This window comes from Oryza sativa, chromosome 9 (genome assembly GCF_034140825.1).
Source record: "Oryza sativa Japonica Group chromosome 9, ASM3414082v1".
NCBI lineage: Eukaryota > Viridiplantae > Streptophyta > Magnoliopsida > Poales > Poaceae > Oryza > Oryza sativa.
Window position 1 is genome coordinate 11,319,283 of NC_089043.1, and position 70,988 is coordinate 11,390,270.

General features: G+C 43.3%; 5 protein-coding genes across 5 annotated transcripts; 2 read left to right on the forward strand and 3 right to left on the reverse strand.

Moving 5' to 3' along the window:
• Positions 1-2,621: 2,621 nt before the first annotated feature.
• On the forward strand, positions 2,622-6,200 carry LOC4346641 (peptidyl-prolyl cis-trans isomerase FKBP43). The gene is made up of 10 exons (XM_015755324.3): positions 2,622-2,762; positions 2,848-2,921; positions 3,328-3,563; positions 3,660-3,841; positions 4,435-4,735; positions 4,835-5,033; positions 5,276-5,360; positions 5,437-5,478; positions 5,559-5,607; positions 5,755-6,200. The coding sequence occupies exons 1-10, from the start codon at positions 2,750-2,752 to the stop codon at positions 5,846-5,848; spliced, it is 1,275 nt and encodes a 424-aa protein (XP_015610810.1). The 5' UTR covers positions 2,622-2,749; the 3' UTR covers positions 5,849-6,200.
• A 548-nt stretch (positions 6,201-6,748) lies between these two features.
• LOC4346642 (bifunctional aspartokinase/homoserine dehydrogenase 2, chloroplastic) lies at positions 6,749-21,121 on the reverse strand. The gene is made up of 19 exons (XM_015756816.3): positions 21,009-21,121; positions 20,007-20,072; positions 19,548-19,609; positions 18,558-18,935; positions 18,078-18,166; positions 16,957-17,260; positions 16,733-16,785; positions 16,236-16,441; positions 15,832-15,919; positions 15,645-15,758; positions 15,159-15,257; positions 14,887-15,081; positions 14,478-14,560; positions 13,709-13,934; positions 13,193-13,338; positions 12,894-13,029; positions 7,684-7,767; positions 7,513-7,605; positions 6,749-7,282 (listed from the first exon to the last, which is right to left on the reverse strand). The coding sequence occupies exons 1-19, from the start codon at positions 21,086-21,088 to the stop codon at positions 7,037-7,039; spliced, it is 2,748 nt and encodes a 915-aa protein (XP_015612302.1). The 5' UTR covers positions 21,089-21,121; the 3' UTR covers positions 6,749-7,036.
• A 4,176-nt stretch (positions 21,122-25,297) lies between these two features.
• On the reverse strand, positions 25,298-28,102 carry LOC107278803 (probable serine/threonine-protein kinase PIX13). The gene is made up of 3 exons (XM_066303942.1): positions 27,800-28,102; positions 25,561-25,615; positions 25,298-25,359 (listed from the first exon to the last, which is right to left on the reverse strand). The coding sequence occupies exons 1-3, from the start codon at positions 28,100-28,102 to the stop codon at positions 25,298-25,300; spliced, it is 420 nt and encodes a 139-aa protein (XP_066160039.1).
• Positions 28,103-30,154: 2,052 nt separating this feature from the next.
• LOC4346643 (putative ubiquitin-conjugating enzyme E2 38) lies at positions 30,155-32,679 on the reverse strand. The gene is made up of 7 exons (XM_066304357.1): positions 32,546-32,679; positions 32,304-32,399; positions 31,462-31,600; positions 31,145-31,375; positions 31,006-31,069; positions 30,575-30,714; positions 30,155-30,472 (listed from the first exon to the last, which is right to left on the reverse strand). Exons 1-7 carry the CDS (start codon positions 32,572-32,574, stop codon positions 30,155-30,157), a joined length of 1,017 nt encoding a protein of 338 aa, XP_066160454.1. The 5' UTR covers positions 32,575-32,679.
• A 24,375-nt stretch (positions 32,680-57,054) lies between these two features.
• On the forward strand, positions 57,055-66,079 carry LOC112936389 (ankyrin repeat-containing protein At5g02620). Its single transcript, XM_026020238.2, has 3 exons — positions 57,055-57,820; positions 64,512-65,068; positions 65,372-66,079. Exons 1-3 carry the CDS (start codon positions 57,055-57,057, stop codon positions 66,077-66,079), a joined length of 2,031 nt encoding a protein of 676 aa, XP_025876023.2.
• The last annotated feature ends 4,909 nt before the right edge of the window (positions 66,080-70,988 follow it).

Genomic DNA, 70,988 nt, shown 5'->3' on the forward strand with positions numbered 1-70,988 from the left:
CACCTGCGCCGGCTTCCGCCGCCCTCCTCCACAACCTCTGCGCCACCACTGCCCTTTCCCCTCCCCCCCTTCGGCCAGATCTAGGAGGGAGGCGAGCCGCCGCCATCACCGCCTCCATCCTCGACACTGGCGCCGCCCTCCCCCCTCCCCCCTCGGCTAGATCTGGGAGGGAGGGGAACCGCCACCCCCTCCACTCTCCACACCGGCTGCCATCCGCCGCCGCCGTCCTCCCCCCTCCCCCCTCCCCCTCCGACCAGATCTGGGAGGGAGGGGAGCCGCCGCTGCCACCTCCTCCACTCTCCGCGCCGCCGCCGCCGTCACCACCCTCCGGTAGCCGCGCCAGGAGAGGAGGGGAGGGAGAGATGAGGCACCAGAGGGGAGAGAGAGATGAGGGGAGAGGGGAGGGAGCCTTAGGTGTGAAAGTGAATGACTTAGCCATTTTGGTGGATAGATGCCGCTTTTAATGTGTTTGACCTTTTTTGCAAGTGGGCCTTTTAAGATATCTCCTGTGAAAATATATTTACGCAGGCGGACCACTTAAGACTTCCGCTTGCAAAAATACCTCTATTTTTGCAGGTGGATCTCTTAAGTGGTCCGATCTCGCCTCATGTTGTCATTTTTGCAGGAGGCGATAAGGCCATTTAGCTCCAAAAGGCCTACAGCTTGGAAAAAAAATGCCATCGTCTGAAAAAATAATTTTTCTAGTAGTGAATTCTTCTAAGGCAGTATTAGATTTATACTAACCAAGTTAGAAATCTTTATAATTTAAAACAGAGTGTAGGTCTTCAAAATAAATTGCTAAAAATTGATATGACTATGAGTAGATCGCAAAGAGCATAGAAATTGCTTAGATTTATTACTGCGAGAAACAGATACTCCCTCCATCCCACAATATAATGGATTTTCAATTTTCAATTTTTGCTTGCAATGTTTGACCACTCGTCTTATTCAAATTTTTTTTACAAATATAAAAAACGAAAAGTTATGCTTAAATTACTGTAGATAATAAAGTAAGTCACAAATAAAATAATTAAAATTTTCAAAATTTTTTGAATAAGACGAGTGGTCAAACGTTACAAGTAAAAACTCAAAATCCCTTATATTATGGGACGGAGGGAGTAGTAGTCTTCTCGAAAGTGGAAAGGTTTATGACAGACACAACAAGGTGAATGATTGGCAATAGTCTTACATGTAGTGTTATTGGAAATTAAGCTCTTGCAAGTGGCTTCTGTAAATTTTCTATCTGTTGTCTGATCCATATATCAGATGCAGTTGACTTGATTTATCGCGCACTTTCATTCAAACCAGCTCACCAGTTTGATTTAGAATTTAGGATATTTGTCACCATCACATGTATTTAACTAGGGAGATTTACGGCAAATGATGCCACAATTTCTTCGCAAAACTATTGACTGCACAGATATACAAACACACCTCCTTAACACATGCTAAAAAAACAGAAACTAGCTAGTGGTAACATTGAAATTCTTATGGAATAGACTATTGTAGAGGAAGTTTGAGGAAAATAAACATAAGGTCTTACCTCATGTTTTCTTTTTCACATGTCTCGAATTACTACGTTTTCATGTTTGACTATCAGGCCCTCTTTGTTTAGGCTTAGGTTTATTGGATTAGACTTTTAAGTCAGCTTATTGACTTATATGATTTATAAGCCGGTGGATTTAGTGTCCTAAATTTAATGGTGGAGTCATGCATCTACCTCACATAAGCCAAAAAAGCTTCTCCAACTTAGCTTTTGGCTTAATAGTGTTAGAGTGGCTTATGGCTTCAAAAAAGCTAAACGAAAAAACTACTTGTTTGTTTAGGCTTAGACTTTTCGGTTTATAAGTTGGCTTATAAGCCTAAACAAAGAGGGCCTCAAACAACAGTTGTGAAGCTTTCCTGTGTTTTCAAAACCATTAGAAATCCAGTGAACATGATATTCTATTCTTACGTTCTTTCTTTTATTGTGTTTTGACAATTCTACATTTCAAATGGCCCTTAATAGTTTGAGATAGGAATAAGTCTATTTTACCTCCCCCAACTCTTGCTGCTAATTGAATCACATCCCTCAACCGCGAAACCGGGTATAAAGACTCCCCCATCTGTAAAAACCGATGCAAATCGTCTCCTTCGACGGTTTGGGAGATGGTTTCATCTGATGTGGCAATTTTGACCTCGGTGGAGAAGAGAATGAAAAGGGGGCTGACAGGTGGACCCCACCATTTTTTATTTTTATCATTTTCACTTACATGTGGGACCCACTTTTATTTTTAACTCCTTCAATGACTAGGCTACCACGTCAACACATTTAGACCAAGTCAACCTGCCATGTCAGTAAAAACCGCTTCTAAAACCAGTGGAGTCAAGTTGAACAGGTTTTTGAAGTTGGGGGAGATGTTATACTCAGTTTTATAGTTGAGGGATGTAATTCAATCAAGCGCAAGAGATGAGGGAGGATAAATAGACTTATTCCTTTGAGATAACATGGAAACACAACAAAATACAAAGCCCAGCCCACGAAGTGAAGTAGGAAGTCGAAAGGTCGGCCCAGTAAGAGCCCACGAAAGCAAAAGGCAGACCTACCCCTATTTCAAGCCTGCTCCTCCTCCGGCCAACCCGCTGCCGCCGCGACACCACCACCCGCCGCCGCCGCCTGCGGAGGGAGCGAGCGAGCCACCGCCGTCGACGGCCGCAGCGTCCGTTGCCCTCCGCGTCCGCTCGCCTTCCCTTCCCTTCCGAATCGCCGATGGCGTTCTGGGGTAAGCCTCCCCCGGATTCTTGCCTCCTAATGCTCGTCGTCGTTGTCGGCGTTCTTCCTAATAGCGCGTGGGTTTGTCTGTGCAGGTGTGGAGGTGAAGGCTGGGAAGCCCTACACCCACCGCCACGATCCCTCACATGGCCGCCTCCGCATTTGCCAGGTTCGTCGGGGCCTTCTCTTCTTCGTATGATCGCTGTAATGGTTCTTGAATGCTTCTGGAATGGTTCTTGAAATCAATATTCGTGAGATATAATGTTTGTCATAATTAATTTCTGTTTTAAGGGTTTTAGTATGAGCCAGTAAATCTGTATTAATGAAAACTTGAACTTCCAAATGCCATTGGAGCAATTACTTGGAATCTTGGATACTGAAGAAGTACAATACTTGATGTATTGACAGCCCTATTAGTGGCTCATTTTTCATTGCTCATTTGATTATCTGTATAGCTGTTGTTGCTCTAACTGATTATAGTTATTGAACTGGTTGAATGTTTGACTCGAGGCATCATAACCTTTTTTTTACATCTGTTTAGGAATATGCCACATTAATCCTTGTATGTTTTTCAGGCTACACTTGGAAGTTGCGATTCGGCTACCAGGACGATAGTACAATGTAATGTTGGTAGCAAGACGCCCATCATACTCTGTAGTCTGAATCCTAAATTGGCTGAGATGTGCCATCTAGAGGTTGAGTTGGAGGAGGACGATGAGGTTGTGTTTTCAGTACTTGGTCAGAGCTCCATTCATCTCTCAGGATATTACATTCGTTCAAGCGGCAGATCTAATGCAGGAGATGACGAATCGTATCCTTGTTGATACTTGATAGCCTCATCTCATTCTTTCACCTTTTTTTTCTTTGTCACGTTTCAAACTTAGTGTTCATTCTTAACATTGGTTAGAGAATCTTATGGGGAGGATGTTGGAGAGTCTGATACTGATCAGGAGTTTAACGCGAGTGACGACAGCTATGAATCTGACTTTATTGATGATGGTGATGTTGAAGTATCTGAGGATAAGTCCAGATCTGACTCTGTTGATGATGGTGATGCATGCTCCACCCCTGATCATCACAAAAAAAAGGGTATGTGATTGATTTGTGTGAAGCTGAATTCCTCAGCATATTATCACGTATTGATACCTGCTTTAGCATTCTTTCAACATTAGAGCTAGGAAATTTCTGATTAAACATAACAGTGTTCATGAAATCGCGCACTTATCTTTTTCATAGTATCTTTTTAGTTAAAAAGCTAAGAATAAAAATGACTTGGCTTATGAGTAAATTATCTTGCTATTGTATTTTGTCTCTCAAGAGAAGAATTGGGACTGCATTTCTTTTAGGCCCATAGAGATGCTGTACCTTTTCTCAAGGTTTAGCATGGCAACATGTTTTAATATTTTCATCTTCTCTGATCCTGCATGGCTATAATCTAGGAACACTAAGTGAACGTGTTTTTTCTCCTCTTTTTTTTTGTAAAGTTAAAACGATAGCATGCCTTTGCCATCCTACCTAGGTTATTGCTGTCCTTTTTGTTTCTATTTTTGTTTTATGCTTATGTTCCTTGTAATTTGTATTCACCTACATCTATTGTTTACTGGCAATATGTCTAGTCTACAGATTACGCTGATAATGATGTCCCACTAAATTTTGCTGAATTTCTATTTTGATGCCAACAGATAAAGTTCAAAAGAGGCGTCGCTTGAAGAAGAAACACCCAGCTGATAGCAGTGATGATAACAATGATGATTCTTCCCACAGGCCTGTTGTCAGGTGTAAGGCTTATTCAATGTTTGATAGTTGCAGTGAAGATGAAGATAACATGTCTGTTCCTGTTTCTTTGGCTAAGAAAGAAAACACTAAAGATGTTGACGAAACAAAATACCCAAATAGTGAGTTAAATGATGACACCACGAAAAAGAGTAATGGTGCCAAGAAAAGAAAAGGTGATGCCATCAGTCAGGATCATGCACCTTTGATGTAAGTGTTGAGTCTAATGTTGCTCCATGTGTAGTTCAATCCTCTTATATGTTTCTGTTGTGGTTCCTGATACATAATTTCTTACAATGTCGTGAGCAGGGATCTAACAAATGCAGATGAACCATTGGTTTCAAAAGAAGGCAGAACAAAAAAGAAATCGAAGAAAAAGGGAGGAAAACAGTTAGAGGTAGGAGATGGAAAACATTCCAACAAGATAAGAACATTAGAAGATGGATTGATAGTAGAAGATCTGTCAACAGGAAACCTAGATGCAGAAATGGCTTCTAATGGCAGCAAGGTAACCCCTGAGTTTCATCCCTGAACTGCATTTGATATTTTTGTATCTGTAGATTTTGCATCTATGCACCTGGCAATGTTCCCTTTCCTTATGATCATCTTGCAATCAGTACTCAGAATTACTGATAGTATTCATGGCAGTCTTTTGATTATACATGCTCTGCAGTCAGTGCATTAAGATTTCATGTACCAAGTTGTTTGTCCAAAAGATAAGGTGTAAGCAGCTCAGGTTTACTTGTGCAGGTTTCTATCAAATATGTTGGCACACTACAGGATGGGAAGATTGTTGAGTCTAATGTTGGTGAAAAGCCCTACAAATTCAAGCTTGGTAAATCACATTCACTTCTGCATTATTTTGAATTCTTAATATTGATACTAACAAATGTGTACCATCCTAACTCAAGGTGCTGGGAAAGTAATTCGAGGATGGGATGTCGGTATTTGTGGTAATAATTGTGGCGCTATTTATGTTTCATTATCAATTTGGAGTATCTTTTATAATTAATTAGTATGATATTGACTGTAGGCATGCGTGTTGGGGACAAAAGAAAGCTCACCGTCCCACCAGCTATGTGGTATGAATCGAATTGTTCGGTTTGCGGCTTTCAGTTCTATGTGCAAAATGTTATATGAAAGTTCTGTTTACACGTCTGTTTGCCATAATGTGTAAGGATCACCACTTATTTATTTTTTGACTGAATGGATCACCATTTATTCTGCAGTTATGGCAGTAAAGCAATAGGAGAAGTACCCAAAAATTCATCAATCATCTACGAAATCGAGTTAGTGAAGGTCAGATCCAAAAGCACATCATGAGCTTCTGCATGCTCATGTCCTATGCCGAAGGCTGCGACACGGGCTCATGCATCTCTATGTAGCTACATGCCATGCTGGAATTTTGTTTCTCCCAGGTGATGGCATGCCCTGTCTTCTGCTTTTGTTCTAGAAGGAATTATTTTGTACTACCCTACAGATTGTAATCTGTGGTCAGACTACAACTCCAGCTGTCATCTGAGATCGCCTTCAGCAGAAGATTTTGTTTGACTAGGCGATGAAACATTTTGTACGACTAAGTCCTTCAGTCTCTACAGATCTGGGGACTTCTATGACACTTTGCTAGCTGCATATGATCTTTGAAATGATCAGGTTTAATATTCTAGCGTGGTAATTTGTCGAAAAAATATAGTATGCTAAATTTTCTTAGTTTGTGTTTAATTTTCTGTTCATTCTGATGATGAATCATACAGCGAATCACATACGTAAATTTGTTTGACACGACCACTTGAGCTGTTTCTCAAGACTCTGTTTAGGGTCTGTAGACTGACTGGTTTGGTTTCGGGAAATGCTCCGATTCTGTTGTTCTCATTAGGGTTTTGCCAATTCTAGTTATCGTATATGGTCAATCTTTATTCGTCAAACGGTATAACAGAGTAAACAGGTTGTCACCTTGGGGTCTTTATATCAAATGGCGAGTTTCTCTAACATTGACAAGCCGAAAATGTGCACCAAGTTCTTGCTTATCATAGCTATTTTGCAACATTTTTCTTGAATCTTGTTTCACGAGAACCTACATTGAGGCAGGCGTTGTCGCAAGGAAATGATGATATGCAACTGCATTTTATTCCCATGCTTTTGCTCCCTTCCCATGTTTCTTAATGAATTAATGAAATGATGATATGCAACTCTCCTAGCTAGTGTTCAAGAAAATAAAAAGTCTCAGCAAAAAGAAATTTAAGCCATTATTATTAGATCACTCCAAATCACCAATACAATGTGGCAGTTCGATAGCAAGCGGCTCTGGATTGTGTGGCAAAAACAACACCTGATCCAAGGACCATCTAGCACCTCTAAGACCTTATTTCCTCGCACTTATTCAGAAACAACATACATACTGCATACTACCAGTCCCATATATGATGTAATAACCAGTCGGGCACAATCAATACGCCTCATCTTCCTCCAGACAATTTTTGTCGAGGAAGGCAGGACGCTCAAGGTTAAAGCCTAGGAGGGTGCTCCCAGGTAGGACGCCAGCCGCAGGATGTCGCAGAAGACGCCACCGGCGGTGACCTCCGCGCCGGCGCCGGGGCCTCGCACGATCAGCGGCTGCTCCTTGTACCTCGACGTGGTGAAGGCGATGATGTTGTCGGAGCCGGACAGCTGCGCGAAGGGGTGGTCTCTCTTGTACCTCTGCAGCTCTACCCGGCCCTTCCTGTTCGCCACGTCCACCACGCCCACATACCGCAGCACCTTCAGCAGGGCAAAACAGTATCACTGATTTGAATCACCTCTACTGAAAAAAATTATCCCTTTTTTTATTGTATATGGAGATTTGTGAGCTTATAATGGAATGGAGTATGCGGAATTATGCTAGATATGATGCCACGGTTTTTGTGGTATTTGAAAAATCACTGGTTTTAGTAACATGCCGATGCACTACAGTGATAATGGTAAATCAAGGAAGTGAAGTGTCTACTCACTTCTCCTGCAGCTTCAGCTTCATCGCGTTGCCTGTCCCAGTCCTGATCAAAGGACGGTAGCTTCTGCATGAATTCATCTGCTGACGAACATGACTGCGCAACGAAACAAGTTAGGAAGCACAACAAACTGTATAATATGATTTCGGATGCCAAAAAGAAAAATAACTATACCCTCAGTGCCTCTGGCACAAGGCTCTTTACGGGAATATCGGAAAGCTCGAGCCTCAGACCAGACTCCCTTGCAAGGATAATAACCTGCTCCAAACAAAAATGACCAGCTAATGCAAATGATGAAGGAAAAGAGAAAGGAAAAATGGTAAAATGGTATTCAGATTTATATGTCATCTTGATGATACCAAGCTGTTAGTTTATCAAAATCATCAAAAGAATATAAACATTTATCTGCTACCTGAAAAGTTTGTGATCGTTTGGAAGAAGTGAAGACAAAAATTATGCTCAAGAAGAAATGCAAAGCCCAAGCTTGGGTGAGATCACAACGCTAACTAAAGGCTAATACGTCTTTACATGCATGAGGAAAAATATATAGCTTACAAGGAAGACTACCAAAGAATAGAACCGACCTTTGAGAAAGGCTCAAAGGGCACATCCTTTACCCTCAACATAAATGCTACTCTAGGTATTCAAGTTAATTAATAGGGAAGAGTTAGTCCAAATCAAAATAAAGTATACTCCCGCCGTTCCTTTTTATTTACCATTCAAGGCATCAACACATTATCTAATACACAAGTTTTATTATTCCTTTTTTCTAAAATATATTCAGAAGAGCTAGTAAAGTATAATTATGTAGTACATGAAAGGTTTTTCATGAAAATTGACAAATTTTTGGATGCTATTTTCACATATCAAATATTAATATTTCAGTAACATTTTAATGAGTTAATATTTCGATGCATGCATGCTAAAATGATATCTATTTGAGAACAGAGTATCATAGTTGCCCATATATTTCTTAAGTTATTTTTGTTCGAACAATATATTTATCAAGTAGTACAGATGTTGCAAAAAAGTTTTGCTGATACTGATTGGTCCTGGTATAGTGTCCAATACTAAATAATAGCTATTATTTTTTTAATTTTGAGAGTCTTTTTTTCAAGTATGATGGAATAAGCCTTGTGGTCTTTGGTCCTTGTGGTCCTTCTCTTACTTTTAGGTTGTTTTTCCCCTTTTAGGACAGCACCCTTTCAGTTTTGCTTTTAGCATCTTTTGGTTTTGCTTTTAGCATCTCTAGGACAGCATCTAGCATCTCCTTTATGCTTTATTCAGTTTGGATGCTCTCTAGGACAGCATCGCGTTCAAATTTTAGACTAGTGTGGGCAGCAATTAGCTTGCAGCCATCCAGCCAGCTATGGCTATATATATGTATCCGACCTCCCCACGGGATGGTATGGCTTTTGAGTTTGTGAATGAAGAAAACCAGAAAATTGCCCCATCTTGAGTGCCATCCTCTTTTCAATGAGAGTAACCATTGAAATTCTAACATCTGGTATCAGAGCCACACTTTCCTGTAGGCTAAACATCTCTTGTTCCACCCCTTCCCAAGCTCGGTTGAGCTCTCAGCCGGCAGCAGCAGCAGCACCAGCTGCTCCTCCTTCCCCTTTCCCTTACCCCTTTCCACACAGTAGCCCCCCGGAGGCGCACCATGTCCGACGTTCGGTCGCCTCGAGCACTCGGCGTCAGCAGGACACCGAGCTCGCCGCAGCAGAAGAGCGCAGGCGAGCAACGGCTCAGACTGCTGCAGCAGCAGCGAGGGCGGCCAGACTGGCGGCAGCGAAGTTGGCAGCAGCCAGGGCGGAGGCGGAGGCAGAGGCAGCGGAAGATGCGGCATGTGCAGCGGAGGTAGATGTTGAGACCTTGCGCAGCAGCATCAACGGCTCCATCGCCGGCGACATCACTGCCGACAGGGAGCTTGAGGAGCTGGCAAGAGGAAGGGCACGGGAGCGAGCAGAGCGGTGGGCAGCAGCCCACCTCCACGGTGGCGGCGGCGGCCCAAGGGACCGCGCGCCCGCCGATGGGAACCCAGACGGGCGTGGGCGTGCCGGCGGCAGCCCGGAGCCCACGCGCGGCCCTCGCAGGCAGCGCGGCTCTCCTTCCCCTGACCGGCGCCATGGTCACCACGGCGTCCAGACGGTGGTCAGGGACTTTGGTCCCGGCGGTGGGTGGCCTACCCTCACCAAAACCAACTACATCGAGTGGGCCGCGGTGATGAGGGTGAGGCTCCAGGTGCAGCACATGTGGGAGGCAGTCCGGTACGGCGACGTCGACTACGACGAGGATCGGCGGGCACTGGATGCCCTCATCGCTGCAGTCCCGCCCGAGATGCAGTTCTCGCTTTCCCAGAAGCGGACTGCCAAGGAGGCCTAGGACGCCATCGCTGCGGCACGCATCGGCAGCGACCGCGCCCGCAAGTCCACACTGCAGGCACTCCGCAAGGAGTGGGAACCTGGCCTTCAAGCCAGGTGAGGATGTTGATGACTTTGCTCTCCGTCTCAACACTCTCTTGCAGAAAATGGTGCAGTACGGCGACGACACCTACGACGAGGAGAGAGCTGTCGAGAAGCTCTTCCGCTGCGTCCCAGAGAAGTACAGGCAGATCGCTCACTCGATCGAGTCTCTGCTGGACCTCTCCACGATGTCGATCGAGGAGGCGTTAGGTCGCCTCAAGGTCGTCGATGGTGATGAGCCATAGCCTCTCTCGGGGCCCATCACCATTGGCGGGAAGCTCCATCTCACTCGGGAGCAGTGGGAGGCCTCTCAGGGTGACGGGAGGAAGGGGGAGTCATCTTCCCCGACAGACGGCCGTAAGCAGCGCAAGGCGCGGGGAGGTGTCCAGCTACGATGGGCGCGAAGACGTGCCGAGGGTGGCGCCCGCAGAGGCGCCCAGGGCGGCGCCACCGGCAACCACAAGCCGGCACGAGACGACGCCTGCCGCAACTGTGGCAAGCTTGGCCATTGGGCCAAAGACTGTCGACAGCCACGACGCGGCCAGGCCCACATCGCACGGGTGGAGGAAGAGCCGGCTCTGCTCCTGGCTCATGCAAGCATCGAGCTACCTCCAGCGGCACCGGCCGCAGCGGCTTTTCTCCACCTTGATGAGCCGAAGGTACTCGTCTCCCTCTGCAACGGCTCCAGCAACGACGAGCTCTTCGCCGACACCATCCCAGCCGGTGACCCCACATGCTCCAGCACCAGCAGCCACTCCTCCGAGCACGTCTACTCCGACGCCAGCTCGTGTTGAGCGCAGCCCGGTGGAGTTCGCTACTCCGCTCTCCCACGACGGGGAGCGCATCGACGCGTACCACGACGGCGAGCAGCTACGGTACCGTACGATGGAGGATCTTCTCGGCGACCAACCGATGCCGGGACTGGTGCCTCGCGACCTGGAGGCGCAGTTGCACCTTGCGTGCGACGACGGTGAGCCTCGGTCTTTCGCAGAGGCCGAGAAACACGCGGCATGGCGTGCCGCGATGCAGTCGGAGATGGACGCGGTTCAGGAGAACCGCACCTAGGAGCTTGCTGACCTCCCTCGTGGTCACCGCGCGATCACCCTTAAGTGGGTATTCAAGCTAAAGAGGGATGAAGCCGGAGCCATCGTCAAGCACAAGGCTCGCTTGGTGGCACGCGGTTTCGTGCAGCAGGAGGGGATCGACTACGACGATGCCTTCGCTCCCGTGGCACGGATGGAGTCCGTGCGACTCCTTCTTGCGTTGGCTGCTCAGGAAGGCTGGGGCGTCCATCACATGGACGTCAAGTCGGCGTTTCTGAACGGCGACTTGAAGGAGGTCTACGTGCACCAGCCGCCGGGATTTGTGATCCCCGGCAAGGAGGGCAAGGTGCTACGCCTGCACAAGGCCCTCTATGGCTTGCGGCAGGCACCGAGGGTGTGGAATGCCAAGTTGGATTCCACGCTCAAGGGGATGGGCTTCGAGCAAAGCCCGCACGAGGCGGCCATCTACCGGCGGGGCAATGGAGGAAATGCCTTGCTGGTGGGTGTCTACGACGACGACTTGGTGATCACCAGCACCAAGGATGCGGAGGTCGCGGCGTTCAAGGAGGAGATGAAGGCCACCTTCCAGATGAGTGATCTGGGGCCTCTCTCCTTCTACCTGGGGATCGAGGTGCACCAGGACGACTCCGGGATGACGCTTCGACAGACCGCCTACGCCAAGTGCGTCGTTGAGCTGGCTGGGCTCACCAATTGCAACCCAGCTCTCACTCCGATGGAGGAGAGACTGAAGCTGAGCCGCGACAGCACGGCGGAGGAGGTGGATGCTACACAGTACCGGCGTCTTGTGGGGAGCCTTCGCTACCTCACCCACACACGGCCGGACTTGGCCTTCTCCGTCGGCTACGTCAGTCGGTTCATGCAGCGACCGACGACGGAACACCAGCAGGCTGTGAAGAGGATCATCCGCTACGTTGCGGGGACTCTCGACCACGGTCTCTACTACCCGAGGTGTCCTGGCAAGGCACACTTCATCGGGTACAGCGACAACGACCACGCCGGCGACATCGACACCAGCAAGAGCACGAGCGGGATTCTCTTCTTTCTCGGAGAGTGCCTCGTTAGCTGGCAGTCGGTCAAGCAGCAGGTGGTGGCCCTGTCCAGCTGCGAGGCCGAGTACATGGCGGCATCCGCCACTTCGACCCAGGCGCTCTGGCTTGCTCGACTGCTTGGTGATCTCCTTGGCAGAGACACTGGAGCGGTAGAGCTCAGGGTGGACAGCAAGTCCGCTCTGGCCCTGGCAAAGAACCCCGTCTTCCACGAACGGAGCAAGCACATCCGAGTGAGGTACCACTTCATCCGAAGCTACTTGGAGGAAGGGAGCATCAAGGCGAGCTACATCAACACCAAGGACCAGCTTGCGGACTTGCTCACCAAGCCTCTTGGGAGGATCAAGTTCCTCGAGCTCTGCTCCAGGATCGGGATGGCCCAACTTTCCCACAAGACGACGCATAAGACTTAGGGGGAGAATGATGGAATAAGCCTTGTGGCCTTTGGTTCTTGTGGACCTTCTCTTGCTTTCCCTTTTAGGACAGCACCCTTTCAGTTTTGCTTTTAGCATCTTTCGGTTTTGCTTTAGCATCTCTAGGACAGCATCTAGCATCTGCTTTATGCTTTATTCAGTTTGGATGCTCTCTAGGACAGCATCGCGTTCAAATTTTAGACTAGTGTGGGCAGCAATTAGCTTGCAGCCATCCAGCCAGCTATGGCTATATATATGTATCCGACCTCCTCCCGGGATGGTATGGCTTTTGAGTTTGTGAATGAAGAAAACCAGAAAATTGCCCCATCCTGAGTGCCATCCTCTTTTTAATGAGAGTAACCATTGAAATTCTAACCAAAGTAAACCAGTATCTACCTTTCTGGCAACATCAGTTCCTGATAGATCATCTCTTGGATCTGGCTCTGTATATCCAGCTTCTTTTGCTTCAGCAACAACATTACTAAAAGTTCGTGTACCTTCAAAATTGTTGAAAATATAACTCAAAGTCCCACTGCAATGGAACAATCAACACTGTATCAGCCAACATTGTCTAATTTATGGAACACAAAAGGATGAATTTCTATCCAAGTAAACTTCTGAGGAATTTTTGTGGTTTAGTAAAATTACAATATTGTCAAGTTTAATTCTGGTACATTACTGAAGCATAAACGCACCTGAAAATGCCCTCAATACGCAATATCTTGTCACCTGTCTCTAGAAGACCTCGTAGGGTGCTAATGATTGGAAGGCCAGCACCAACAGTTGCTTCATAAAAGTAATGAGTATACGATGCACGCTGCAGAGTCCTTAATTTCAGATACTGCAAACAAAGGGGGAAAATGATTTCATAGTGGATAAACAACCCAGCAGCATACAATGCTACACGACAGATGCACATTGATTTCTTAAGTTTCCAGTGGCTATGTATGAAATTAACAGGCTAGTAATCAGATTTACTTCATGGATTTTCTTAGAAATAAGTTATCTGTTGATCAGTCATGAACAAATAATTCCGACTCTTAGTTCGTCTTCACTGCAGGTTTCTTGAACACGGGGAATTCTTATTGAAGTAAAAACCAACTAGCTACCCAGACTCGGTCGGCGATTATTGAACAACTAAAAAACAGATTGTTTCAAAATAAAAAGGCAACAATATATGCCTATACAAGTCTTGCCAGTAAGAAAATTACCCGATCAAGCGGACCAGAATTTGCTTTCTTATTTGGCGTGATGACATGGATACCCTTCTTCAACCAATCATAATAGTGGCATGCTACGTATGTATCTGCTGTGCAGTCCACCAAAACTTTGTTTGGAAATACATGATTTTCAGACAAATGGCGAACAAAACTATCAAGATCTGCTGGTTCTGCTTCTTTTCGTAGAAGCTCTTTCCACTGGTTTAAGTCTACCCCTCTACACAAAGAAGCCAAACAAAACCAATGAAACAAGCAGATTTGAGCAAAATTTAATATACCAGCAAAACTAAAAAATAGTGATGACCAAGCTATTAAGTTAATAAAGCAGTTTATTCAGCAAGGCAAGGAAAAAAAAACATAAGAATGATGGTCAATATGTAATTCAAACTCTTGAAAAACTCATGCCTTACTAATTGGATATGACTCCTGGAAATTTGAAAGGCATGTTATCATACAAAAGCAAGTACTGTCCATCAAATGTAACGTGATATCTCAATAACAGTACATCAAAAAATAGTTTCCTGTTAATCATTATTAGGGTGGCACAATGAGGGAGCATCAGAATCTGATGGACAACAAAGCATGACAATTACATGATGACATTGACATTCACGAGAATGGTGAAAAGAAAGACCAATAGACCAAATAATGGTACAACACCCTCTTTTAGTCTATCATATAAGAGAATTTACCAATGAAACTGTATTGAGGAATAGAGGAAGATTGAGTTTAGACACAGAGAGAGGGTTCACTTATGTACATGTCACTCAAATGCATCGTTCTTGAGCCAGATATTCCAATAACACGTAGATCAATATTCATATTTTCCTTGAGAACAGCAGCCTGCATAAGTATCTAAATCAGTAAAAGTGTAGAAGTGCTGTGAAGTCAAACTTTAAATTGCTCCACTGTGAGATAAAGCCAAAACAAATCACTTTTTGTATAGGGTTTGTAACATGAATGGTTTATACTGAGTCTTGATCATACTAGGATCAAAATGGGTCAAGTATATTATGCTCTTGAAATCTTGTCATACCCAATGTAATGGGCATGGTTAGGGTGACGGCCTGCAGACCTAATTGAGTTGTTCCTAGACCCAAGTGGCACAATGGAGGCAGCCACAGCACAAGGGAAGGAAGAGAGAGATAAGACTAAGGAACAAAAGATACCTGATCTTTCAGCTGGTCAAGAAGTGTTCCACCAATTAAACCTGGTCCAATGATCCCAACGGCAAGAGTGGTTTTGGAGAGGAAGAACCTTGAATGAACAGCTCTCAAAGCCCTCACACAATCTTCTTGCTTCAACACAACAGTAATATTGTATTCACTGCAACCTTGGGCTATTGCTCGTACATTAATATTTGCCTGAATCCATTGTTACAGGATAAATCAGTCCCAGAAACAATAAAGTCTCAATTCAATCAACCCAACACTCTAATTACCTTTGCTAATGCATCAAAAAGGATTGCACTGACTCCAGGAGTACTGGCCATCCTCAAGCCAACAGCAGCAAGAATGCTGCACCCACGAATGACTTCGACCTGGAAATAATTGATTGCAAGGAAGGAGGATCACAAACAATGCAAATACCCAAACATTTTGTATGACAATGGTATTTGGCACAATATTGGTGAACATAGAATGAATATTCCAAAACTATCATGTCTGCATTACTGTACTTGTCTTAGTCTGCATTACCGTACATCATATGGGTTGTGCTATTTCTATTGAGTTAACTTTGCTCAGGACTTCGGATATGTGTATTGTCTGTCCTACTCATCCTTGGTCATACGAGCATGTTCGATACATTTAGAAGAGGGAAACTAACTCCAGTTTTTAAGGTAACATTTGCAGGGTTTACATCAAAACTATATTTGTCAAAGAACGAAAGAAAGTGTTCACATGGTCATTTGTAAAACTATAGTTACCTTAGATAGCCTTCCAGCTGCTAATGCCTCACGAAACCTAACATGCAAGGCTGTCGAGACTGCTGCAACTTCCTTTTCTGGAACAGCAAAGCATACCGAGTGTTCGCTGCTAGCCTGAACAGATGTTGCAGTGAGGAAGAACCTTAATGAATCATAAGGAGATACAAAATATCAAAAGAAAACGTACCTGAGATATCATGATAACATTAGCTCCAACATCCTTGGCAGCACTAAATATGGCACTTGCTGTACCTGGAACACCAGCCATTCCAGTTCTGCATCAAACATACTGAACCATTAAGACAACAGAAGAAACCAGTTTTACTATTAAGGACATCTTGCATTTGGAATTGATGATTTAATTCTCTTGTTCTTTAAACTTGCTAGATCAGCACAAAATCAGCACCTAGAGTTGTAAATGGCATGTTAAAACAGGACCTCTAGCATATTTCATCCGAAACACAAGGCACAAACATTCTTCTGATGGCTTGAAGCTATCAAAGATCCCAAAGTATTGTATGTGACTAAAAGCATAACTTGATTATGTACAATTGAACAGGGAAGTTTGAATAATAAATTATGCTAACTTACCCTTCCACATTAACAAGGGCCAATTTGTCTATAGTAGCAAATGATTTGACACAAGCATCTAAATCAGCATTTTCATTAGCAGGCTGCTTGCAAATTGTTGTTCCAGGGGCAGATAGATTGAACATATTCCTAATGACAATAGGAATATTGTCTTTCATCACAGGTATAATGGTGCGGGGATGCAAAACATTTGCACCAAAATATGACTGCACAGAACATATTCAAGTTAGATCAATAGAAAGGAGAGAACAGATCCAAGAAAGCAATAAAGTTTGGTGCGATTTTGAATGCAAGAAAAGAGGCACTATTGCTGGGTCACAGTGTCCAGTAAACCACTTCGCCTCCGTGAAAGACATCAGAGTGATGAAAAGAACTCTTCTAATGGACTAGGCCCTCTTGCATATCATGCTGCTTCCCATTCTTGTTATGCCTCAGTGTGCACAAGTAATAAAACAAATCAATGGCAGTAAACGAACAAATGCCCTAAGAGACATTACCATTTCCCAGGCCTCCTGATAAGATAATGTGCTTAAGATCACAGCCTCACTAACTGCATCATCAGAAGATTATTAATCAGACATATAATTAATTCATTGGTAAAAGAGACAGCCCTGTGTAAATAAAGAATTTCCTTGCAATTTCCCCTAAGTATAGTATTGCGTATGCAAATGTTTGATAATCAAACGGCAAGCATTTAGTCTAAGACTCTTGTAGGACAAACCTTTTCTAGGATCTGCACTAAATACCCCATCAACATCAGTCCAGATAGTGACCTGACATGCCCTAACAAGGGATCCAATTATTGATGCTGAGAAGTCGCTTCCATCCCTTTTAAGCGTAGTAGGAATGTTTTCGGCTGTACTGGCAATAAACCCAGTAGCGATTATTATCTCTGCTGGTTGTCGTGAAAACCATTTCTGGAGTCGCTTCTCAGATTCCAAATAGTCAGGATCGACCTGATTAGAACCACTAGGTTTCACTACTAGAACTTCTCTTGTATCCATCCAACTGCAAGGCACCCCAGACTGCATGATTTAGATAGGGTGGTACATGTCAGGTCAGTTTGTTCAGAAGGCAAGCAATAGATCAAATTTCTAGATTCTGTCATAAAGGAAAAGGAGAGTATGTTGTTTCTCTTTTCATAAATTTATTCAAGATATATCATATATCATTGATCAGGAAGTAGTAAGTATTCCTGTCATTCATTTTTACTTCTCATTTTACAAGTCATGTCCATGGTTGCTTTTTACAATCATATATTCATAAAATAATTCCAAATATAAATACATTAAAATATTTTCATGACAAATCTACTAATGTCTTTTTCACTTACTAAACCGTAACATGTTTGCACATATTAGCAAGCTATGATTTCAAGGTTTGAATGCACACATTCTAAAATGACATTTATTTAAGAATGGAGAAGTAACATTTACACACTAATATTAACCAAGTTGTCCTACTGAACTACAGCATCATATGGTGGCAGACTGGCAGTTGCACGTAATATATTAAGACAAGGTCTGAACTACAAAAGCATATGTTGTTGCTGCATATGCTGCAGGATTTGTAACTGAACTTTTGGAAAGTCAGAACAGCCTCTTCAGACTTCAAGGCTTAATTTTACCCCTGATACTAACTTCACATTTTACTCTGGTTTGTTGAAAGAGAGGGTATTAGTATGTGCAAATGTTATTGTATCATTGTAGTTTAGTTGTCCATTAACATAATCCATGCAGTGTAGGAAATATTGATTCAGAATGAATAAACCATCTGCAAAATCCATTTTGTTGAACCTTAGAGATATTTGTAAAAATGTTTCAGGCATATTTTTTACGTCACCTTTTTTATAGCATACGACAACATTTGAGCTGACCACAACTCTCCATGCCCAACAACGAAATCAGAGAACGATTCTGTTGCATGTCCAGCTGAAACATACATAAACAAACAAAGGTATTAAACATCTAAAAAAATCATGACACTCATGTTACTGCATATATACTCAAACAACTGCAGTGAAGTTGGAAACAGTATGATAGTTTCCCCCTAATTTAGGCTAGATGTAGCAGGGTCACTGCAAGTTTCTGGCAGCAGTGGATAAAACGTCACTGTTCGAACAGATGCATAGGCCTCAAAAAATAAACACTGATAAAAGATAAATACTATCAAGCGATGGTGCTTCTGATGTAAATGTCAAAGCATGGTTAGCTCAGGATCAAGCAAACAAACTTCCTATGAGCCATGCAACAACACATATTCCACCGAAAACAAGACTTCTAACTTAAAATAAATTAACATGGATATGGATAAAGCTCAAACCTATAAAAATAGCACGAAGCATCGCTCTCAGGTTACTGATGTCAGAATGCAACTGAGCCAAGAATCTTGCTAGGTCTTCTCCATCAAGAAGTTCCTTTGCTGCAGCCATATGCTTATTAAAAACTTCATCCAGTGCAGTCACATAAGAATTATCCCTTGACTGAGCTTTATGCACAAGGTTGAACATCATGTCAGTGACTTTGGACATTGCAGAAACAATGATCAGCTTCCTCTCAGAAGAGTCACCAAGAACAATATCAGCAACATTCTGAATTCTCTGGGGTGTTCCCATACAGGTGCCACCAAACTTGTGCACAGACCACATGTCACCTTTTGGAAGATAAGTACTGACTTCAGCTTGTTCAATTGAAATAGCCGCTGCAAGCAAAAAGTATGCATGCAGAGAGACGTAATAAATTAACATGGTTAAATGTCTGGTAAAATAAGGTTAGAATGTTATAGACTACCGACACCAATAGCACTATATGAACTTGAAAACTGAGATGGAAACAAGAAAGAGAGAGGCTAATATTGCAGTATTGTGTTGAATTGAAACAGATTAACTGAAATGAGCTATTCAAAAACTGACCCAGGTTGACCTTGGAAACTGAGGCACCCGCAAGCCAAATATGGGAAGGAAACTATGTATGTATTGCAATATGGCATAATATAAACTAGCACTGTTGCATAAAAGCAGATAAACTATTTTTTTCCAGGCATCAAGCTTAAGGTAGATTGGCCCAGGGCAAGTCTTGTGCCTTGCCATACCCAGGCCTTTGAGCAAGTCTGAACAATAAAAAGTATCACTAAAGCACCCTGGTTAGTCAAAATGAAGACCAATCCATATTTTTCAACTAATAGCTGAATTAACAGCCACGTTTTAAGAAATAAATTATAAATATTTCCAGAAAAGATAAGGCAGTGCTAATTTAATTTCTTGAAAGATAAGAAAATCAAATAATAGTCTTGCATGGTGGAAAGCAGATATACCAGCAGCTGCGAGCAAATTCCTGGAACCATGTCTTTGCAAACTACCTTGTGAGTGACCTATCCTGAATAAGACAGTAACAAGATAAAAGGAATATTAACTGATGAAGAAATATCGTTATCATATACTCCTAGAACATAATGCAGATGATAACACAAGACTTCAGAAGTTAATTACTGCTCCCTCCGTCCCAGACTAGACTGAAAAACATGTTCCAGGAACAATGTATTAAATAACTTTTAGAAGATCGGACAGCAAGCAGTGCAAATGCAACTGTATCTAAAAATTGTATTGAATAACTTTTAGAAGATCGGACAGCAAGCAGTGAAAATGCAACTGTATCTGAGAATGACTTTTACAACTAAACAGCAAGTGAAATTGTCAAATGACAGCATAGTTCTAGTTGAAAGGTACTTTATTAATGTACAGCAGCATTCACTGCAAAAGGGGGAATTATCTACCTTAGGGAGTTCCCCAAAGGTTGGTCCTGATTTATCTCACACTTCCAACATTGTGAAATCACTTCCCTGAAGATTTGCCAAGCAGCATAGCATCAATGTTATGAGAAGAAGATAAGCTAAAACTTGTACAGAAGACGTTGCATGGAGTGAACAAGTAGTAACAGCAAGTTAACAATGCAATATCTTATCTAAAAATGATGTAATGAGTTGATTGAAATTGACATGGACTAAACTAATCTCCGTTGAAGCCCACCAGATTACAATTGATTCAAATATTTCATTGACCCACCATTTGTTTCACAACTTATGGAGACTGGTATTTAGGAAAAAATTGAATTCCATCAGTCTTGTACCAATTATGGCTTGGGAGGCCAACAGTATGAAATCTGAAGATCTCATGGCTTATCCTGAATTTGCATGGTTGGCACTAATACTAAGAAATCAATCGTCTGTTTTCTTCTTCCGTGACTGCACTCTGCACAGGCAAAGGCTAAAACTATCGCATAATCTGAATTCTGAAACAGTTTGTACGAGAAATTCCACAGTTACGTCGAGAGAGATGAAACGCAGAACTCTCAGTTCATGAACTATTAATAAATCCCATCAAAGCAGAGAAGGGAGCAACCAATCGGCCTCATCCACCAACTCTAACACCACCCACAGCCGGATTTCCCTACACCACCTCCCATCACTCGAACATCTCAAATCTCCGATTGAGTATGCAAAACCAACTGCAAGCACGCCAGCCACATCCATTGCGGCCTCTCTCCGGAGGAGGACGAGGCGCTAGCCGCGGCGATCGGGCCGGTGACCGCAACCCCTCCGGTGACGGCCGGAAACCCACCCGCGCGACGTCCACCTGAAATGCGACGGCCGTTCTGCGAGTCCGTCCCACCACCCACACACGCACGCACGCGACCCATTTCGCAGCAACGAACAACGACACACAACGCGGCGGAATGGGATGGCCGTGAGAGTGAGAGAGAGGGATGTGTCCCGAACCTTCCGGAGGCGGATGCGCGTGGCCGGCGGCGAACCGCGGCGGCGGGCGGGAGGGGGCTCGCGACGGCGAGGCTCCGCATCTCGCCGGCGGCGCGTAGGGGAGAGAGAGAAGCGAGTGACGCCAAAAACCCCTTCCCTTGTTTAACCCCCGCACCCACGCCGCGTAGCTGCGCACGCCCGCGCCCGCCGCGGCTTTTTCATCACGTCGTCGAACCAAATTGCCGAGTTAATTATAATTATATCCGGATGAGTACTTTGTTTCTTTTTTTTTTGTTTTTTTATTTGCAAGGTTTGGCGAGATTTGTTTTCTACTGATGAACCTGGACAATGACACTATAAATTAAATTTGGTTGTCGATTTGTTGTCAGCGTGAATTAGGATGTGAAAAATACACAAAGGTTTTAGGTTTGTTACAATATGTGTAAAAAAACTGATGTGAAAAATACACACAGCTTGGAATCGTATTGCCAGCGAGACAAAGATATTGGTTATATAATAATAATAATAATAATAATAATAATAATAATAATAATAATAATAATAATAATAATAATAATAATAATAATAATAATAAGTTTTAGTTATGCTGAAATAAGCGAAGTATAATTCTCATGTGCTCTTCAAATCTTCAATCATGCATGCCTATCCTCATTTGTGGTACGCTCTCTACTTCTCTGATTTAGTATATCGTTAGTTTTGAAAGTGATTAGCTTGTCAAGTTAATTTCTTTAAACGCTGAAAATATTAATGCCCAACATAACAATCATGCGACCAAATTACACAGCCCATGCGATGCTCGTTTTAATTTAGAAGCTTGTTGTTTGGGGTTTCTTAACAAGAAAAACGTGAAAAGGCCATGCATGAGTTTCGCATGACTTCGATACGTAGGAGTACAATATTATTTCTTGTAGGAACTCAGGAAAAAGATTCTACACGCACTCAATCTAAATGAGGTTTACGCTTCTTTAAAAGAAGAAATTCTTTATATATCCCTGAGTTTACCATCAATTTATTTGACCTCTTAGGCTGTGTTCATTGATTTGGGTTAGAAACTCATCTCCTACGCATGGAAAACGGAACGATCCATTAACGCGTGATTAATTAAGTATTAGCTAATTATTTTCTTTAAAAATGGATCAATATGATTTTTTTAAAGCAATTTTTGTATATAAACTTTTTTAAAAAAACGTACCATTTATCAATTTAAAAAGCATGCGGACGAAAAACAAGGAAGATGAGTTGGGAAAACTGGGGAAAGATCTCAATCTTACATAGTTCAATGTGAACTAGTCATTGATTTTTTTTTTTCAAAATGACTATATTATCCCACTCGCTTGCTTATACACTAGCTTATTTTTTTAAAAAAAAAAAACTTGATTCTCAACATGAACAAAGATTCATTTGTTTAAAAAAAAGAAGATAAGATTATTTGTCTGAAAAATTGAAAACTGAAAATTCAACCTTTTTTAATAAATATAAAAATAAAATTTAATGATATTCATACAACAATTTCACCAAAATTTTAAATCAACTAAAAAAAATTTTTGTTTTCAATTCCCAATGAAATCCTTGCATGGATCTGATTGAAAATTTTAAATTTTGTTTGAAAATTTCAAAACTTATATAATTTTAGCATAAATAATTTATCTCATTTTATTTTATTTTAAATTTAAAAGTTATATTGAGATTTATATTTTTAATTAGGTAGCACATAGATATGAGAAATAGGCAATAAAGTCATTTTGAATAAAACTAACAGTTAACTAATGTAATGCATATAGTGAGAATCAAAATAAAAATTCAAGTGCGTATATAAGGGATAAGTTCAAAGACATTAAAAATGATAAGACTATTAGAAAATTGTCAGAAAACTTTCAAATATAATTTATAATGTATTTGCACTATTATTAAAATACATGTAACTTCCATAAAAAATGTACTTAAGCTATATAAAAATTCCAGTGCAGTTATATCATAGTTAACAATATTTGCGGTAATTATTTTAGCAATTCCCAGAATAATTGAGTGAGAACTCAGGAGCAATTTCCCATCTCCAAGATGTGAAATGGCAGTGTCGCTTTCTCCTCGATCCCATCAGATCTCATATTGGCCGGAATACCCAAGATAAACAAACCACAACAGGCAACAGAGGAACACAAAAATAATTCGCGCCTTTTGTTTTCTCAGGCGGGGGTGTGTGCATGCATGATCGATTGTGTTAGTGCAAAGCTAGTGAAAGTGAGTCGCGGCGGCAGTTGGCGGAAAGGAGCCGATCGATCGACGGCGACAGCAGAGCCCCAGAGGAGGCGGACGGCTACCGGTGGCCGCGCGGCGAATCGAATCAAATCACCAAAATCACTGTGCGATAACGCGAACGGTGCGTGCACACGTCGCTGTCTCTCGTGTCGTGTGTCCCCCCGCGCATGCGTTGCGCACCGGTATAATCTGGCTCTGGGGGGGTGGGGTGGGGGCTAGTGACTTCAATGTGGTGGTGGCCCCCTCCTCTCTTTGGAGTTGGCTGTTATTCATGTGTCTTTGATTTGAAGAAAAAATATAAAAATTTTAAAGGATTTAAATTTTATAGAAAAATTTTCTACGAAGGTATTTGAAACAAAAGATTGAATCCTATATCATCGTTCGAAATCCCTATAGAATAAACAATCATATACAGATTTTACAGAAAATTTAGTAAGAGCTTAAACCTCTTGAAAATTTCATTTTGAGTTTATCTCTCTCATCTGATTCCTATGTTTTTACTGCGGTCCAATCAAATGATTATCCCTATGTTTTTCTATATTTTGCAATCATTTGTTTTGCTCTTGTTAGAATCATGTGTTTTTCCTTTCCTCAATTTTTGTATTCATGTGATTCAAAGGGCACTCACTGTTTCCTTTACTTTTACCGTTTAACTATCCTCATCCAACCTTATATTACATAAAACATATCCTACTACAATTAATAAATCTAGACAGACCATGTAGCTATATTGATAAAAGGAGTAGAGTAAGATTTATTTCGAGTTGTTCCTTGCGTGCTGTAGCACTTGTGTTCATAAGTTCTGTCTTCTCAACTTCATCTCCCTCATTTTCCTTACGCGCTTATCAAACTGATAAACGACGTATTTTTTTTAAAAAAAAATTCTATAAGAAAGTTATTTTTAAAAATCATATTAATCAATTTTTACATTTTTTCTAATATTTAATTAATCATACAGTAATGAGTTGTTTCGTTTTACATGCCCATGAAAAAGAAATTCACAACCATAACACACAAACACAGCCTAAGGGACAATTTATCTAAGTCTCTCCCTTCCTCACATAAAAAAACAAATCCAGTACGAGATGTCACACATTATATTACTTCAAATTTGGATACGATGTATCACGTCTCCTATTAGTTTGTTTTATGGGATGAAGGGAGTAGTTTGTTTTGGGTGTTCTACGATAATTCACGACACAAAATGAGAAAAGCCAATGTATGATAATTAAATATTAATTATTACAGACTTAAAAAATTAGGTTTATTTGATTTTTTAAGAAAACATTTATATACAAAGTATTTCCTTTTTGCAAAAGAACTCACCGTTTAACAATTTGTGAAGCATGCTAGCAGAGAACAAGAAAGTTGCCACACCTACATCTTGTTTGGCATAGCTCTAGATAGATTTAAAGTTATATATTAACTATATATGTTTAAAATTTTAATAGAAATAAATTAATTTATTTAAATGTTATCGTTATAATCGTAGATCTATAAATTTATGTGTTAGGAATGCCCAGCTCAAAAAAAAAAAAAAGGAACCGGAGCTATACCGTCCTAAACTCACTGCCAAATGGGGCCTAAGGTTGACTTCGTTTGGACAAGGTACGGCAATTTTCTCATTTTCCGTAAGCACATTTTTTTAAGTCTATAGAAATTAATACTCAACTAAATCATATGCCAAGAAAATATCTCACAATTAATGACACATTTTCCTCTTCGAAAATTCATTATTCGTAGGGAATCAAAGGTGGCACTCCACGCGTGTAGGATACATATTTGGAGTTTTACCGCTTTTAGCGATGACACCGGCCACAGGCTTTAAATTATCAATGCATAGAAGGAGACAAAAATGCAAAAATGTCTAGAAAGACCGAAATTTAAACCAAGTTATGGAACGTGAAAGTTGATTAATCGGAGTTTGGTCAAGTTTTGGAATCCACCTCAAACATGCAAGTTTATGCTGACAACTTATGGTTAGGGGTGGATTCAGGATCTTTTTGGAGGAGGGACTCATCCTCTTGTTCCTTTCAGTCCCTCTTGCTGTTCTTCATCGTATCTTCCACTTCTTCCTTCTTCCCCCTCACATTTTCTGCATGAGGATCATCCAACAGGGGACTCAAGTATGGTATGATCCAGGGAAATTTCATTTCAAAATCAAGCAGAACATGGAGTGTGTAGACTGTAGTAGAGTATCATTTACCTATCGAATCATGGTGCTCTCCATGACTCCATTAATTAACCTCCTTCCATTTCTTTTCACCAAAGCAGAAGAACATGCACCTATAGTTACCTACTGCAGTAGACAGGATCAGGGTCCATGTGCTAAAGCCATCCAGCAGCATTATCTGCCCAGAGAAGAGACAAATGCTAATCAAACAACCTTTACAATTACTCAATGCAATTAGCAACTTCATTGTGCCTCAAGCTCATTGTTAATCAGCATGCATGTAAAGCATGGGCTGACAGCTTTCATGTTGCTGCTGTTACTGCCGTTAATCACTAATAATTATCTAGTTAATCAATTGTTGTTGATCGATCGGTCACTCATGGACTGCTCACTGGGTGTCTCTTCAGCGAACGGAGGAGGCGCCGTACAATGGGACGGCACGGCATGAGGTTTTAGAGTGAGACCCTTCTGATTTTTGTGGTTGCGGCGCTCTTGGATACAGGATCCTCCCTCCGTGATAAGGAGTTTAAAATTCATCAAAATGAAAATATAGAGTTGTACTTCCTCGACTCGACCAATCACATCTACCTCAAATTTAGTTTTTTCTCACATATTTTTCCATTTCAATCAATCATATCTATTTCAATTCTCAATCTTAATTGTTTTTAGAGGTCAAAAGCTAGTTTCTCCAGCTTCTCCAAATTTCCACCATCATGTGGTTGTCAGAATCCGAAGCGCCACAAACAACGCAATAGGATGTAGCATTTGTGGGCTCTGCATGGATTTCGTGAGGGGTCTGACACCACTAGCACAAAGATTGCATAGACACCACTAGCACAAATATTGCATAGATTCATACTATATCTCAAGCTTTTCTGATAGGGTGAGTGATTGGAACACTTGATGGAGACCAATTTGTGTGTATTGTATACGCATAATTGGAGTTGCATGCAGATAAAAGGATTCTTGCAGTGTGTGGATTTTATATGTCTATTTTTTTTTCATTTGAGGGCCTGTTCAGATTATAGCCAAAATAAACCTTGCCAAAATTTTAGCAAGATAGGCAGCCTATCTTGCTAAAATTTTGGCAGGATTTCTTATGTATTTATCAAATTTGGCAACAAACTAAACGCAGATATTTTTTTGGTAACTTTGAAAAAAAAATGGTATGTTGAAAATGGCATAAACCTGAACCGCCCCTGAGACTTATGTGCATGGTTCAATTTGTGATGTGAGTAGTAAGCCCAGTTTCAGCCACAGGTTTATTTTTGCTCTATGTGAAAAGTTTGGCCAAAAACTGATAATGAGTCACCTCAGAATTTTGTCCTGCCCTGTGGAGGGAAAGTGAGATGCTAGGTAAAATATATGTTTCCTGAATATGGATATTGCTTGATTTCCAGCACTGGGGGGGGGGGGGGGGGATAAACAGGCAGAGAGAAGAAATGAGAGCCATAATAAAAATATTATGGCTAGTCGCTTTATCGATACGGCGGTAGAATCATACGAATGTGAGCTAGTTTCTCGAGTGACATGGAAATATATAGTCGAAAATGCTCAGTTCATCGCTTTGAAATATCCCACGGTCATAACCAATTTGGACGAATAATCTTTGATTCCCTACCCAGTTTAGCATGGATTCACATGCTAAAAGACTAATTCGAGTGTGCCCATCGCGGAGTCATTCTACACGGTTTTAATATTTGGACTTGGAGGAACTGTTCTATCTGTTTTGATTTAGGGATGCCAATCAGATTCAACGAGTTAAATTGGAAATTCCCCCCCTCAAGCTAACGCTTTTCCACAAGGAGCCTGTTCTCCAATTTACAGATAATCTGGCCCAGAGAGCCCAATTAGGTACTTCGGCAGGCCTAAACTGAAGTCCGGCCCAGCACGAGAGGAATAAGTTCACTTTGGTTCCCTCTATTTATTGCCCAGTCCAATGTTTGTCCCTTAATCGCAAAACCGGGTACAACGGATCCCCAACTTACGAAACCGTTTAAATAATGTCCCTCGACAGTATTTGACTCCGGTTTTGTCTGAGGTGGCGCCGACGTGGCTTCTTTTGACTAGGTCTTTGTCCAACGTGTTAGTGACGTGGCGCTGACGTGGCAATTAGATAAAAAAATAATAATAAAACTTGTGGGGCCACATGTCAGCTGCACACACGAATAATAAAAATAGTGGGCCCATGTGGACCCACATGTCGTCCTCACTATCTTCTCTCTATCCCCTCTCTCTATCCTCTCTCCCCCTCTTATCTCTCTCCCGCTCCTGGGCGGCGGAGCGGCGAGGAGGCCGGCTGGAGCGGGCGGCGGCTGAGCGACGAGGAGGTCGGCTGGAGCGGGTGACGGCGTGGCAGCACTGGGGGGCGCTGGGCGACGACCTCGGCCATGGAGGGCCGGCTCCTGGGGTCCCCGGAGAGGCAGCGCAGCGTGAGCTGGGCCGCCTGCTGCGCCGCCCTGGACGGGTACTGCCCCTCCAGCCGCGGGTCCACCAGCCACGCCAGCTTCCGCCGGTCCGCCAGGTACGGCTTGGCCCACTCCACGAGGCTGTGCTGCAGCGCCGGCCTCCCCGTGTCTAGCGCCCGCATTCCCGTCAGCATCTCCAGCAGCACCATGCCGAACCCGCCACCGTCGGCGACCTTGTTGTTCCTCCCCTCGGCCATCTCCACGTCGTCGTCGCCGGCCTGCTTGCCGCGGTTGCTGCGGCGGTGGGAGCGAGGAGGAAGACGAAGATGCAGGCAGTGATGGCGGAGGAGGAAGACGAAGATGCCGGCGGCAGCGGCGGCGGCGAGGAGGAAGATGAAGATGCCGGCGGTGGCGGCGCGCTGGGGGTGGTGTCGGTTTGGGGGATGGTCCCGTCGCCTCGCCTCCTTTCCCCTGCGCACATGAAGAAGAGAGGACGATGAAGAAGAGAGAGAATGGATGGGGAAGAAGGGAGGAGTAGCTGACATGTGGGGCCCATGTGGGCCCCACCATTTAATTTTTTTAGCTGACATATGGGTCCCATGTTTTTTTTATTATTTTTCAGGGATCCAATTGCCACGGAAGCGCCACGTCAATACCACGTGGGACGAGGATCTAGTCAAACCAGCCACGTAGGCGCCACGTCATCCAAAACCAGATATAATACTGCCGAGGGATCTCGTCTGCACGGTTTTGTAAAGTTGAGGGATGTATTGTATCCGGTTTTCTGGACTGAGGATGAAAATTAGACTGGGTGACCAATAGAGTGACCTAATGTGAACTTATTCAAGCACAAGAACACTGCTTACCTCTACTATCTCTACTCTCTACGGGTTGTGTTTGGAATCACAGGTACTCCCTCCATGCCAAAATATAAATATTTTTAACTATAAATCTGGATAATAATATGTGTCTAGATTCATAGTCAAGAGTTGTTATATTTTGGGACGGAGCTAGTAAGCACTAAGCGATGTATTTTGTATAAAAAGTTTCTTTTAAAAATTAACTTAATATTCTTTTAATTTGTTTTAAGTTAATACTTAATTAATACTCTAATGAGCTGTCTTGTTTTTAGTGCGGGGAACAAGTTACAAACCCTTATCAGTTATCACAGCCTAATCCATGTGCCAATCGATTCTCTGGAGTTTGGCCTCATCTCTATCGTCTGGATTTAAGCCAATCCTAACGATTGACTATCGTCTACTCTATGGACTAAGATTAATTTGTAAATTAATCTCTCCTTCCGGCATTATCTCTAGCTCCAGCAAATCGCCTTCTTCGGCGGGGATAAACAATCTTCACGCTCAATGCGGACACCAAAACCGGCGAACAAAACGTAAACAGCCTTTTTTGCTTGACCAAAAAAAAAAAAAAAACAAAAACAAAAGGTAAACAGGTAACACCAGCATGGCCCTTTGATGAATGTGGTAAACTACTGTTCTTAGATGAATAGAACCCACATGTTTAACAGGGATATACACAAAAACCAACTAACCGCATGATGGTTTAGATAATTGGACATGATCTGATGCAGGCCTTTTGCCCTCCTATCCTCCTGATTTCTGAGGATAGCACCAACAACTATATCTCTGATCCCCAAGAAACAAAAAAAAAATTGTCAACCTCATGTTGACCACCTATCGTTACTATTATCATAGCCTCAATGTGGTGTCCGCCTTGGCTCTGGTAGACCCAGGATTCACCCTCTGAGGCTGGAATTCATGGCAATGAACTCCTATCCGGGTAAATTCCTTGATGAGTTCATCAAATAACGTCTTCAAGGAGCCTTTGAAGTTCGCTGAGCAGCTTTTGTCGCCTTCATCAACATCCTGCACTCCGTTTCCTGCAAGGCATCCAACTTGGGCACCATTCATGTAGGCCTTGCATCCTACGAGGATATTGCGCCCGTACTTGCAAAAATGAACCCTTGCGAAGTCTTCAAAATGCTGCAAAAGTTGCACCCGGATTATTCAGCAGCTTTATGTAAGGAACTCAGGCATCAACGCATGGCAAAGCAAAATAGACCATTCAAAACAATACAGGTTCATCACACCCATCTTTATCAACAATTCAGCATATTAATCTTCTTCACCAAACGGGCAGACACATTATTTACACCATTACAATGGAAACAGTTAACGATTAGGCATTCTTCATCAACAGAAATGACAACAAAGATTATTGGATGCGAAAAAGAATAGAACATATATATCCACAACAAATAGGAAGGAAAACATGTAAGCGTAGTGTAGTCATACCTTCGGTGGATTCCGAAGAGAATACAGCATTGTTCTGCAGGATAGGAGAAATGTCGATTCATTATAAGCCATGGACATTTTCTCCCCCTGGGGTGTGTTAGCAGAAGCTGCATAACCAGGTTCATTAAAATAAGGTTTCGCATTCAACACCAAGGCCTGAATGGAGACTAGGACCTGCAGCATGGTTGAATTGGATGGGTTCCACTTCTCACACCCATGCCCAGACCAAGTGTTCAATAGGCTAAGACAGACTTTCCCGCTATCATAGAGATTTGGATTAAGCCGCAACCCTCCCGAGCGGTAGTTCACTAGCTGAAAGAATAGCCAATTATATGTCACACATGCAAGCTCAGAATAGAGAGAAGGAATAACAAAGCTTTATGGATGCATATGACATTATTAACAAATCCTTACTGGAGGTTTCTTGGGATACTGGGAAGGGAAATATACATCGAAAAAGAAAAGTCCATCATGGTAAGGAGTGCCTGCCGGTCCAACAATGACAGCCCTAAGTAGTTCCATCCTATCCTCATAAACTCGTACAAAAATTGTACCTGCTCAATATGGAGGAAAGATGCAGTCAGGACATGAACTACTGCATTTCAGTTTTAACATCCAGCTACATCCAATAGAAGTTACAGAGAATATACTCAAGGTCATTATATGCATTATGAAAAACGGATTCATATTTTATTGTAAACATGTATTAGAGCTTTTGCTCACCTAATGTGCGTGTACAGAAAGAGGAATGGAAGAACAATAGTATGGGGAAAAAAAGGAGCACTCCCTTAATCAAATGTGCAACATCTGGAGTAAATAAACCATAAAAGAACAGAGAGCTCTACCTGGCAAATCTTTCTCCAGAACTTTCCATTCATGTTGAATCCGCCTCACCCAGTCCTTGGATGGCTGCCAAAAAACAATGATTACATTTAATTGCAGAGATCAAGTGAAGATAGAGCACGTGCACGTGCAAACTCATACCTTCTTGACTTCAGGAACATTCCCTTTGCCTGACATTGAATAATAGTGATCACTGTGGTCGGTAACAGTATCAAACTGCTTAAATGCCTTATACTTCTCATCAATTTTATTATCCACGGTTTTAATTTCCTTATGCTTCCGTGGTCTCCCAGGAGTTGTGCATCCCCATGGTAGAACTGTGCTCGTGCCAGGTTGATGGCTTGGACCAGGAACATCCTCAGCCAAGCCACTCTAGAATTACTCAATGGAGAAAGATATATCAACTGTTAGCATAGCACACTAAACAATGGTAAACAAAAACACTCCAATGAATTAACCTTTGGATGCTTTGGCCAATCCGAAGGATGACTAACAGAATGATTACTCTTGTGACTCGACGCCTTCTCACAAATTATCATAACTCCATCAGGATCATCATTGGCGTCGAGATCAATTATTTCGTGAGCAACAGTCTGTTGATTAAACATATAGCATATTAGATTCTTCGCATCTTACTCAAAGTTGCAATAACGAAACTGTTATTTCTCGGAGGGGTTTCGTGAAATGGACCTTAAAAGTCGTAACACGGCTTGTGTGGCACAAACTAATTCCCAGGAACAATCAAAAGACACATAGAAAGGGAAATGGGATACAAAAACATACTTCAGAATGCAAAGTGAACTATGTATGACTTGTGCTGGCTTTCCAGTAAACAATTGCTACTTTCATGAGAGGATATGCCTAATGGCTATAAGTTGGATTACACCCAACGACTCCACATTCAGCATGGGGTATATCTTGTCATTTGACAGATAAATTACACGAACACAACCAGCCACCACAATAGACTTGGTGGAATCACTACAGAAGCCAATGCGGTGATCTATATGGCAGAATTGGATTTCCATTGATCAATCAAGAATGAACAAACTGCAAGTTCCATGTTTTATAACAGGCATACAACACATTATGGCACCCAAAAGAAAAGAAAAAAAAAGAATCAGGCCATTTCCAATCCTCTTCCCAATGCTGATACACGCGCGTATTGGAACCTCCCTACCGAGAGACAGCCCAAACCCTTGCAAGATTCAGAGACGCAAAAATAAAAAAAAGAAAGAAAAAAAGAAAAAAGAAAAGAAAAGAAAGTAGAAGAAGAAGAAAGAGAGCAGAGAGGCCTTCCGTGCGCTTCCGCTTCAGGCGCGCGGAGCTCCAACGCGCCGCCGCCGCCGCCTCCGGCGACACCTCGACGACATCCGGATCGCCCAACGCCCACCTCCTGCGACCAAAAACCCCCCAGCATCGCATCGCATCGCATCGCAACCCCCCCAAAACGAACAAAGAAACGCATCAGACTTGACCCGAGCAGCGAGCGCCCGCGTGTGCTGCGCGGGGTGTGGAGGGGAGGGCAGCGTGCGCGCTCACCTGGAAGAGGAGCCCTCCCCCTCCGCCATAGGAGGGGATTGGAGCTCGCCGCGTCGCCGCCAATGCGATCGCCGCCACGGCCGCGCGCTCGCTGGCGGGTAAGATTTTTTCGCGAATACGAAACCGTGGGACGCGGAGATGGGGGGAACGGAATGATGATTTAAATTAAAAAAAAGAAAACAGAGAGAGATAAAAATCCCTCAAATTTTGGCTTGCGGCTGCGCGCTTCGGTTTCTGGGATTTGGAAAGGAAGGTGGACTTGCTCGGTGTGGTGGGGCCCACGGGCGGCGTGAGGCTGACATGTGGGGCAGGGCATGAGCAGAGGGTGTATGTGGGGTACGGCTGTCAGTCGGCGTGCTTTTTCCTTTTCTTTTTTTTTGTTCTTTGCGGCCAAATGAGCATATTTCCGTTCCAAAATGTGTACTCCTAAGTAGCTGTGCACATGGGATGGCAACCAAATGCCCTTTCTGTTAATCTTCGATTCTCTTTAATTCCCTTTCAAACCGAATCATATTTAAGAAATGAAATGGGAAGACATCTATACTAGAAGATTTTAGAGGCTGTTTTAGTTGATAGCCACAGATTGCTACATTTTATCATACTTATGCATTGTTATATAAGTATAATCATGTTAGATGCATATTTTAGTTGACATCCATAAGTATGATAAGAATTTATGTAAATTGTGACAGCTTTAATTTGGTGGCTAAATTATGGTTTGGATTTTGATGGCCTCACCTTTGATAAGCTTGACTAAGAAAGAATGATAAATCTACGGAACATTACCAAATAGCCCGGCCGTTAGATTGCTTTTTGCTTGACTTCCTTTTCTTTCTTTCTTTCTTTTTTTTAAATATTTTGGCAATAATTTTGCATTCAAAAATGGAGAAGAAAAGGGTTGGGTTATCTTTTTTTTTTTCCATTAAACACCTCACTTGTCACTTCCTCTATATTAGATTAGATTTCACATGACCGGCAGATGGAGCGATGTGTTTCGCGAGTTCTGAAGTTCCATCCACCAGAAAAATAACAACGGAAACTGAGTTTATTATATATCCCCTTTTGATCTCACGTGGTTTTCACCATCTTTGTTAACCAATCGATGCATTCGACTCACTCCATGTACACCAAGATGCAAAAACTGCACCAATTCGCGCGAAACCAGGGTCTGTCATCATCAACCCTAAACCTCTCAAGTCACAGAGATGATGCCATAGTTTAGCCCTCGTCGGTTGGTCCTATGCCGAGTATAAGCTACCAGCTTATTAGCAAATAAATACTACCTCCGTCTCAGAATATAAGAAGTTTTGGGTTAGACATGATTATTAAGAAAATTAGGTGATTTCCCGTGCTTTGCTGCGAGAATTATTAAGTAATTTTCTATATATTTTTTTGGGACAATCGAGCTAGGAGTAAAAAAAAAAACAAATAATGAAACATGAGGGTTTATCAGTACATATCATGAAACAAAAAAAATGATATTGTCGACGTTTGAGGTCACGACTACGGTATTTGCATGGTATGGAGGTCATTGGTATCGACGGGTGGTACCCGTAGACCGGATATAGAGGGTATTGGGGTACGTTGGTACAAGGATCTACGTAATACGACATCAAGCAGACAAAAGACGAGAATTATACTGGTTCAGGCCCCTTGGTAGGTAATAGCCCTAATCCAGTTGATGTGGGATTATATGGTGGAAAACACAGGTTACAAAGGGAACAATGGAACTTGACAGATCCGGCGAGATCGTGGTCGAGTTGGCTCGACTAGATCCCCGACGATTCGGCTGCTTGCAGGCTCTGACTTCGTAGGCTGTGAGGGTTGTGTTGGCTCTGAGATTCGATGCCTCAGGTCCTCCCGGGGGGTCCCTTTTATATCGCAGGTCAGGCGGTTTACAAATAGAACTCGGAGATAACAGACCCTATACGATACATTGATGACCCAGTCTTGTCCGAGTAGGACTCTTCCCATCCGTAGACTCCGTGAAGGATTTCCTTAGTGTACGCAGGAAATATCCGTATGCGCGTGGGTATGCCGTACCGATATGTAATATATATCGAAGGGTAAAGGGTATGCCTAACCTGTAACCCTGACAGTAGCCCCCCGACTTCTGCTTAAATGAACTCGTGTAACCATTCGCGACTTCTTGTGTCGAGACTATTGTCGTTCCCGGTGTGAGGACTGTAGAGACAGGACGTAGTCGAGAACACCGTGTGAAGCCCAACGGTCATGAGTGAATTTAAACTGAAGTCCAAAAAACTGCCGCGCGTAACGGACCCAGAAATCTCCGGCGGGCATCTCTCCCCTTTCCTTGGAATTCGTACTGTCGGAAGTGCGTCTATTTAAAGGAATTTTGGGGATCCATTTTGAAGTCCGCCTATTGTGAAGAAAACATCCCGCCTGTAAGCGCTCTTCGTCTTCTCCGCTGCCACAAGAAACCCTAGTTCATCGACCTGAGCCCTTTCTTCGGCGATCTCCGATCAACGATGGACCTCGGCAAATCATCCTCCACCAGTGCGTCGCTGAAGAAGCTTCAGGAAGACGGCGCCCATCCCGGTCGCGGAACCATGGAAAGGGAAGCAGGAGGTACTAATCCCCAGCCCGTCTTAGGTCGCATGGTTGTGACCGAAGACTATATTCTCTGCGGTTTTCTCCCTCCGCCTTCCGAATTTCTTCTCTTGGTTTGGAACTTCTACGGTCTTTCTCTTCTCCATTTGAACCCCAATTCTATCGCCTTTCTTAGCATCTTTTCTCATCTTTGTGAGGCCTACATTGGGGTAGAGCCCTTTCTTGATCTCTTTCGCTTCTACTACGAGCTGCGTTGGATGGAGTCCAACATGTCTGGTTGCGTCGGGTTCCAACTTCGGGATGGCCTGAAGTCGCGTTATATCCCCTTCCAGTGCCCTTCTTCTCGCAGCAAATGGCGGACTAGGTGGTTCTACCTTCAGATCAAAGATTCGAACCCTGTCTTCGTTGTTCCCGAGGAACAACCGGACAAGATTTCGTCTTGGACCGCAAAGCCCCCTTTGACCCGCTCTCTCCAGTCGTTTATCGACATTATCGACGATCTCCGAGTACGAGGCTTGTCGGGGTATGAAGTCGCTGCAGACTTCGTTGGTAAGCGGATCCAGCTGCTCCAGGATCGAGCCCATCCAGCCTTTGACTATTCCAGACCGGAGGACGCGACCCGGGTTTCTCCTCGGGGTATCTTTCTCGCATTTATCCTGACATACTCATGTTCGCGTTCCTCTTGATTTATCAAAATTTGGTTCTCGATTCATAGGCCTGAACAGTGAAGCCGTGGAACATCGTGTTGGCCAGGTGATGATCAGTGGTCCGACAACGGCGAGTACCATCCCCGTTCCCCTTTGTGAGAAAAGGGCGGCCGAACGTGATGCTGCCATCAATGTAAGTGTACTCGATAGGCATTCTGCGTTTTCCTTCTGAGATCACATTGTGACTTGATTAAGCGTAGGCTCTTCCTCTGACTGACATCATCGGGCCGCTCGCGGAACATCAGGTGGCGGTGTCTCTGAAAGAGAAGGTCGCCAAGGAGGCGTCTGATGCTGCTGCTGCTACTACAAGTGGTGGCAATGTTCGGACAAAGGGGAGGAAGTTCTCCTCTGTAAGCGGACATCGTCGCAAGGCATCAACCCCCTCGGTAAGCTATCCAGTCGTCAGATCGTACAGCCAGAAGAATTTCGCCTTACTTCGCATCGACCGTTTTTCAAGCCTCGGACGCGTCTCCCCCGCCTCCACAACGACGACGCCTTGTGACGGTTGGCGAGAAGTAAGTAGACGAACTTAAGTTTCCATGATTTTATTCGAGTGTTGTCTGAACCATGGCCGTCTCACAGGGCGGCACGGACGAAGGCTATGCAAGACGAGTCCGGAGGGACCTCCGGCGCATCGCCCGCTGCGGCCTCGACGGATGTCGTGCTCGTACCCGGGAGCCGTGAGGCGACACCAAGCGGCCCAGTCAGCGATCCCGCGGCTGGCCGTGGTCTACCGGCTACCGTCCTCACTTGGGAGGAGCTCTATGTCGAGATGGGACGCCTCCTCGAGGCTAGTGCTCGTGGCATCGGTCGCAAGATTGCGGAGGCGAGGTTGACGGCGTCGTCGGCAAACGAGCGGGCTGACCGGCTGGCACACGAGTTGTCGGAGGCTCGTGAAGACCTCAAGAAGATGAGGGAGTTGGTGGCCGGCAACGAGCGACAACGGCAGGGGCTCGAGCACCACATGTCGGAGCTCGGGAACAATCTGTCAGAAATCCGTGGCTCGTTGCGGGTCACCTATACTAGTCTGCACCAGCTCGCCGGGGAGTGCGGCATTAAGTGTACTATCCCGGCGAATCCCGACGAGTTCTCGCTGACATCTTCTCTTACGGAGCTGGCGGCGGCGATGGAGGAGATCCCCTCCAAGCATGCGGCCAAGATCGGGGAGGAGACATCGAACGGGATCTACACCGGGGCGTGCCACGTCCTTGCGTGTGTAAAGCTGGCGCATCCTGAACTCGATCTGCGCGAGATCTTGGATCAGGGGGCGGCTAGCAACACGCGTAAGGAGGTGATGGAAGAAGTCGGTGATCTGGGGGAATCTGTTCTCTCCCTTTTTGAAGAGTAGGGCCTCTTGTACTCGCTAGATATGCTGTATAAAACTGGATCTTAACCGCCTTTGTGCGAGTAGTTATTGTTCTAGCTTACTCTTGCATGTTGATCTTGACAGCTTTTTGTCCCTTGTAGAGATGTTGATGACGGGGATGTCCAGCAGCGCGGGCAACCCGAGTCACCGGCGATTATTCCAGCTCTCACATTCGAACCACATGCGTCGCCCGACAATGTAGACCAAACCCTTGCTACGGGGACGGAGATGGCGACCACTTCCTTGGGTTAGTGGTCCATCCATCCCTTTTTGCTTCTCCGACTAGATCCCCTATGTTCTCGGAAGAGACGTGTAGCCTGACTTAGTCGTTCCCACACTAAGCAGATCTCGAGAGTGCTCTTGCTGGCCAGGATTGTCGTATCCAATATTGGAAGACAAAATTTGAAGTAGCGGAACTCGAGAGGACTATGCTTGCAGTGAAGAAAGAGCAGGCTGTGGAAATGCTCCGAGGTCGTGAGGTGTGGTTCAACTCGTATTTGAAGAGTTGCTGCACATCCATGGCCAAGGTTTGTAGAGAGCTCCGAGTACCTCGTGGGGATCCCGAGGAGTCCGCGGCTGGGTACATCTCGTGGCTGAATGGGGCCTGTACTCAACTTGATGGCGTCGGCAAACGTATCGACGAGGCCTTGAAGCAGGAGTGTCGTTGATCGAGCCGATATGCCGGAGGGCACGTGTTGGCTTGCCTATGAGATCATCGCCCGCGCCTGGACCTCGATTTTCTCCGTGAGGGTTTTGTTCGTTCTCGGAAAACTCCAGCTGAGATAGATCACCTGGCGAGGTCGATGGCGCCGTTGGCGGAGAAGATGTTCCAGTCTATGGATTGGCGTTGGCCTTCTTGGTAATCTTCGTACCCTGTGATAGATATCTCAGGAAAAAGGTGTAATATAACTTTGGATTTGTGTAAAAACCGTAAGAAGTATTTTGTGAAATTGAAAAGAAATCTATCTTTGACAAATCTTTCTTACTCCGGATGTCGTGTGTAAGAGTGTTTTCTCAGTTCACGACTTTAGTCAATCGTTTGAGTCGTACACTCTCTCTAGCCCCCAGCCTTGTCGTCGGAGGAATTTTCTCGGAGGATAAGGCTCTTGGACTTTTGACCTGCCTTGGTTGAATAAGCTCTGATCCTAGCCCCCAGCCGTGAAGTTAGAAAGTTAATTTCCGATTTCGCGGCTTGGTTAATACGCACGGCGAGAACTCTTACACGACCAGATCTTACATGGTCTTTCATCTCTATAGGATCTAACAAGGCCTTATCGGCTCTGGGCGTCCCCAGCCGAAGATCCCTTAGGTTCTTCGGAGGCCTTGTCAAGACGGCGTAAAGGGACATGAGGATAGGTTTCAACGCTAGGTGTCATCAGAGTAAGGGATCATCGGGCGGGAACACTTTGATTGTAATGTGGGCCTAAGAATAGGCTTTATTGATACTGTAAGGTGTCTTACAGGTACGGATGGTATTGACTCATACATAGAATTTACGTAGTTGGTCAATGTTCCAAGAATTTGCTAACTTGCGACCCTCGCTGTCTGCAATTTTGAATGCGCCTAGCCGCAAGACTTGTGTGATCGTGTAAGGTCCTTCCCATTTGGGTGAGAGTTTGTTTCGCCCTGCTTGGCTTTGAACCCGTCGGAGGACGTAGTCGCCGATCGAAAGTATGTGTGCTCGGATGCGCTTCTCTTGGTAACGGCGGAGGGCCTGTTGATAGCTGGCTGCTCGAATGGCAACTCGTTCGCGATGTTCCTCGAGTAGATTTACATCGATGTTTCGCTGCTCTTCCTGGTCCTCGTCGGAATGCTTATGTACTCGTGTACTCTGATGTCGTAGCTCGCTGGGGAGCATGGCCTCGGAGCCGTACACGAGGAAGAAGGGTGTTTCCTTGTTAGACGTCGTCGATGTGGTGCGTACGGCCCATAGTACTGATGGGAGTTCTTCGACCCATTTTTTGTCATGTGACATGAGCCTGTCGTAGACGCGGGTTTTGATCCCTTGTAGTACTATACCGTTTGCCCTCTCGACTTGTCCGTTGCTTTGAGGGTGAGAGACCGAGGCGAAGCATATCTTGACTCCTAGCCCGATGCAGTAATCCTGGATATCAGCGCTGATGAACTGGGAGCCGTTGTCGGTTATGATGCGGTGCGGTAGTTCGTATCTGCAAAATATCCCCTTGATGAATTTGATGGCGTTGTCGGCCTTGATTTCCCCCGTGGGTACTACTTCGATCCATTTGGTGAATTTGTCGATCGCCACGAATAGGAACCTGTAGCCGCCCTGTCTTCGTGGGAATGGCCCGAGTATATCTAGCCCCCAGCACGAGAACAGCCAAGTCAGAGGGATAGTCTAGAGCGCTTGCGCGGGTAGCTTTGTGTGTTTACTGTGGAATTGACAGGCTTCGCATCGCTGGACCATGTCGCATGCATCTTTAAGGGCGGTTGGCCAGAAAAACCCTTGTTGAAAAGCTTTCCCGACTAATGTCCGACCGGCGGCATGTGACCCACAAATGCCTTCGTGTATATCAAGGAGGAGGTGTCTGCTGTCGTCGGATGAGACGCATTTGAGAAGTACCCCGTTTGGCGCTTTCTTGTATAGATCGTTGCCGACCATACAGTAGATCTTTGCTTTACGGGTTATTTTCTCGGCCTCTGTATCGTCCTCGGGCAGCTCCTCGCTATTGATGAATTTGATTAGTGGGATGCGCCAGTCGTCTGTGGTCTCGATATCGGCAACGGCGCATTCTGCCTTTGTGGCCTCCGAGCTAATGTCGGGGGTGTCCGAGCTAACTTCGCCGCAAACCTCTTTCACTAATGGCTTTGTCAGGATGTCCAGAAAAGTGCCGGGCTCGAGCGGTTGTCGTCTGGACGCACGTCGTGCTAGGTCATCTGGCTCGATGTTGTCTTTGCGGTAGACTTGTCGGACTTCGATCCCATCGAACCTTTTCTCTAGCTTCCTGACTTCTGCGAGATACTTGGATAACTCGGGGTTAGAGCATTTATAATCTTTGTGCACCTGGTTCGCGACTAGCTTGGAGTCCCCTTTCACGATTAGTCGCTTGACCCCAAGTGAGGCTGCAGCTCTTATCCCGGCGAGTAGTCCCTCGTATTCGGCTGTGTTATTGGTCGCCCTGAAGTTGAGGTGGATCGCGTGCTTGAATTGATCTCCGGAGGGAGACGTCAAGATAAATCCTGCCCCTGCTCCTTGGCTGTTGAGTGCACCATCGAACACCATTGTCCACGTTTCGTTGTCGACTTGGTTGTCTGATTTGTTATCAGGCATAGTCCAATCGGCTACGAAGTCGGTGAGTACCTGGGACTTGATGGCTGTTCGTGGCGCAAAGTGGACATCAAACTGGCTCAGCTCGACTACCCATTTCGCAATGCGGCCAACAACGTCTCTGTTTCTCACGACTTCACCAAGAGGGAAGGAGGAGACAACTGTGACTCTGTGGGCTTGAAAGTAGTGGCGTAGCTTCCTTGATGTCATGATGACCGCGTAAAGTAGCTTTTGGATCTGTGGATATCTTGTCTTTGCGTCGTGGAGAGCTTCGCTGATGTAGTAGACTGGTCGTTGTACTTTCTCTCTCTCGACAACAATGACGGTGCTAACGGAATATGGCATGGCGGCAATATAGAGGAATAATTCTTCATTAGGTTGGGGAGCAACAAGTACAGGGGGTTTGATAGGTAGCGCTTGAGTGCAACGAATGTCTCTTCGGCTTCCTGTGTCCATACAAATTTGTCTTGTTTCTTCAGCAGAGCGAAGAAAGGTTGCCCTCATTCTCCCATCCTAGCGACGAACCTGCTCAGTGCTTCCATGTATCCGGTTAGCTTTTGTACTTCCTTGAGTCTTGTGGGCGACTTCATGTTCTCGATTGCCTTGATCTTCTCGGGATTTGCTTCTATTCCTTTGCCAGAGACAAGGAATCCGAGCAGCTTGCCCGACGGTACTCCGAACGTGCACTTCTCTGGATTGAGCATGAGGCGATATTGTCGGAGGTTGTCGAACGTTTCCCGCAGATCGTCAATCAATGAGTCGCTTGTCTTGGTCTTGACAACGATATTGTCGACGTAGGCGTCGACATTGTTGCTGAGCTGGTCGCTAAGTGCGCACTGGACCGTGCGCTGGAAAGTATTCCCTGCGGTTATTAGTCCGAACGGCATCTTGACATAGCAAAATACTCCGAATGGCGTGATGAATGCTGTCTTCTCTTCGTCCTCTTTTGCCATGCTGATTTGGTGGTAGCCAGAGTAAGCGTCGAGAAAGCTCAATAGCTCACAGCCGGCTGTTGAGTCCATTAGTTGATCTATTCGAGGAAGAGGGAAGTGATCCTTGGGGCATGCCTTATTGAGGTCGGTGAAGTCGACGCACATTCTCCATTTTCCGTTGGCCTTCTGCACCATGACTGGATTGGCTAGCCACTCTGGATGAAGTACTTCTCTGATGAAGTCAGCTTTGAGAAGTTTGTCGAGCTCTTCTCGTATGGCTTGTTTTCGGTCTGGATCAAATCTCCGCAGTCTTTGCTTTACTGGCTTGGTATCGGGTCGCACCATAAGTTTGTGCTCAATCACCTCCCTGGGGACCCCCGGCATGTCGAATGGCTGCCAAGCGAACACGTCAGCATTATCGCGGAGGAAGGTGATGAGCGCGAGTTCCTATTTCTCGCTTAGTGTCGCCCCGATCTTGATGGTCTTGTTGGGGTTGGCACTGGAGAGTGGAACGATCTTGATTGCACCCTCCGGTTTCGGCGTCTTGTTTGTCTTGCTCACTTTCTTTGGTGGCTCAGTCGTGGCGGGTGGGCTGGGTGTTTGCTCGACCATGTCGAGGCTCCGTTTGTCGCATTGTACCGCCAGCTTTGCGTTCCCTTGAATAGTGATTGTTCCCTTCGGTCCCGGCATCTTGAGCAGTTGATACGCGTAGTGAGATGCGGCCATAAACTTCGCAAGTGCAGTTCTCCCAATGACGGCGTTGTAAGCTGTATCGAATTCAGCGACATCAAAGGTGATCTGCTCTGTTCGGAAGTTGTTGGCTTGGCCGAAAGTCACGGGCAACGTAATCTTGCCCAATGGTCTGGACGAGGATTGGGGAGTAATTCCATGAAAGGGTTGATCGGTTGGTGTCAACTCGCTTTGCGGAATTCCCATCGCGTCCAAAGTGCTGGTGAAAAGAAGGTTGATTGAGCTGCCACCGTCGATGAGGACTCGCGCGACCTTGATGTTCCGAATAGTGGGTTCGACCACAATCGGATATCGTCCTGGGATGACGGCGGTCTTGGGGTGGTCTTCTTCCAAGAACTATATCTTCTGCTCAGACCACTTCATCTTGGGTGCAGCCCCCTGCCATGTCGAACAGACTTCGCGTTCCACTTTCTTGTATTCTCGCTTTGAGGAGTACGTTGTGGAACCTCCGAAGATGTCTGAAACGTCGAGGTCGGAGTCTGGATATGCTGAATCCGATTCCTGAGGAACCGCCTCCGCGTCCTTTTCGACCACGCGTACTCGCTTGCCTTTTTCAAATGCAATGTGCTTCTCGAGCGATTTTTTGAAAACAAGGCAATCTTCCAAAGATGTCTGTCCGTCTTGTGTATGGGGCACCATGCTTTCTTTGTGTCGCTACTCTGTGGGTCTGGACGCTTGGGAGGGTTCGCGTATTCTGTCACGACCGGAATTAACCCAACGGGCGTTCCTTACGTGCGTGTATTATTCCTTGTGCCAGGAGGCAAGGTACACCAAAAGTTGATACATTTCAGAGTTTATCAAGTGGAAGCGTAAATAGTTAATTTATTACATGGGCGGTGAAGGCCCAGCACACACAAAGACAAACGGGAAACAGCGGAAGACTAGGACGACGACCACAGGCACTTGACGGCAGGCACGAGCTAGACACCAAAGCCTTCATCTTCCAGGAACTCCACTTCTGGGTTTGGGAAAAATTGAGCAAGACTGAGTACAACCACCGTACTCAACAAGACACACCCACAAGTGCAGGATAAATGCAAGGGAGTACAAGGGGGTTATAATATAAAGGGTTACGGTTTGCAGTAAACAGCATTAAAAGACACTTAGTTGCTCAAAGCTATTTTGTAAACACGATTCTAGAGCTATACAATATTATTAATCAAGGCCGTGAACCAACACGAACCTGCCTTAACCCAAGGCCTACGATGATTCAGACCGAACTGGCAACCCGACCCTGGGTCCCAGCTCGTCCCAAGCCAACCCAGGCCAACCATTCCACATTTTAGTTGTTAAGCAGGTTTTAAGAATTTAAAACACTAACTTGGGTACATTGCTCGGCTTGCCCATAACCAAGGGCGCGGCTATTCGAATAGATTATACTCTGATCAGAGGTGTACATCTTTACCCACAAGACACATCTTCCTCACGTGTAACCACGTGCCACATACCACCACGGTATACGGACGAAAGACGTGACATAGTTTCCAACCCATCCTAGCCATAGACAAGAGTACCGACCCAACCCCACCTACGGCCGGAACCCCCGGGACAGGTAGGCAGGACTGAGCCCCTAGCAGCAGGACACCGGCCCTGTGCCATGACATCTCGACTACCGGGCCGCAGCTCGTGTAGCCTTCATTTGTCCTAGAGATGTCCATCGACCCCCGACTTCGTCCATCTCCATCCGTGTACTTTTGTTTATAACCAGACTGAGCCACAAACTAAGCCTTACCCACTAGACATGTGGAAGTACGGTAGTGCTTTGCAACAGAGGCCCGAAGACCGGTCCTTATATGGCCGAGGTGCTAATATCAAAACCATGCACCCCGAGCCCAGCCTAAAACCATTTTGAGGGTTTTGAATAGAGGGGGAGGTGTGAATCCAATTCCACAATAATCCAACTATTCCATAGTGTCCAGGTGGTGAGAATACTCCCAAAGTCTAGAGTTATAAAACCACCTAATGTTGCCTAATTAATCAGTGAAGCATCTACCTAAAATCATACTAGTGGTACCATGAGTAGAGTGTCCACTAGTTGGGGTTTTGTTTATTCTAGGGTGAACAAGGAAATAATAACAATAACAATAATAAGGTCATAACAAAGGTAAATAGGCATGGCTAGATAAAACAGTGATAACGCGGAAATTTAAATAAAGCGGTAATGCAATAATTTAAATCAAAATAATTTTATAAACTGGGATTCAATATGTTCAAGGATGATGTGACTTGCCTTGCTCGCTTTCCCAAACGTCGGCTTCCACCTCCACGAAGAGCGGATCTTACGAAGCTGCAGCGTCTACACGACCAACGGAAAAGAAAAGGCTTTTACTCTAATAAACTCCATATAACAAGCAGAAACAAAGCACAAAAATGGGTTCTTGACTTCTTAAGGAAAAATTAGAGACTTGAACGGTCCAATTCCGAGTTCAAATGGCCAAGTTATGGTCATTTGAAGTTTATATGCTCTTTAAATGAATATTTGCGAATTTCTTCATTTAAATTTTAATTTAAAAAGGGTTTATTGCGTCAGCCGAGGGGGAGGGGCGCGCGGACCGGGTCCACGGGAGTGGGGCCCACGTGGCAGCCTCACGGTCCACGGTGGACCGGGTGCACCCGGGCTCACACCGGCCGGCGCCGTGGGTCCCACGCGTCAGCCGCACCCGAGGGCGCGGGCGGCTGACGGCCGGGCCCCACGTGGCAGCCACTCGGCGCGCCCGAGGGCGGCCAAGCTGGCGCAGCCGGCCGGAGGCGGCGCCCGCGCCCCTATGGTCGCCGGCGGCAGCCATAGGCACGGCGGAGCGGCGGCCGAGAGAGGGGAAGAGAAGGGGGAAAAGAGGCGGCGGTCCACGGCTCACCCTAGGTCGACGGCGACGACGAAAAAGGCGGCCGGAGCGGAGGAAGGCGGCGGCGCGGCTCGGGTCGACGGGGTCGACGGCGTTCCGGTGGTCGGCGAGCGAAACAGAGGGGTGGACGAGGTCGGCGAGGATACGGCGAAGCCGAAGGAGGCGGCGCCGAGGTGGGAGGTGGTCCGGGGCGACGACGGCGGCGGACCGGAGCTCGGCGGCGACGGCGGAGAGAGAGAGCGACGGCGCGAGCTCGATTCCGGCGAGGAGGAAGGGCGGTGAGAGGCGGAAACGGACGGAGGAGGTGCGGGGAGGGTTTAAATAGAGCCGGGGCGAGAGAGGGCGGCCGGGGAAGAAAGGAAACCGGCGCGGGAGGTCGGCCGCCATCAATGGCGCCGGCGAGATTTGCGGGGTCATGTCTGCCCGTTTGAACGCGAGAGAGAGAGGGAAAAATGGGGGGAAAGGGAGAGGGAATCACGGGGAATATTTCCCCCCACTTTATTGCACGCGGGGACGGCGGGATGCGGCGGATTCGGCGGCGGGGGCGGCGCTTGGCGCGGGCGGAGCGGCGGGAGCGGCGGGAGGAAGGAGATGACGGGTGGGCCCCACTCGTCAGCGAGGGTGGCGGGCGGGCCCGCCCGTCAGCGGCGCGCGCGCGGGGAGAGGCCGAGTGGGCCGCGGGGAGAGGAGAGAGAGGGGGAGGGAGATGGGCCGAGCCGGCCCAAGAGGGGGGAGGGAGGGAAAGGGGACCTTTAGGGTTTTTCTTTTTATAAAACCATTTTAACTTTGTTTATTCTTAATAATTATTATTTGTGCTCTGAAAATTGCACTAAAATTTATTTATGCATTTTAGGCTTTTAGGAAATATACAAAAATCCTCCAAGCCTTAGTTGACTTTTAACTTTGCACATTTTAATTTTTTTGGAGGCTTTCACACGGATTTTAATTATTCTAGGCATAATTTAGAGGATGTATTTTAGAGTCATTTTGGGACTTGACATATTCTGCTGCGAGGACTTCCGCTTGAGCTTTCCTTTTCCCATTTTTGCAATTTTTCTTCTTGCTTGACTCAGACGCGTCTGTGGCTGGTTTCTTCTCTCCCCCGGTCTTCGGTTTGTCATTCTTGCGTCTTAGCGCGTCATCTGCGTGGGTGCATCAATCAACAATTTCGAACAATCTCCGAGTAGTTGTGATGCGTCTTGTTGCCAACTCCTGGGTAGTATAGCGATCTCTGACACCGGATTTGAAGGCGCGAATTACAGAAGCGTCGGTGATTTCGGGGATTGTATTTCTGCACTCGTTGAAGCGCCGAACATATTCCCTCAAGGATTCACCCGAGTTCTGTGTCAACGCATGTAGGTTGTCCTCGATCGCGTGGCGCTTGTCGGTTCCTTGGAAGTTGGCGATGAACTGTTGCCATAGGTCTGCCCACGAGGAGATTGAGTAGGGTGGAAGATGCATCAGCCATGAACGTGCAGAGCTTTTTAGCGCAGTTGGCAAATAATTCGCCAACGCGTTGTCATCTACTCTGGCAGCGTAGAGTACTGTGGAGTAGACTTGAAGGAACTCCTCTGGGTCGGTGCTCCCATCGTATTTTTCTATTGCTCCAGGTCGGAATCTCTCAAGCCATTAGACATCACGCAGGAAACGACTGAAAGCCCTACACCCAGCGCTGGGGGCGGTTGGTTGTCGGCGATCGTGTGTCCTTCGTGGATGTCTGTCTGATGATGAGGAAGACGAGGACGATGACGATGGGTCGCTTGGCTCCGGCGTACGATTACGAGGATGTCGGCCTGGATCTCGAGAATCCTGTCGTCGTCTCCCGCTGTTGTCTCGGCGCCGGTCTCCATCATCGTCATTGTTATGGTGACGTCCTCGACTAGTATCGTCTGGCACCCGCCGTTCGCGATCGTTGTGATCGTGGTGGTTGTGGCAGTTATCACGGTCTCGGTCCTCGTTTGAGCGGTCTCCTCGATCTTTGTTATCATGGCGCCGTGAAGAGACATGACGTCGGGAATGATTCTCGTTGTCTCATGTGCGTCGTGCCTCTCGGCGACCGTTGATGTGATCTCAGAGATCGCCAGTGCCGCGAGGTGGAGGGGTAGGTCGCTGAGGCGATTCCCTCCATTCAGGGTTTTCACCATTGGCATCGCCAGTTGGTGGCTGCTCTGGGTGCGCTGCGGCAGCGGCCTCTTCGAATGCGTTGCTGAGGTTGGTCACTGATTCCCGTAATTGTTCTGTCCAATGCGCAAGATCGTCCTTCAGAACGGGATCGTAGGGGGTTTCCCTCAGTATAGCGTTGACGGCTCTGATGTGCTGGGCTGGAGTGGTCAATTGATTCTCCGCTTCTGCATTGGTGCGCGCTGATGTGCCGACATCATCGATAGCCAATACCCCTACCTGGCGGGCCACTGTCGACGGGTGGTACCCGTAGACCGGATATAGAGGGTATTGGGGTACATTGATACAATGATCTACGTAATACGACATCAAGCAGACAAAAGACGAGGATTATACTGGTTCAGGCCCCTTGGTAGGTAATAGCCCTAATCCAGTTGATGTGGGATTATATGGTGGAAAAAACAGGTTACAAAGGGAACAATGGAACTTGACGGATCCGGCGAGATCGTGGTCGAGTTGGCTCGACTAGATCCCCGGTGATTCGGCTCCTTGCAGGCTCCGACTTCGTAGGCTGTGAGGGTTGTGTTGGCTCTGAGATTCGATGCCTCAGGTCCTCCCCGGGGGGTCCCTTTTATATCGCAGGTCAGGCGGTTTCCAAGTAGAACTCGGAGATAATAGACCCTATACGATACATTGATGACCCAGTCTTGTCCGAGTAGGACTCTTCCCATCCGTAGACTCCGTGAAGGATTTCCTTAGTGTACGCAAGAAATATCCGTATGCGCGTGGGTATGCCGTACCGATATGTAATGTATATCGAAGGGTAAAGGGTATGCCTAACCCGTAACCCTGACAATTGGTATAAGGGTATATGCAAGATTGAGGTAAAAGAGATGGAGACAAGGATTTTTATACGAGTAAATTTCACAAAACTACAGGTATTTTGACCAAATTATCACAAAACTACAGATTTAAGGAGTTATATCACAAAACTACACATTTAGCACCAAATTTATCACAAAACTATAGATTTTAGATTAAGTATCACAAATATACATATTTAATATTGAACTTATCAAAAAACTACAACTTTTGGAGTTTAAATCCCTAGCACCATTGTTATGGTGGAGCTATAAACATTATTACTTTGTGATTAAATTGGTTCTAAACCTGTAGTTTTATAATAATTTAGTTACTAAACGTGTAGTTTTGTGACACTTCATCTTAAATATGTAGTTTTGTGATAAATTTAGTGCTAAATGTGTAGTTTTGTGATATAACTCCTTAAATCTGTAGTTTTGTGGTAGTTTGTTCATAGTATCTGTAGTTTTGTGAAATTTACTCTTTTTATACTCCTGTTGGCCAAAGCTGATGTTGCTCTTTATTCATCTGGATCACACAAGTATAATATTTGGGTTAACCTATCTAGCTATTATCGACTTGGCGGCATGGATAATCAACACGTAGTCAACGACAGGGTAGTCTTCCTCCTCGAGTATAAACTCATCATGCACAATTCATGCACTACTCGAGAAAGAGGACTGTCGAGACATACCAAACATAAAGGTTTAAACTGAGGTTTGCCTCGGGCCCAGCCTTGTTCCGGGCCTCGGGCTCACCTTGGTCCTTGTAGGGCTCACGCCCCTCTGCCTAGAGGAGTGTCGAGACATACAAGATACATAATCTTAGAATATTCCTTCATCAACGACATCTTCAAGAAGCTCATCCGAGAATAACCAAACCTCTTCTTTAAACGCGGGAGGGCGCGGCATCAGAACTTGCCGGGAAGTTGGGCGTGCTCCACAGCCAGCTGTGAAGTAGCATGCCCCGCCATAAATGAAACAAGTTTATGGGGGATCCCCAGCCAGTCTAGAGTTGAAAGGGCGTGGACAAAACATCTGCGCTGAGTCACTTAGGACCGGTGACGCCTTGGACACGCGTCGCACATGCCCTGCACCACCTGCTTTAGCCAAACGGGCAAAGAAGCAACCGTGGCGCTATTTCGGGCAGGTCGGGTCTCGTCAGGCCCACCATGCACCATGTACGAGCACACTGGCGAGAGCCCAACTGTCTCAGACAGATCCCGAGGTAATACGAATTGCACGACTCGAAGGGTTTCTTAAATATTGTGATAGGAACCAGCCAGCAACGACAAGATTGCTGATAAGACAAGACAAAGAGTAGATTTATAATAATGTGAGCCTCTCCTTGGACTATAAAAGTAAGGGGACCAGATACGGATGAAGGGTTGGACTCTTTAGATCAGTACTCTCGCTTTGTAGCCTGAAAGGGCCTCCTTTGTTCTTAGATGATCTAGGGAAGACGACAAACACCAACACAGGAGTAGGGTTTTACACCTCCGGGTGGCCTGAACCTCTATAATCTCCTGTCTCCCTCTCTGCGCAGGGTGGTCGAGCCCCGTGAATCCTTTCTGATTGCAGATTGTCCGTACTTCTCACTGCAAACCCCCTGGTCAGATCTTCACTCTTGGGGAGGGGACTTCACCCCTCGCTGTCCGAGGGACCACCCCCTCGACACCCATATTTACTATATAAAAGTTACATAATGAGGCCGTTCTGACTACAAATATTTGAGCAAAATAGCACTTCAAAAACAATGAATGAATTCAAATATTTGAGTGTAAAGTCTAGGTTCAATAACCACCAAGGAGCTTAAAACGGGCCATGATGTATATATACTTTGGTCAATGGAGGCGATGCTACAAGACATTATTAGCAAGGTGGACTCCGACGGCAATGACAACATCGACTTCCATGAGTTCCTGGCCTAATAGCGTGCTAGATGATTAGGTGAAGGACAAGGACTGAGAGGACGGCCAAGGGAGATGTTCCGCGTCTTCGGCAAGGACTAGAAAACGGCTTCATCTCTGCCGCCGAGCCCCACCACATCATGTCCAATGCATCAGGAGAGGCTCACCGATGAGGTCGTCGACGAGATGATCCGCAAGGCCTACAAGGAGTTCGTAATTAAATTCAGAAAAAAATAAAACAAGCAATTTTATTAAAATACACATTCAAAAATAAAAAGAATAATAAAACTATAAAAATATAACAAGATTTCACGTAGAATATAAAATATAAGAATCCATATAAAAGTATAAGTTATAAATATTTGAAATTTGGAATAATAAAGTAAGTATTAAAAGAAGAGTCCAAATACAACACGATACGATATTAAAGTACAGTTTAAAATCCTAAAAAAGACAATTTAGAATAAAATAATGATTTTATTTGAATAAAAATTCAAAATTAGAATCACTCAATCATTAAATTCAAAATACAATAAATATTTTTTTAAGAACTTTTCTCTTTATTGATTCACATGCAAAATGAATTGCATATATATGAAGCAATCAAAAAGAGGGCTAACATGGTGGTAAAAAAAATACATTTATTACCAATAAAATTTTGTCGAGATTTTTTCAGAAAAAAGAGATACATTCAACACACAATTAAGAATAGAAAACACCTTACTTTAATTTCAATTAATTTTGTTAGAACTATTTTCAGAACAAACTAATACGCATCAAGCGGGCTATCTTCCTAGTTGTAAAGAACAAGTGTGTTACTTCGGTCATTTGTTGAAACTTCTAAGTTACTCCAAAAATGCTACTTAGGTGGAAGACGGGAAAAAGAGACAGAGGAGGTCGCATTGCTAAGATGGGAAGATAATACCAAGCAGGAGATTAGTGATGAGATGGTGTAGTAGTAGATACATGACTTCATCCATTAGGGTTTAAATCTTGGCACCCATAAATATTATGCACATGATGATGGACTTTCAACAAAATTTTAGTCAGATCCGTGATACTCAAACAGTGGGTGTTTTCTGCTTAATGTCCCATGCGATGATTGGATGTCTTCCTCGTTGAAACTTAGCTGTGTTCGCACAGAACACTACTACAAAAGTGATTTTTCTGTACGAGGCCCCATCATTTTTCCATGGGGACCATAACTAGTGGTGTATGCAAAAATCGAACGGCATTTTTGCATACGGCTGCTTAAGACGCCCGTATGGAAAAATGGGCCTCTTAAGAGATCCGCATGAAAAAACAAGGTCATTTTTGCACGCGGCTCATTTAAGCGCCCGCATAGAAAAATCGATTTTTCCATACGGGCGTCTTAAGGAGCCGTAAGCAAAAATAAAATTTGAAACTAGTGTATCTCTCTCATATGAACTCCAAATTGGATGATTCTTTTTCCTAAATGTTTCTAAAATCATGCTCTATCATGTTATTGTGTTCTTAATGCTATTATTTTGGGCACTTTTTGTTGTGACTTTGTGTTTATCAATTAAAAATTTGAATTTCAAAACATTTTAATATTTTGAAGCAGTAAATGATTTCAACTGAAAAAGTCATCAACAACAAAGTTGTATAACTCATAAAGATCTATAACTTTTATTTTGGTCATTTCTTCATCCGACAAAGTGATTTGTAAGATAGTTCACAAAATGAACATATCTCTTATATAGTTCGTAAAACTTTTAGAGAGATATGTTCATTTTGTGAACAATCTTACAAATCACTTTGTCGGATGAAGAAATGACCAAAATAAAAGTTATAGATCTTGATGAGTTATATCACTTTGTTATAGATGACTTTTTCTGTTGAAATCATTTAGTATTTGAAAATATTGTTAGAATTTGTCATAATTTGAAATTCAAATTCAAACTATTCAAACAAAGTCATATAGAAAAATGACCAATACAAAAGTTGTAGATCTTGATAAGTTATATAACTTGGTTGTTGATAACTTTTCCATTTGAAATCATTTACTATCCGAAAAATTATTTGAATTTAAAATTTAAATTTTATATAGTTCAATCAAACTCGGATGGAGAAATAACCAAAAGAAAATTGGTAGATCTCAACGACTTCTACAACTTTGTTTTTAACAACCTTTTCATATGAGTTCATTTAATATCATATAATTTGATTCGAAGTTCTTATATTTTTAAATTAATTTTTTAATGACTATTTTCGCATGCGGCCCACTTAAGGAACTGCATGCAAAAATCTATTTACGCATGCGGCTCCTTAGGTGGTCTGCATGCAAAAATATCACCCCAACCTTTTCATCTCCCTCCACTCTCTTTTCCCTCCCACCACTTCAAATATTTTCTAACTATCTCCCCTCTCTCTCCCCTCTATTCTTTTACCCTGCCCTCTCTCTCTTTTTCTCCTATCCTCTCCTCTCTTTCTTTCTTTTCTCCTCTCCCTCTCCCTCTCCGAGAGCGCCGCCGGGCAGCGATGGCATCAACGGGCGGTGGATCCGGCGGTGCCGCCCTCGAGAGGGCCGGATCCCCCCCAGGGAGCGGCTGCGGCTACGGCGACGGCCGGCGCGCAGTGGGGGAGGCGGATCCGGCGAGTGGGCGTGCGGCATCGGCGTCCTAGCTCGGAACTTCCTCGACGGCAACGGATTTGGCGAGCGGGCGGCCTTGGAGACCTCTGGCCTTCCACGACGGCGGCGCGAGCGGTCGGTGGCGGTGCGGGCGGCGACACGGGTGGTGGGCATCCTCCCACCTGGGTCTGGCGGCGGGAGCGGTCGGCGACGTGGTCGGCAGCGGCGCAACTTCCTCCCGCCCGAATCCGGCGGCGGCGGGCCTCGGGCCGCCCGGATCTGGAGGCGGGGGCGGCCGGTGGCGGAACCTAGGCGGGCGGCGGCAGGAGCGGCCGACAACGATGCGGGCAGCGACGTGGTCAGCGGCGGCGGGCCTCGGGCCGCCCGGATCTGGAGGCAGGGGCGGGCGGGCGACGTTGGCCGGTGGCGGAACCGGGGCGGGCGGTCGGCCGGCCAGGGTTTCCTTTTTTTTAATTCTATTTTTTCCGTGATTTTTTCTCTTTGCATGTGGTCGGCTTAAGTGCCCGCATGCGGAGATCCATTTTCGCATGCGGTTGCCCTGGCCGCATGCGAAGATCGTGATCTTTACAGACGATTTCGCGCATGCGGTCGGGCCAACCGCATACGAAAATCCTTTTCGCCCGCATGGAAAGACCACTTCTGTAGTAGTGGAAGTAAAATGTTTTGGAATGTGCGGCGAAATATACGTAAAATGTGCAGCTAAGTAGCTAATTACAAGAAAAACCTGCTCCAAATACAGAATGTTTTGGAATCTTGCAGGTAGCTAATTCCTGAAATCTGCTAATATCAGAGTGACTAAACTGTAATGACAATGATTAAAAAGGAGACAAATCTTTTTTCATGAAAGAATTACAGTTTTTCAAGTTCAGTCAAAACAATAAGGACGCACGCGTATTTGCACATAACTATATTTTAGCACCTAATTTCCCTTAAAAACTAGACCAAATCTTTTCTTAATAAATACAAAACAGGAACTCCCTGTTCTCTTTTGAAGTTTTTTTTAAAAATAAAATCAGCACCAAATTGTTCCATGGTGGTATACTGGTATTTTACTAGGCCTTCACTCCACTAAGACAAATTTGTCAAATAACTTGCAGGAGTTGTTTCTTAAGGTGGTGTTTTGATCCAGCGACTAAACTTTAGTTCCTGTCACATCGAATGTTTTAACACTAATTTGAAGTATTAAACATAGAGTACTTACAAAACTAATTGTATAAATGAGAGCTAATTCGCGAGATAAAATTTTAAGCCTAATTAATCTATAATTAGCATATGTTTACTGTAGCATCATATAGGCTAATCATGGTGGATTAATTAGGCTCAATAGATTCGTCTCGCGAATTAGTCCAAGTTTATAGAATGGGTTTTGTCATTAATCTATATTTAATACTTCTAATTAGTGTCTTAACATCCGATGGGATAGAGACTAGCTTTAGTCCATGAATCTAAACAGACCCTAAGATTCCACAAGAAAGTCAAGGTGTCAGACTGCTCAGCAGAATAGAATCTGAGACTGACATTTGCAGAGCTTTGATTAACGTCACCAAAACTCGTGTTCCAAAGTAATTTTCGGAGTTGTAATTCTGAAGAATCTCAAAGTGTATGACTTCGGTCACTTCTTGAAATCCAAGATTAATCCAAAAATCAAACAACTGGGGAAAAAAAAGGATGCAGAGGAGGTCTCAATTCGACCTCTTCACTATCAGAACTCTCAAATAATTAACTACGAAAGAACAAAACGGAACACCAAAAAAGCTATTTAGGTGGAAGACAGGAAGAGAATGCAAGAAATAAAAAATATACTTGGTTAAATGCCCGATTCTTCCATGAGCTGAAAATATAACTGCAGCACGAGGAAACCAGGAAAAAATCTCCCCCAGAAAAAAAAATCGAGCAAATGAAAAAACACCCAGCAAAAATCGAGTAAATGAATCCCGGATGATTCATCCCACTAGAATGTACGGGCATGCTAGTGGTTCGAGTAAATATTACAACCACCTTAATAGAATAATAAATTACAACAAATTATCAGTATGTACCCATGGAATATAGCATGCCCGTGCCAAAATCTATCTATCTATTATATCCTAAAATCCATGAAACTTCCTATACAAACGCTCTTAAACCGCCACGTGGCGCTCTACAAACTCTCCCAAGTCACCACATGGCATTATCTAATCTCACCGTTGATTTTCACTTAAATTGATGGTCCCGTTAGTTTACACCATTAGATTGATCTATTATTAAAAAATAATAACCTCCTCATGATCTGTACGTATGTGTTTGTATGATACTACTGCTGATCTTTCCATACGTACAAACTTAATGTACATGACCTTTCCTAATCTTGCTGGAACCAAAAAAAAAAAAAACATACACATGGAAAAAAAAGATAGAAAACACATAATTCCATAAAAATCAACAGTTTTTAAAATATGATTTTAGATAAAATATATTACTTCACAAATATAAATATATTTAGTTAAATAAAGATCTATATAAATATCCAATCAATGTTCTTTAAACCATATTCTAAATCTATCTAGTACATTAAACTTTCTACAAATGCTTTTAAACCGCTACGTGGATCTCAAATAAATTTGAGAAATCCTCTACAAACGCTCCTAAACCGCCACGTGGTGCTATACAAATGCTCCTAAACCGTCACATGGCACTCTAATATAGTAGAGAAAATCTTAAAAATTCTGATAGAAAAGAAATACATCTAATCATTATTTTCCTTTGAATAGGTGGACCCTTTAATTTTAACCATTATATCTCTATTAAAAAAATCCGGTGTACAACACCCCGCACCGTATTTGCGCACGTACATAATCCGTACTCCATCCAGCCTCCGTATCTCTTCTCCTCTCCTATTTTCTAACTGACCTTTCATATTTTTCTAGCTAACACTTAATATATAAATAAAAAATATTAATTAGATAGATTATAACTCCCAAGTTACAAAAAAGAAAAAAAAGATAAATATCCGTCCGTCGATTTCAACTAAAGATGATGGATCCACTATTTATGTCAGATAGTTAAATTAGATTTGTAAAATAACAGGCCTATGTTCGGCCTTGGAGCGATCCAGAAATAACGAACTTTTTTTTTTTTGCTCTCTCTAAGTGTACGCACATAAGTTAGTTAAAAAATATAGTGTACGTACATAGAGCAAGAGTATACCGTGGTTAACTACTTAAAAATAACATTCAAATAAATATAACTGTTTAACTGTGTATCTAATTTCCAACTGGTTTGAATATTTATAATATTTGTGATTAAATTAATAAGTTAAGACCTATGTTAACTATATTTTAATTATAGAAGTGATATGCTATGCATCAAGACAGTGATGAATTTTTTTTTCAATAAATACGATATCAAATGTGCTATTCTGTATTAATCTAGAAACATATATGTAGCTAAATTAGATCCATGATAACAATGATAACGATGTTCTACGTATTTTCAATGTGTCTATGACGTGTTTTGAGTCTATTTTTTCAATGTGTCAAATAACCAACTACAGTCATCAAATTTAAAAGACGAAAAATGTTTATATACTACTAAAATTTGATAGTATAATTTAAGTATACAAATTACTTAATAAAAAATGTGTCTCCACTAAATAAAACATGCAATGATACCCTCACGGTTCCAATATATTCTTTTGTTGATCGTCCCTATCTTCTCTGTCTCCCTGACTCTTCTCATTGTCCTCCCTAATAGTCCCCAATTTATCCCATAATAAACTATCATAATATATATGCAATTAAAAAACACCTTACTTTTACTTCTGATGATATGTTTTCTAAAGAAAATAAGTCTACCTTCTTTTCAAATGATGAGGAAGAATATAAAAATATGATAGTACAATATAAAGCTAATAGGTTAGAAAATTATGAAACAATTAATGCCGATGAAAAAAATGTATGGAGAAATCGTGGCAGATGTTCTCCAGTTAACATTTAGATTTTATAACTATTTCAAACTTAGCATACGATGCATGCCCACGCGAATGCGCGGACTACCTTCCTAGTTACAATAAAAATTGTAATTTTTGTTCCTTCCTGTCACCCAACCTCTCTATATATTGGCATGTCTTCGAGGTCACGCCGCAATAAGTTCAATTTTACTCCCGACCTCCAAGTGGTCCTTAATTTGAAGACAGATATACGACTTGTGTGAGTGCGACTTTGTTGTTACAAATTATTGTGATGTGACTTAATGACTTATCAACTATAGCTATCAGTTGAACGGCCCTAGTTTAAACATAACTGAACGAGTATAAGAACGATGCGTTCCTGTTTTTTCAGTATTTTATGGTGAAGAATGTAGCCATCGATGATTGATGATATATACATATATATAACAAGTTTACTTTTGTCCCTTGTCCTAAAACAGGATAGTTGTAAACAAATCACTTGTTGGTTATCACACTTATAGTAATCTTGGATTAGCTAAAGACACCGTCAGTTGTATAAGAAAAGGGACTGTCTAATTCACAGAGAGGCAGCATAGAGAGCGCTAACTAGCTAGCTCAAAGATGAACGCAATACCAGCTGCGCCGGCCACCATGAATCCTAAGCTGCTCATGGCTGCTCGACATGGAGACATCGAGACCCTAAAACGCCTCCTCGCCGTGAACACAGCACAGCCACCGCCACAAGTCGTCCTCCAAGTCGACCGGCCTGCGGCGGCGGCGCCATCTGCAGCTGCGAACACGCTCCTGGAGGGAGTCACCAGCGAAGGGGACTCCGCGCTCCATGTCGTGGCGGCAGCGGCGGTGGCGGCGGCATGCGGAGACGACGACGACGACGTGTTCCTCGACTGCGCCGGGGTGATCCACGGGGCAGCCAGGCACCTCATACGTGCCCGCAACAGCAACGGCGACACGCCCCTCCATCGCGCCTCCAGGGCTGGGAGCGTTAACATGGTCCGCCGCCTCATCGCCATGGCAAAAGACGAGGCCGGCGACGACGACCACGACGACCACGACGACGGCGGCGAACGGCGGAGACAGAGGGCGGCGGTGGAGCTCCTCCTGAGAGCGCAGAACAAGCGCGGTGAGACGGCCTTGCACGAGGCGATCCGCTCGAACAGCAGGGATCTCGTCGTCGACGAGCTCCTCTCCCACGATCCGGAGCTTGCCCGTGTTCCAGGAGAAGAAGGAGGCACCTCGCCGCTGTACCTGGCCATCTCACTGCGACGGTTTGAGGTTGCGAAGAAGCTGCACGAGAGGGACGAACAGCTGTCCTACTCTGGACCTCAAGGCCGAAACGCTTTGCATGTCGCGGTGCTCATTGGCAAAGGTGAGTTTTAGCCGATCCGGATTATAAATTAGTTCCGTAATATCTCCGTCGTTGGTTAATGATTATACTCCTACTTTTCAAGGTGCACATAAGCTAGCTTTTGTTCTAACTAAAAAAATGCCCGTGCGTTACAACGGGTGAAGAGTATTTTAATCTTATTATTGTTGTACGGTTTAGCTAAGGTGAAATTCACCGTAGGAATTCACTTGGATATTCTTTTTATAAAATCATAAGCCGCAATTAGGGGTTCGATCATCTCAAGTTAGCATGCAAGTTTGTTAAAGAGATTTCTTATACGACTCCTTCTATATTTCTAAAAACGAACAAAATTAAAAACCGACTCAAACACGGATCTATATTTCCAAAAGCGATTGAACTTAAAAACCGATTCAAACACGGATGGCGTACCAAAAGTACCGATAAAAACATCTTTAATTTTTACAATAGTAGAGATAAAGGTATTTCCGTCGTTTTATTAAATCGACACATATACCGACTCATGTCAGTCCTAACATGATGTAGGCCCGCCAAAACACGAGATTTTCGAAACTTGGTAAAGACAAATGTAATCATATAAATTAGCACACACTCATACCTATATATGCATACACACACCTGACATTTAAAGACTGAACTAATATATACGACATGTGTCTAGGACTTAAATTTGGGTGAACATGTGTCACCACAAATTAAGGACCTTACCAGATGAGCATACATGTTTCACACCAAACTAGTCTATTATAAGTCGCATATTTGCGCGACTATGACCTCCCTCTTTATTAGAATTGTTAGTTTTTATGTTGTTTAGACCTGTTTATACATTTTCTAAGTAATTAGCTTAAATTTTGTAATTATCCACTAATAATATACTTTGTGAGAAGTGTCACTATCACATTAACAAATTTATCATGATTTGTACTTGAGAAAATTATTATAGTTTCCAATATTTTACCAAACATATTGCGTGATCATTGCTTCCCTCTTGGTTGAATTTTGAAACATGTTATTTGTAATATTATTGTAAATAGACTTGTAATCTGAAATGTGAAACCTATCTTTTAGCTGCACAAGACAATGATTGCATCGGCTAGGGTTAGGGTTTATATTCACCTTCACCATCATTGTTTTATTCTTTATTTGCGCGACCATATCCGCCCTCTTCGCTGCTGCATGAGCTTTGAGCTAAACAAAACAGTGAGTGTGCAATGGTTAAGGTTAGAGTTTCTATTCATCTTCTTCTCCACTGTTTCCCCTTTCTATCTATGTGACTATATATAACGGTCTTCTTTAATGCTGATTTAGTGATAGTCTTACCGTCCTCTCCAATACTCCATCATGCATCCCTTAACCTACTCTTATACTTCCTCCTTCTCAGAATAAGTTTGTTTTTAGTAATCATTGAATTGATGTTTGTGAAAGTACATGATAAATGTATGGAAAGTAGATAAATAGAGTAAAAATTGCATTAAGCTTTGATAAAGTGGAGATGTTATAGTCTTTTGATTTGTATTGGTATGTGTGCGATGGGTAAAAACCAAACTTATTTTGAGATAAAAGAAGTAATATTTTAATATCATTGAGAATTTTGATTTGAAAAGTTTGTTTTTAAATAGTTACGTATGCACCATTAGGGCATGTACAAATGTAGAGTCTGATATGTTCTCTCAATTAATACATATAACTTGTAGACTATATTCCTACAATAGTTGAGACAACAAAAACTCTTAACCATTAATGCACCAAAATATTATTTTACTACCCTTCTTTCCTTTTGTCCATCCCCATGCAACAAAATTTCCATTAATAAATGTTAAGAGTCGACTCTAAGCCATTGTCATGCGTAGCAACTATGTTTCCTTTTCTTTCCCCTCTCTCTTCCACGTCATCAATTTTACTTGCATGGCAACGAAGAGAGTTGTGCATGCCCTTATATTGTCCAGCAAGAGAATTTGACCCGTCTTTATGTATCCTGTCCCCATTCTCTTCTCTTGCTTTGCTTGCTGCGCATCTAGCTATTAGCAGGCTGGGAGGAACAGGCTGTGGCTGAGCATCTAGGACATTGCTGCCTCCATCTCCATCCCTCTCGTGTCCTGTAGTAGCAGGCACAGCTCGAGTTTTGCAGCGGTGGATCTATGCTGGGGAAGAAGAATGAAGCTGGCCGGCTCCAGGCTGCGCCTAGACCCATCCTTGAGCTCCTTGGTCACCTGGATTGGATTTGTGCGAGGAAGATGGAGAAGACACAGACCTTAAGTGCCTAGTGGCAGTGATGGTGATGACAACGGCAGCACGTACGACACGACGATAGGAGCGATCGAGGAGAGGCAGCAAACCCTGATGATCCCGAGCTTCTTTGCCAAATCATAGGCATCGAGGCTCAATTTGGCGGCCCAAATCCTTTTTAGTCCCGGTTTTTAATGAAACCGTGATTATTGTAGATTTGGGTCGACCAACAAAGATAGTTTCTCCAGTAGTGCTGTGACAGTTCTCGAGAGAGCCTAGCGGCGGCAAGGCAGCAAGTCGTCGTCACCTCCTCATCTCGCCATCTCTTCTTTTCTTGCCGCCTTATGTGAGCATCAGTGCATCATGTGAGACCTTCTGTGCGAGTGTTCCGGTCGAAGCATATAGCTCCTGAAGTGTCACAAACTCACCATCAGGAATTTTCCTTTACTCTATCGAACGGCTTTCTTTCTCGCGTTTCATATCGGACGGCTATTATTTTTCTAATTACGTGGCCCAGTGACAGCGTGTTTTGGTATTAACCTTTCAATTAGAGTGATTAGGGACCTTACCGGATGAGCTATGCTCAGTTCACTCCATATTCAAATTTTGTATCAATGCATTCTCCTAGACACACCATAGTATTAGGATTGTTGTTTGGCTCATGTGCATTAAGAATACACATTTTTTCATATGAAATTTTTTGGGAAAAAAGTTCTTCGGTGAAAGTTGTTTTTGGACAAAAAAATTTTTTTTGATATAAGTTCTTCGGATGAATGTTTCTAGATGGAATTTTTTTTTTATAAAAAAATGTGCTTTAGAAACGTATTTGTGCTAAATAACAACATCACTAATTCACCATTGTACTCGTGGTGGAGCTGGTACCAAGGCATCGTGTCGGCTGCGAGGCTGCTCAAGCTCGTTGGTGCACTGCGGGTGGAGAGGAAGAGAACGATCCCCTCTAAACAGTTCAACACAGCGCGAGGGGCATTTTCGTTCATTCACAATGCAAGACAGGAAAAAAAACACCTAAAGAGGAGAAAAATGCATTATAGAGTGTTGCGTAAATTTCAAAAGTAGCATTTTACCAAATCTCACGTACGGGATGTCATTCTGGTAAAACCTTTTTCCTACGGCCAACATTACACTTTCTGCCATCTATGGCAAGAGTATGGTGGTGTTTTGTGCTGTAGATGAAGATTAAAACAAGATAGTATTAACGTAAGATTAATTAAGTTTTAATTATTATAAACTTGAAAAATAGATTTATATGATATATTACAACAACTTTCATATATAAAGTTTTCGCACGAAACATACTATTTAATTAGCGGTTTGAAAAGCATGCCACGAATATCCAAATTTTCATCTAACTTTTGTTGGAGAAAAAAAAAACGAGGCCTATGTCTGTTTGGACAATCTTGCATCCTATGACCTCAGTTCTTGTATCGAAAACACTGGACATCTTTGCCTACTGCATTTTCCTCCTTAATTCCCAGGCTTACTACTTTTTATTGACGTAAAACAGTTGAAGAGGCTCCTACTACATTAATATTAATGAAAGGATAAAATACAAAATGGAAAAGGGGGGAATGCACAGGAATATGTAGAGGGGAGGAGCAGCAGAGAAAAAAGGAAAATAAAAATTGGATTAAAAAAGTGAGCTAATCCATAATTGCTAGAGTGGTTTATCAGATATCTTTGCTCTATGCATATGAAGATCAAAATCCCCCTTGAAGCCATTTTTCCAGGATAGAAAGGAAACTGGAGCAATGTTGAACATAAGATTATTTCTTCTCGTCCAAATATTGCGCATGCAAGTCCTATAACCTCAACGAGAAAAGGTTGCGCGAAGTCTCGACACACCGTAAGAATCATGTGCATAAATTCAAGGTTGAAATCCCAGTGGATTCCCAAAAATTGCCAGCATTGCTGGGCAAACAAGCAGGTGAAAAACAGATGAAGGGCATCTTCTGGACTTGCTTGGTTGCACATTACACAGTTTGTTCCACTCTGGAGTTTTACTTGTCTTCGTTGCAACATTTATCTCGTATTTAGTCTATTCATCAAAAGCAGTTAGGAAGACTACTGTGCATTTACTCTTCCAGATCATTTTGATAGCAAGTGATCGCTGTAGATGTGAGAAAAACAGGGAATACATTTGCTTGGATTGAAAGAGATGAGATCCCCACTTATAATTCCATATATCATTCCCATTGTTGTCATTTACAGAGTCAAGTTTGACCAGCAGAGCATGGAGCTGTTGAAAATTAAGCAAGGGGAGTTAGTGGCAAGGCAAAATTCTGGTTAAATTCCTGTTGTTGAAAAGCTTGCAAGGCGATGTATTCATTGGATGCAAATGAAAAGAGAGATGATAGAGATTCCTGAAGGATGTCATCTCCCCAGCGATCTTTCCAAAAGAGAAAACTACCCCCTTTGTTGGGAAGGGTTTAGGAGATAGTTTTATATATTGTGTTCAATCTAAAGATGTCCTTCCACTATAAGGATCCCATTTCTCGTACAACAGGGAGGGGGGGTGTTCGCCACTATAATAATACTTATAATAATACTTGTTCCAAATCAGTCTCAACTAAGGAAAGGTCCTTCTTATTGTAAAATTTGTCATGATACTTTATTAAAAGAGCAATATTTTGGTATTCCAAATTGATGATGCCTAAACATCCTTTGTTTTTGGGTTTGCATATCATGTCCCATGCTACTAAGGACTGAGGTCTCATATTTAAGTTAGAAGATTTCCTTCATAAACTATGTCTCCTGCCTCTATTGATATGTTCAATAACCTTTTCGGGTAGCTTAAGTGAGCATATATAGTATGTTGGCATAGAGGAGTGTACAGAGTTAACCAAGGTTAACCTCTGACCATGGTTTAAGAACATTGTAATTAACGACAGGGTAGTCTTCTTTCCACTTGATCAATAAGAGGGGCAAACTCAACAATTCTAGGTTTACTTGTTCCCACTGGAAGTCCCAAGTAAGTGAAAGACATAGAATCAGTTTTACAGCCAAAAGTTCCAGCTAAAATTTTCTTATCTCCCTTAGGAACATTGATGTGTATCATGCAAGATTTGTGATAGTTTATTTTAAGACATGTTGATTGGGCAAAAGATCGTAAGATCCCTTTCGGACAGAAGATCTCCTTTTGGCTTGCCTGGTGGGGTTCACCACTATGATAATACTTGTTCCAGATCAGTCTCAACTAAGGAAAGGTCCTTCTTATCGTAAAATTTGTCACAATGCTTCATTAGAAGAGCAATATTTTGGTATTCCAAATTGATGATGCCTAAACCTCCTTTGTTTTTGGGTTTGCATACCATGTCCCATGCTGCTAAGGACTGAGGTCCCACATTTAAATTAGAAGATTACCTTCATAAATTATGTCTCACGCCTCTATCGATATGTTCAATAACCTTTTCGGGTAGCTTAAGTGAGCACATATAGTTTGTTGGCATAGAGGAGAGTACATAGCTAACCAAGCTTAACCTCTGACCATGGTTTAAGAACATTGTAATTAACGCAAGGTAGTTTTCTTTCCACTCGATCAATAAGAGGGGCAAACTCAGCAATTCTAGGTTTGGTTGTTCCCACTGGGAGTCCCAGGTAAGTGAAAGGCATAGAACCAGTTTTACAGCCAAATGTTCCTGCTAAAATTTCCTTATCTTCCTTAGGAACATTGATGGGTATCATGTAAGATTTGTGATAGTTTATTTTAAGACCTGTTGATTGGGCAAAAGATTGTAAGATCCCTTTCTGACAAAAGATTTCCTTTTGGATTGTCTTTTTCATCTACATATTGAATCACTGGAAATTTACCATCTGGTTTTGTTATCGGCATAGTGAAAATTCCTTTATGTGCCTTCTTGATCATTGATTGAAGGAGGTCAGCAGCTAGCACAAACATAAGTGGTGAGATAGGGTCCCCCTGCTTAACCCCCCTTTGGCGTTGTCATTGTCGGAGTTCTCTCGATGATGATGATGACTAGCCATCACCCTAAACTCTGGTACCATATGACACGGATCAACTGAATGGAGTGGGATAGCGGGTGGATTGGATAGAACTAGAATCTCTCAAAGATCACTCAACAAGATCAACTAGCACCAAAGGTTACTCTTTGGATTTCTCAACTAGGATAATTCAATAACAATCATATTTGGTTTCATTTGTGTACAAACAATTAAATATTTTCAACAAAATCTTATAGGATTATATATATGTTAATTGTTGAAAATTTGATGTTTTATTATACGTGAAAGCGAATATTTTGATCCATGGTTAACTGCAACATTAGATTGTTCTTTTTTTTTTTCCATCCAATCGGTCGCCCTGATTGGAGCCCTAAACTCTCTACATGTTTTAGTTTGTCAAATTTTGGTTATCAACAGTTATAAAAAAATTCCAATTAAGTTTCAGGTTTATATTTAGGGCTGAATGAAAATTCCAAATTAATTTCAGGTCCGACAGAAATGATACTCGGATGGAACAGTGGCCTCGCCAAACAAGGGGACGAAAAGGGGAGGACTCCACTCCATTTCGCCGCATCCACCAATCGTTTATCGATGCGGGCTATGGTTAAGCTCCTACTGGAGCACGACAGATCCTGTGTGTATCAGCCTGACGACGAGGGATCATACCCGATACATGTGGCTGCTGCATTGGGCGGTGTAGCCGGATTATTTGCCGTGAGGTTGATGATCGAATTCTGCCCCGATTCCGCGGGTTTGCGAGACGGCACGGGCCGGAGTTTCCTCCATGTGGCCGTCGACAACCTGTGTCCGTCAGTGGTCGCGTTGGCTCGTTTCTCACCTGGGTTACGATCCGCCGTCATGAACATGCAGGATGGAAACGGCAACACCGCGCTGCATCAGGCCGTCCATGTTTGTGACATAATGATCTTCTTCTTCCTACTGATTGACAGGCGGGTGCTGCTAGATGTGAAAAATAACATGGGGTATACTCCGGTTGATCTTGCACGCTTTAAGAACCATCTGAAAGGTCTGAATTATCCCGTGGTACGTACGTACTGTACTGTAGTATATGTGTCTACTCCTGTTTATTACAAGTCGTTTTGACTTTGGTTAAAGTTAAATTACTTCAAGTTTAATCAAGTTTGTATATAGATATAGTAATATTTACAATATCAAGTTAGTTTCATTAAATCTATAATTGAATATGCATTCATAAGATATTTGTGTTGGGTTGAAAATGTCACTTTTTTTTTCTATAAACATAGTCAAACTTGAAGCAATTTAATTCTGAAACGGAGAGAGTAGATAGTTACACCAATTAACAAGACAGATTGTACGTTGCTGCAGAATCCACAGTGTATGATGTCTTCGTCCCTGACCCATACGGCCGGCAACCATCCATCGGGTGACAACCCAACCGACAGCTTAAACGAAAAGCGAGTTGAGAAGGAGGAGAGGGGGGAGCTTTCCACGATATACAAAGACGCAGCTCAGAACCTGACCATCGGCGCGGTGCTCATCGTCACCGTGACCTTCGCCGCAACGTTCACGATGCCCGGAGGCTACGTATCCTCCTCCGACGACGACGGCGAACGCCGCGGAACGCCGACCTTGGCCGGCACCTGCGCCTTCGACGCGTTCGTCGTCGCCAACACGCTCGCCTTCATGCTCTCCGGGATGGCCACCTTCAGCCTGATGTACGCCGGCTACACGCCGCTCGACTTCGCCTTCCGCGAGCGCTGCGTGAAGCTCTCCATGGGCCTCCTGCACAGCAGCGTCAGGTCCGTGGGCGCCGCCTTCCTGACGGCGACGTACGTGATGCTGGCACGGGTCGCCCCTAAGCTCGTCATCGCTGTCTACGCCGCCGCTGCCGTTGGTCTGGTCTACATAAATTTCGAGGTTTGGATGCTTGGCTGGATGACGCTCGCGCTGCTGTCTAGAGGGGACATTTTGGCGGCGCTAATCGTCGGCCTGCAAACCGTCGCGGTGGCGTTTTGGTTTTCTTGGCCCTTTGCAGTAATCTTCGTTTTGCCACTGATTCTTAAGGGCCACTGATGCTAAAGGGCCACACTGAACAAAAGCGTACTACCTCTATCCCTGATAGAGTGGTCCAATATAAAATGACACTGTAAGTATCTGCATGCTGCCGGTGAAGAAAAAAACAATGTCTTTGTTGGAGTGATTAATCTGAATATTTGCTTTTCTTCTGATCCTTTACTTAATTCTGTAACAGTGCCCGGCCGGTATACATTGGCTTCCTAGAATAGAAAGAAATGCATTCACATCTGAATTTCTACTCTATCTATTATCTTCCAATTATCTATCTATCTATTATATACTAAAAATCCATTAAACTTCCTACAATCGCTCCTAAATCGCCACGTGGTATTTAAAATATCTAGCCATTGATTTTCATTTAATTTGGTGAACCCATATTTTTAACCGTTACATCTAAAAATACTAAATATATTTAATTCATCTTTAGAATTCAGAAAGCCACACATCCATGTCGATCACTCGCGTACGTGTACGTTCATGTACGTACGTACATCGTTAGTGTACGTCCTTCCCCTTCCTTCCTTTCTTTTTATTTTTTCTTTTTCTTTTTCACTCTCTTGAGATAAAAACCAAATAAATAATTTCAGCCAAATAAATTAAATAGGGAGTAGCTAATCTTATAAGCACTTTACAACATTGTCTTAAATTTATTACTTAGGTATTAAAAACTTAATATGTAGAATGCAATATACTCTGCCAATCCTAGCCTAAAATATCAATTGTACATTCTCAATTATCCCAATATATGTAAGTTTTATACATAAGTCACTATTTACTAATCACCAAGTCATATTACTTAAGAGGTATTCGTACACAACACACCTAACGGCCGGTTAGCTGATATCTAATGAGTATGTATGTAATCAAACACCAAAGATAAAGGGCAATTCTAAGTATGCAACTATCAACAAATTATAGGTAAGTAGAGAATGCAACTAATCCACCGCAAACAATAGTTGACTACAGGTAGATTGTGACTATGAGTAATAGCATTTCTATACTCCTACAAATGCTTCTAAGATGCCATGTGATGCTCTAATTAGAAAGAATGTAAAATAAAACAAAAATAATATTTATCGATTTACACACAAAATCGGTGATCTATTATTTTTCAACCATTAAATTAGATCTATGATAATAATCCCTCTGTCTAAAAACCATCTAATCACTCCTTACGTACATACACAACTCCTATGTACATACCTACGCAAGATATATAAAAAGGAAAAAAAAGAAGAGTGTGTATATGACTTGTCCCATATGGTTGTTTTCTCTTTCTTTCTAGATCTAAGGTTTTTTTTTTCTAAATTGAGCATATACGTAGTGATCACTCCTTGCCACGGCGCCGTCTCATGCCACCCGTTGCTCCACCCTCTTCCAGTCAAATTTTTAAAAATACTTTTTTTTACTAACAATTTAAAAGGCAATCGCAAGAGCTCATATAAATGCGTGCAGACGCACATTATGAATACAAATACGCACACTCTATTCCTATGATAAACAAATATTTGTCCAAAAAGAAAAATAAAGAAAAAACAAACGTCCATACGTGAGACTACTATTCGCTAGAAGAAAAACATACATGTAACAACATTGTATCTCTTTTTTATGTCGTCCCAGCAAAATAGTATTAACATTTAGCACAAATAATTTTAATAAATTTATCCAATATTAATCCCCACAAACATGAATTGATGAATTAAAAGTATAATACAAGAAAAAAAATAAAACCTATATTAACTTGTATGTTAGAAAAGGATCAAAGTTTGAGCATTTTTTTTACGTGGTCCACACCACCGAAGCTATTATATTTTTCGAAGTAGAGTCCAATGATCAACCCTGCTAATTTTTAAAAGATAAAATTATATATATACCACTAAAATTTAGTAGTATCGATTAACACCATAAACAAATTATGTATACCCTATATAATAAATCAACTCAAGACATAAAAAAAAACTATTTTCATCACCTCCATTTTCTCTCACTCATACCCTGAAGGGTGCCAAGCATGGATCTCAACTGGCTACATTATAGTAACTATGGCAAGAGTATGCATTATTGAGCTAAAGTCGTCTTACCCAAACTGATCTACCTTATTTTAAACTGTTAGATCTATGTATTAAAAAACCTACCGATCGATCAAGCCGTCAGAGTGCGTATGTACAACACATGTATCCAGTTCCCTCCTCACGGACGAAATGAACCCACTGGCTCTCGCCTCTTTGTTTTCCTTACAACAATTAAGTTAACCACTGAATAAAAGAAGATCCTAAAAATTACCCCCAAAAAATATCCACATTATTTTTTTAATAAAACTGGTTGGCTAATTACTTCATACCATTTAACATCTAAAGACTTTCAACCAACTTAATTATATTTCTCAACTTTTATACCATTTCTATTTACCTATACAAATATTTAAAGCTAAATCAATCTACAAAGGTACAAATTAATCCGTCTATAAATGAGAAACTCTTTTTTATTACTATATATCTCCGTCTTATAATGGATCCTAAAATTTTATACCCCCTCTATCCCAAAATATAACAACTTTTAGCACTTACGATTTGTCCCAAATATAACAACATTACCACCAACATTCCCTTCCCAACTAATCACATTTCTCCACCTTTCACTTTTCTCACCTACCTCCACTTCTCCACCCAACATAACATCTTCCTATTTAATTCTACCTACTTTCTTAATAATTGTGTCCAACTCTAAAACTTCTTATATTCTGGGACGGAGGGAGTAGAAATCAAGGAGGAATGAAAAAAAAATACCAAGATACCCATCATTAAATAAGGCTCATTAAATAAGGGGTATGTAGAGAGTTAGAAGATGGTTAGTGTAATGTTGGATAAAAATTAAATGAAGAATGGCTGGATGGAACGAGTAGTATTAATAATTCCTTATATTTTAGGATATAAAATTTAAATCCTTCGATTTATGGATAGAGGTAGTAGAAGTAAATAGAAGTATATGAGTATTTGTTTAATTAGATAAAGATGTCATATTATCATATTTTTAATAGAAAATTTCTTATATTAATATATCGTAAAATCTACACAGACATATTTAGTATACAAGAAAAAATTAAAGTTTAAATTAAGATGCTAAATATTTTTAAAATAAAAACATGTAGTATTTTTAAAATAAAAACATGTAGTATTTTTAAAATAAAAACATGTAGTATTTTTAAAATGATATTTTTCTCATAAATTTAAGACGACATGATGCAAGTAATTTTAGTGTACAATTTGTAACAACCCGTCCTTCAGAACAAGGCAACCCAACCTCCATCCAATTGGCACGCTTACTTATAAATATCACCTCACTTACACTTTTATAACAAAAAATGATATGGTTGGAGGGACAATGCATTACAGGTTGGCTACACTCTTGCTTAAATAGCAAGATAGTACTACTACTCATGTGCACACAATGCTTATGGACAACACATGTCAAATCCTTCAAATAAAAAAATATAGACCACATCTTAATTGCACTAGGATGTCTAAGACACCCCCTCAAAGGATCCAACATTCCCGTCGGTCCAACTTACCTCCATAGTCACATATGCATATAGACAAATATCCATAAACATGTCCCCTCTTAACGTACGTCCGTATGTCCAGTGATCGAAACAAATTTCCACAACAATCCAAAAAAAATATTGATAAACACAGATTTAGAAGAGTAAAAAAATATTTTTTTTTGAAAAATATCCTATACATAAATATTCATCACAAAATTTCAAACACCATTAAATAAGGTGCCCGCGCATTTGCGCGGGGTACCTTCCTAGTTATATACTAAAAGTCCATTATATTATACTTCCTATAAACACTGGGATTTCTAAAACGCTCCTATGTCCCCACGTGGCATTCTAATATATTAAAAACATCTAGCCCTCAATTTTTATTTAAATTAGTATAGGTACATTATTTTAAACCATTAGATTAGATCACATTCTAATAAATCGATGGACCCACTATTTTAACTGTTAGATTTATTATACGATCCTCCACTTCTGCTAGTGGCCCCAAGAGAAAAAGGCAGATAAAAAATGCAATAAAACGTATGTACGTACATACATAGAAGAAATATTCATAAGGAAAACAAAGAAAAAAAAGCATATGTACGTACATACCCAGAAGAAAAAAAATGCAATAAACAAGCATGCTATCGACACGACTGTCAACGAGCCGAGCTCGAGCGAGCTTGTTTGTCTGAGCTCGAGCTCGGTATAGACTCGAGTCAAGCTCGAGCCGAGCCTCGTCAAGTCTCAAGTTTTCAGTCAGGCTCGTGCTCGGCTCGTTCGAGCTTTGAGCTTTTTCTCGAGCTTGGGGTTAGGGCTGTCAACGAGCTGAGCTCGAGCGAGCTTCCATGTGTAGGCTCAAGCTCTCTATAGACTCGAGTCGAGCTCGAGCCGAGCCTAGGTTTGCCACGAGCTTGAAGTTGAGCTCGAGCTCGGCTCGTTCGAGCTTCGAGCTTCTCTCAAGCCTGCTTCGTGCGGTGGAATACTGGAACAATTCATCCCATTCAAAGAAAAAGCTGACACTGTGATGCATGATTAGATGGCTAAAAGTAATATACTAGTGCTCCTATGTATACTAGTGCAACTGTGCAAGCCGCACACTAGTACTCCTACTACTACACACTAGTACTCCTACTCTCTTGTTGGGAAATGGGACAACAAATGCATAGTGCTCCCTCCTGCCCTGCCAGTACATGTGCAATTGTGCTACTCCAGTAATTTGAACGAGTAAGAGAGAGAGAGGGGGAGGAAATGCCTAGGAGAAAGAACATGAGCCAGACGTTGAGGCTCGCCGAGTTATTCGAGCTCGGCTCGACAGGCTCGCGAGCTTAAAGTCAAGCTTGAGCTCGGTTTGATTCTTAG

Excerpts from the sequence above, each read along its gene's own strand:
- LOC4346641 (XM_015755324.3), top strand. Across the intron at positions 2,922-3,327 it reads GCCGCCTCCGCATTTGCCAG|GCTACACTTGGAAGTTGCGA; the intron begins GTTCGTCGGGGC and ends TATGTTTTTCAG. Across the intron at positions 5,479-5,558 it reads ATGGGATGTCGGTATTTGTG|GCATGCGTGTTGGGGACAAA; the intron begins GTAATAATTGTG and ends TATTGACTGTAG.
- LOC4346642 (XM_015756816.3), bottom strand. The coding sequence starts at position 21,088 with ATGCGGAGCCTCGCCGTCGCGAGCCCCCTCCCGCCCGCCGCCGCGGTT. Across the intron at positions 15,258-15,644 it reads CAGCTGGAAGGCTATCTAAG|GTCGAAGTCATTCGTGGGTG; the intron begins GTAACTATAGTT and ends AATTATTTCCAG. Across the intron at positions 7,283-7,512 it reads AAGCTGAAGCTGCAGGAGAA|GTGCTGCGGTATGTGGGCGT; the intron begins GTGAGTAGACAC and ends GCCCTGCTGAAG.
- LOC107278803 (XM_066303942.1), bottom strand. The coding sequence starts at position 28,102 with ATGGCCGAGGGGAGGAACAACAAGGTCGCCGACGGTGGCGGGTTCGGC. Across the intron at positions 25,616-27,799 it reads TCGTCGCCCAGCGCCCCCCA|ATAATGCTGCTGGATGGCTT; the intron begins GTGCTGCCACGC and ends TTCTCTGGGCAG. Across the intron at positions 25,360-25,560 it reads GATCCTGTCTACTGCAGTAG|AAAATGTGAGGGGGAAGAAG; the intron begins GTAACTATAGGT and ends ATCCTCATGCAG.
- LOC4346643 (XM_066304357.1), bottom strand. The coding sequence starts at position 32,574 with ATGGCGGAGGGGGAGGGCTCCTCTTCCAG. Across the intron at positions 31,070-31,144 it reads ATGTTCCTGAAGTCAAGAAG|CCATCCAAGGACTGGGTGAG; the intron begins GTATGAGTTTGC and ends GTTTTTTGGCAG. Across the intron at positions 30,715-31,005 it reads TCTGGAGAAAGATTTGCCAG|GTACAATTTTTGTACGAGTT; the intron begins GTAGAGCTCTCT and ends CATATTGAGCAG.
- LOC112936389 (XM_026020238.2), top strand. The coding sequence starts at position 57,055 with ATGAACGCAATACCAGCTGCGCCGGCCACCATGAATCCTAAGCTGCTC. Across the intron at positions 57,821-64,511 it reads CGCGGTGCTCATTGGCAAAG|GTCCGACAGAAATGATACTC; the intron begins GTGAGTTTTAGC and ends AATTAATTTCAG. Across the intron at positions 65,069-65,371 it reads AAGGTCTGAATTATCCCGTG|AATCCACAGTGTATGATGTC; the intron begins GTACGTACGTAC and ends ACGTTGCTGCAG.